Source organism: Vanellus vanellus (assembly GCF_965231255.1).
Source record: "Vanellus vanellus genome assembly, chromosome: 1".
Taxonomy (NCBI): domain Eukaryota; kingdom Metazoa; phylum Chordata; class Aves; order Charadriiformes; family Charadriidae; genus Vanellus; species Vanellus vanellus.
In genome coordinates, this window is record NC_138905.1 from 50,514,116 (window position 1) to 50,586,204 (window position 72,089).

General features: G+C 41.3%; 1 protein-coding gene and 1 long non-coding RNA gene across 2 annotated transcripts in view; both read right to left on the minus strand.

Moving 5' to 3' along the window:
* Nucleotides 1-14,975: 14,975 nt before the first annotated feature.
* LOC309673417 lies at nt 14,976-40,678 on the minus strand. The gene is made up of 5 exons (XR_014269311.1): nt 40,632-40,678; nt 39,187-39,250; nt 31,584-31,817; nt 16,506-16,591; nt 14,976-15,062 (listed from the first exon to the last, which is right to left on the minus strand). It is a non-coding gene; the product is annotated as an uncharacterized lncRNA (long non-coding RNA).
* Nucleotides 40,679-59,888: 19,210 nt separating this feature from the next.
* The window catches only part of EEA1 (early endosome antigen 1), a 211,486-nt gene continuing 199,285 nt past the window's right edge, over nt 59,889-72,089 (minus strand). Inside the window, exon 31 of the mRNA XM_082479107.1 lies at nt 59,889-59,906. The gene's annotated coding sequence lies outside the window, so the exon portion shown is untranslated. The remainder of the gene's footprint in view (nt 59,907-72,089) is intronic.

Sequence of the window (72,089 nt, forward strand, 5' to 3'; positions counted from 1 at the left end):
GCATTTGGATTTGCTTGATCTCCAAGGCCAGACCATTCCATAGTGAACCCTTCTTTCTCAACCCCCTTCTTTTCCCAGACAAATAGGTCTTTATATTTGGGATTTGTAACCTCCCCATCTGTCACAGAAATTTGGTCTTTTATGTAGCTGAGACTCAATCCATTGTTTTGTAAGTTAGGACAAGAGCTGTAAAGTGGCATTTTTTTGCTTAGCTTTGGTGATTCCTTTGGGGAGGTTTATATTCATGGATGGATACAATGATGCCTTAAATTAATGTTTCCTAGACTTCTGTTCGCTCTTACCTCGCTATTCAGAAAACATTAGCTGTTCATCCCAATTTCATCAGCAGATAAACACAACTCCCTCATCTTCCCGAGACTTTGTCATGTCTGGAAAAACAGGTATACACTTCCAATGGGGGGAATTTTTATTTCAGTTCACTGGCCAACATCACTTCAGTTTTGCCAAGCTGCTTTTCATGCAAAACCTGCATAATCGTGTTCATCCTGCCATTTTCCTCATGTGAAGATGTTGGTTTTAGCAAAACGCCTTCCCCATTCTCTTGGCAGCTAAGCCTATAGCATGCCCTCATTTCCTCCACTCCTGGACCCCCCCAAAAGACTATATTTTAGCCTGTGACCTCCTCATTTCTCCTATGATATCCTCATATCCAATGATCTCCTCAGTTTTGATCTGAATTTTTGGTTGATATTTTGAGCAATATTATTTAAATATCAAACACCACAATGAAGGATGTGACTTCCCTTTTCATGGTATTGCTCCCCTCTGAGTACTGCTACTGTACCTGCTTGTCCTTAGGCCACCTTAAGATACAATGTTAGTAAGCAAATAAATGAAGTGAAATTAAATACAAAGATTTGAAAGTGTTTCTGGGTAAATATTTTACTTTTAAAATGTGCCAGATTGCACCAGCTGTCAGAAATTTCAAAATAATTTTCTGAGCAAGGACCTCCTAGCCCCTCTAGTTCTTCACAGACCATCTGACATAGTAAAACTTGACACTGTACTGTTCCACCAACACATTAGGTTTAATTTTCAGGAACAAAGCATAAGTCTTCCCCGAAAAATCTACATTTTGAAACTCTACTTGCAGAGTGGCATCACCCTGTAGAGCAGATGTGAAAATGGAAAGATTTTGCTTAATGAAGATTCCTCTCCCTCCTCTTTTTACAGTAAGTCTAAGGCCTGTGGGCTTGAGAACACGTTAGGACCTTGAACTGCAGAAATATCTGCCTGTGCTGATGATTAAATGTCCTAAATACTTCAAGACTGGGATCTCAGAAGAAGACCTTTGGGGGAATCCCTTATGGACTTAGTATGTCAGTATTTTCTGCTTGATTTACAGTTCTTTGTACTTTTTTTTTTTATTTTATTTTTCCTTTCTCTGTTGCCACTAATGAAGAGAAATATAGCTGATAATAAGGAGAATGGATGCTGGTACTATAATAAAGACAAAACTAGAAATGCTGCAAGAAGGGCAGCTATAGCAAGGGTTTTTTAATGTAATTGCCATGCTATAATTTCCTATTCACCTTTTTTTTTTTTAATCTGGTCTTAAAAAGCACTGGAAAATTCCATCTGTTCCATCATAAAGCAGAAATCGGATATGAGAAAATAAATGAAAATGAAAAAGTAGCTTGCCACTCTGGAGTTAACCTCTCATAGAAATAAATAGGTGCATTCTTGGGTTCAACAAAGAGGAAGATAATGGGCAAGGGGAAACCATTCTTTTTCATTGTACTTCTTGGCATCAAAGCCTAAGTTTCTTGTCAAAGAAGAATAAAGATAGAGACTACCTAAGGAGAAAAATGGCAACCTCTCAGCATACTCCACGTGCTTCTAAAATAAGACCCTCCCTACGAGCCACTCTGCACTGGCACATCACTCACAAATTGCCTGGTGGACGTCAATCATGCAGAAGTTTGACATGGTGGAGGCAAAGTTTGCCATTTGACTTGTCCTGGCCCACTGAATCTGAGATGAGGTAAATCCATGGGAAAGGATATTTTTCTCCACTTTTCAGAGAAAAAAAAAAACAAACAGTAACATTGTTATCACTAGCCTACTTTATAAGACACCCCTGAAATCCATGAACTCTTACATTCAGTTGTTTACTTAGACCTGAGACACATCATTTATCTGTATTTAAACCTTTTTGTGGTTATTCACCACTAAATCAAACACATTGAACAGCATGGCTCATCAATTTCAAATGGCAATGTCTTTCCGAAAGTGTCAGCTATAGAGTCATATGTAAGAGCCCAGCTTAACACTGCTCACCTCAGTCACTGTGGAAGTCGAAACCCGTATTTTAGTCTCATCTCAGTGATTTACCCATTGAGCAGCCTTGGCAACTGATTTTCTCCTTTTCTTAGGGTGTCCATCCTTGAAGGAAATAACAAACAGCCAAACTTCAAAGTAAACAAGAAAAAAAAAAAAAGCCAAGTATTAAATGCTACCATGCTCTACTGAGGTATTGCTAAGCTTCCTTCTCAATCTCTTCTGATACACACTAAACAGCACCTATCTTCACTATCTACTATGTACTTGCTTACTAATATTGCATCTTTATTGCCATTTACAACTGTAGCCTGTAGCAATAGTACTGAGAACAAACCTAATTGCTCATCAGTAGTAACAGAAAAAGGCAGCTTAATTTTCAAGGTTTTATTTATGCTATTTCGGGATTTACTGAGACTTAAGTGCATATCTGCATTTAAGCTTACCACTCCAATTTCTACTCACAAACAACTGTGTAGCAGAAGAGGGAAGCTAGGACACTGCATCAGCCTGTTTCCTAAGAAGTAAAAATTTCCAGGGACTTCAACTGGGAAAAGAACTATAAATGACGGCCATAAGAGACAGCTAGAGCAATAACTCCCTGCCTCCCTCATTTTAGCAGCACTTGGAGCAACCTGTGTGAGCATGTGCTGTACGACTAAGATTATTAGGAGAAAACCAGAAACTGAATGCACTCAGCGCTGAAAGAAATTCAGAGACCTCTCGTGAAATGGCTACTTCAGAGTGGCACGTGCTGCTTTCTGCTGAATTTAATGGAGCCGCCCTACAAAAAGACAGGCTGGGAAATCTGCCAAGTGAGGCTTGAAGAAGACTAAACTATTATTATGAAAGAAACTAAGAAAAGGGCTGTCACAAAGGCATTCAAATTTTACTTACAGTTAGTTTACAACTCGCATGTCGCAAGTAGATATTGCAAATTATCCTACATAGGGAATAATCAAAGGCGGTAGGATTTTTTCTCATCTTTTCAGACTAAAGGGTTTATACATTAGGAATGCGTAATGTCAGATAATTCAGCACTTTTATTTCTTTCATCAGCTATTTTTCTCTTGATGCTCTGCTCCTCAGGCACATGTACTCTAATGTGGACTTTTCCCGCAAGGATGCATCACACATGAATTGGTCAAATCTGTCATGGAAGAGACAATTCTCCACAAAGGAATGGGAGCACCAAGTAAAGGAAAGCTTTCAAAAATTATCAGTCTCTTCCCACGAACACATGAAAGCATAATTTAAACAGATTATGAACCAGAATTGAAATGTGTAAAAAAAAAAATATACGGAGCCTCATTGACAGTGGATATTGGAGAAACGTAGATGTTCGCAATGAGATATATGCTTAAGAGTGTTTCTGAATCAAAGAGGTGCCTGGGAGTGGGCTCAAGAGTAAGTGAAATTACTCTATCTTTTCTAAACCAGGGAAAAAACAAGATTAGGCAACTGCCAAACCTGGACTATATCAGAAGCAAGGCTGTTTACATCTGATTAATAAACACTTCAGAGTTCACTGAAGGATCATTTATCTACCTTTGGCTGCAGTCTATTGTCCTTCGCCAATTCTTTTTCATTTATTTTTGGATTTGGTTGAAGAAGACTCTAATTTCCTGTAATTTGGGAAAAAGCCCATCTTGCAAAGGATCATAAGCTTGATGGGAAGGACAGGATGCATTATTTATTTTCATTCTTCCTCTCTGTCACCGTGATCTCAGGTCACATGCATAAGTGTCTGAGAAGATAAGTCGTAGGCTTCCTTGTATCCAAGCCTTCCAACCATTGGGCTGTCAGCTGCACTCACTCCCAATAGCCAGGGCAACTGCTTTCACTTTTACATCCATATCATCTCACAAATGCCTCTCTACTTTTTTCACACTATTCTTCATGTTTTCATAATCTTCTTCCTATTTCATTAGCAATTTCATACCTCCTGACCTGCCTTCCTTGTCAGTGGAGCCAAGGTGCTGCCTTGACCCTGCTTGACTTCTTTTTCCAGTCTACCCAGGTGGCTCACATAAATCCACAATCTTTCCCTTGGAAATCAAAACAACGGCTTCTCTCCTGTTGCATCCCATGCAAATCTCTTGCTTTTAAATCTCCACAAAATTTATGTTACCTCCTACCATTCCTGTGTCGAGACCCTTAACTTGCTCTTCCTTTCATACGCCCTTCAGACCTTTCTCCCACAAGCGCTGGTGTGACCAAGGTGTGCTTGAAATGAGACCCCAATTCTGCGACCAAGGCGGCTTCCCCTGTCCATGTCTCACCAAGGAAACCATTCCTTTCAACTCCTTCCTTATTCTTGCACCTCCATTCCTGTGCTATTTCACATTTATCTCATGAGATATTTAGTAGAGAAATTCATTAAAGAAAAGAGAGCATGCAAAATAAAAATTAGATCATTTTGTGGAAAAATCAGACTAGAAGTTCCACCAGGCATTGTTCCATGTATATGATAATCTCTTCAACACAAGGGTTGGTTCTTCCAGAGGATTATTATACACCACAAAATCCTCAGCCTCTGTATAAACATAAATCAACTGCATTATAAAACACAAAGTACAGGTATTAGAGGAAGGAAAAAATGCAGTCTAAGTGATGGTCTAAGATTCAGGGGTGTTTGAATCAATTCGGGTTTTACCTGGATGTAAAACCCTCTATGTGCCTGGATAAGTTGTATAATGTTTCCATGACTCTGTAGAAGAATAATGTTGAGTTTCCCTGGAATCACTGTTCTGCCATCTCTACTGTTAGCACTGTAAACTCTCCGGGGCAGAGTGCCCCTCGCTACAGATATAAATGATGCCTGCAGCAAAGAAACCCCAAACTCATCTGGGCTCCTACATTTTAACATATTATAAACACTTCATTAAGAGTTTATTATTAATACAGCAGTTACTGGTAATGCTGAAAAATGCTTTTCTTGCCTTTTTTTTTTTCTCTCTCTCATAAAGACACAGGCACACACATACCGTTCACACAGGCTTTCTTTGGCTGCCATCACCACCACACACTGACCTTTGAAATATGGAAATAAAAGTGCTCAGAAATAAAGCTGGCAGCAACAGCAGCCCGACTGTCGTCATTTAGAAACTGAAACAAGTGGGGCCATAGTTTGCAAGCTGTCTTCATAATTACTTGAAGCAGTTGTCACTCTGGCTCTAGTTTGTTCATTACGCCCCAAACAAACAGCTGATATTTGTTAAGGCACATAAGCCACTTTGTTGAGGCAGGGTTCTTTATTGTGAGGAACCCTGCAGCTGCGAGTCACATGCAGTTCATAGTATTTCCTGATTTCCTTTGCTTTATTTGCTTCCCCGCATTCCCTTTACAGCAATGTCTTTTTTACCAGAGAGAGAGGGAGTAAGAGAAAAAAAATTACAATAAGGTAAACATTAGCTAACATAAAGCTTGATAGACTTAAGGTTTATGACCCAAATCTGGTTCCCATTAAACAAATACTTTTGCTGTGGTAAAGAATGCTTCGCAATAAGAAAGTCATGGATGGAATTTGAGGCTGCTGGACTCCAGTGAAATGACTGCCGGTTACAGTTCAGCGCCTTCCCTCTGCAGTAGCCTGAAGGGGAAGCGAATGGATAGCATCAATAAGAGCCCAGTCAGGGGGCTTCTGGGAAGGTCCTTTCATTGTTCCCTTACATCCTGAAAATGGAGGCTCTGGCAAGTGTTCTGCAATATTCCACGTAAGATAGTCAACTAGCTGATGGTTATGGTCTTCTCTGATGAACTCCTGGCCGGTCAAATAAGAAAAGGTCCCCTTTTGGTCTGCAGTTGGCAGATCTCCATGACTGCTGGTGGACATGAGGAAGGAATGGAGAAGCTGTGCAGAAAGCAGAGCCAGTTTCATTTGGGCTGTACAAGGGGAAAAAATCCTGTCCGATGAGACTTTTTTCAAGCCTAGTCTAGCAACATGAGTTTGAAAGAATAAAGACAATAAATGAGCTCGGTAGGCCCAAGAAGTTGACACAGTCTTGTACAAGACTAAACTATTAAATAATCTCTAGATGTGTGAACAGATTTCAGCCTGATTAGCTTCACAGCTACAATCACTGAAAGAAATAATGTAATTTCTTTTAAAGTAAAGATACAGAAGAAAAAACAACCAAGGAAAGCATTTGAAATGTAGCGTATTTCATTTTGATAGCATCCCTTATTCCCTTTCCCATTACTTGCAAGGATTTTTTATATGTGAAAAACCCTGTTTGGCAGTCTTCCAGATGATATGAAAGATTTTATTTGTTGTCCTTGTTAGAGGGCAAGAATCAACTGAGGTGTTGTTACTGTGACTCTTTAAAATGTACATAAAGAAAACAATCAAGGTGAGAGAAGACCAGTAAAGGGAGAAAATGTGATTTATTTCTATCCTGTTGAGTTGTAGCTACAAGCTCATTGTTGTGGAAACACAAGCCCAGCACATTGTCTTGTCTGACATCTGCGCATCCAGCAAACTTTTACCTGTGCTGAGTTATTTGAGATAATTCTTTTATCTACACAGCAACTGACAAACGATACACTCCTAGACTGCTAATCAGTCTTCCTGTTAAACATGAGCCAAGGAGAAAGAAAGAAGGAAAGTAAGATGCAGTGCAGGTAGATATCAGGTGGTCTCACAGGTGGGGATGGTAAGGCCCCATATTATTTAAGAACTTCAGGAAAGACAAGGAAAGAGGTAAAGACTCATAAGTTCCTCTCTCAGGAAAGGGATCAAAAAAAGAAAGCTCGATGGAGTGAAAGTGGGTAGGAGGTGAAACCCGTTACACAAAGTTTACTTTTTTCTATTCAGTCACTTCCAGTCTTCTGCTGAAAATCTAGAAAAATGCAGTATGTAGAACAAGTTACTTTTTCATTATTCATAATTTAGGCCTTTAATTTCTCGTTCTCTTTCCTACACAGTGGCATCTATAGCTTGCTCTTGATTGAGCTAACCTTGTGTTTCTGCTCTTGTGTCTGACTTTTATACTTTGCATGTAAGAGGCCACATTAGACCTCTGCTATTTTGCTAAGTACAGGAGAAACCAAGGGTCCAAAGAAAAAGGGAATGGACAATATATAATCTCAGCACAGAGTATTTGCCACACCAGTGTCAGCTGAGGAATGTCTATAATACATCCTTACAGGAGGAGCTAGGAGAACTTCCCAGGTCACAGCTTTCATCTCTGACATGTATTCTGGTCACTTCCTTACTCCATACTGAGATGAATGGCAAGATGTGAAATCCCATCCTTCCATGCCTGCACTTTCAGAGGAAGAAAGTGGAAACATGAGTCAAGGAGAGCTTCAAGGTGTACAACCAATTCCCTGTCTAAACCATCAGCAACGGGACTGCAGGGAGTGTCCTTGTGTGCACCTGCTCCACAGGCTGGACATAGTCACTGTGACATTGTCTCTCTGATGGCACCAAGCCAGTACCACCGTGGGTTATCTGCCAGTACAGTCAGAGACAAATTGTTTTTTTCCTGATTGAAGTTTGCTGTGATTCTGCCTCAGCTGAAAGATTTTTCCATTTTCGTATAAGTCAAACCATGCCAAACATTAACCACACTGTAAGGATGCAGAACTAGCAATAACATCATGGGGAAAAAGTGCGAAACTATTTTATTTGTTTGCTGATTGCCTCCCAAACAGAAGTGAATTGTTTGCATGAAGGATGAGGTAGAAACATGATGCTTCAGTATATAACCCAAGTTGGGTCCTTTATACAGGGTGTGTGCTTCCACCTGCATCCAGCCCGTGCTTCCCGGTTTAGCTATGTGCATAAATAAAGCAAGCTTCACTGGAGCTTTGGCAAGCCTGGCTTTCCCAGCAGAAGCTTCTCATTTTCCCTGGCACCCCTGCCAGTAAACGCACCCACCGAAGAGATAACAGAATGTTTATAAGGAAAGGGTGACAGCAGAGTAGCAATCTCCTCATACACTTCTCTAAACATGCGCTTCAATAACCAGAAAACTTTTTATGCTGGGAGACTTTAAAAGAAGAGGACGCAGCCAAAAAATATCAGAGGGGATATACCAGTCTAAAGGACTGCCAGAGCAGAGAGGTACTGGGCATTGGATTGATGACCAAGCTGAATCTTCTACAGAAAGCGTAAGATTCATTGATTAAAAAGGCGGTACTATGATGATATAGAAATACGTGTTAAAAGGTAACGCTAAGCATTGTAAAAGGCTATATATCTCAACTGGGAAGAAATCTTTCTTGTAAAGTCTGCCAAATTTCTTTCCTTTCAGGAGGTGTTTCCTTTGTTTCACTTACTAAACAGAAATGTCTGCCCATACTGAGACAAGCACCGTCAAGCCTGTTGCTAGTGCTAGGTGGACTGGGGTTAGTCAAAACCCAAAGTGGAAAGCATCTTAATAAAACAATAACGCAACCTGTATGTATTGAACTCTCAGTATCTGGTTTGTCACACCACAAAATACATTTTAGGAGGCCAAGTTTGAAAAGCAAATATCTAACAATCTATCTATCCTTTTCTCACTTTCCTTCTGTTTCCTGAATGTATTCTATTATTTAAATATTTTACAAGATAGGCAGCGTTCTCCCTCAATTTAAACCCTAGTGAAAGAGCATTAGGAAAAGTGACAAGACTATCATTCAAAGGAGAGGGTCACGCTAGTGGCTTGTTACTTCATTTTCATGACAAAGATTGCATCTGACATTTAATACCCAACATGTTTCAAGAAATATAGTGAAGTGCTCCACCATTTTGACCTTTTCTTGGGTCTTTATTTCTGATTGGCCCATCCATTCCACTCTTTCCTAGGCATTATAGCCCTATCAATCAAGGAAATAGAGATTACAGTCCACTGAGAAACAATACACATTTAAAGGAGGCACCATTAAGGTTTTTAGGCCCCACATCTTCTGCAGCTTGGAATTGTTATAAATGGATCACTAGAAACTATTTCCTTTTTTTTTTTTTATTCTTCTCCAGCCTCTTGCAACAAATTAAGAAAATAATAAAGTCTTCAGGATTGGCAAAGATACTGTGGCCACAGCACCTAACAACATCCCTAGGCAACGGGTTTACATGAGGAACGGATTTGGCACCACTAACCGAGGATGCTCGTTGAGAGGCAGAGATTTTTGCTCATTTCCAGATCAACCTTTGTGCTACAGCAGCTTTGTTTCTCTCTCTGTTGTTGTCATTCTCTTTCTACCCCCTTTGAGTATATTTTGTGGGGAGGGCAGGTGAAATTTAAATAACATTTTAAAAATGTCTCAGATCTCAAAGCTGTTCCCAGAAGTGGGAAGGGGTATTTTTAGGAATTGTGTTTGATCCAGCGGTCACTGTGGATCGAGGAGTAGAATCCAGTGTTCCCCATTCCCCATGTTGAGTGCTTCTCCCTAGGAACCAAAATTGTTACTGAAAATGCATAGGTAAAGACACACTTTTGGGATCGTAGGAAAGTAACAGAAAAAAACGTGAAACACTATAGAGCACCATCTGCATCTCCTTTATTCACTGTTGCTGTATTTTCTCACAAAAGAAACAGTGATTTGTATACTGCAATTCACAGCAATGGCAAATAGATCAAGGAGTTTATGGCCGCTAGTGACTGACATCAGCTCTGAATTATGTCCTGCAGTGGCCAAACTCTTAGCCACATTACTGAAGACACAGTGAAGTACCACTGAAGTTGCCATATAGTTAATGCAACAGCAGACAGTGCAGAGTTCAAGCAGCTCAGCAAACAAAATGGATTACATTCATACAAAGGAGAAACGTAAAGTAAAGGAGATACAAAATGGACAAATAAGAACTTCAGGGTAGGTATTTTCAAAAATGTACAGACAGCTACAGAGAGAGTCTGACTGAAAAACTTCAATCTGAAATGGTAAAAAAAGAAACCTTGTGCTTTTCATTGTTGCTAACGCAGAGTTAATAGCATGTATGTGCCACGGATACAATTTTGCAGTGAGGGCTTTATTTGCTCTGAAGTGTAATCATCTATTACACGTTGGATTCAAGCATCTTGTGATATTTAAGGAAGCAGAGTAAGAACTGGATGCAGTTAAGATGAGGGGAGGACCAAGTGAGTGAAGGGGGGGTTGTTTCTCCTCAGCACTCCCCATGTCAGTAAGTCTTTGCTAGTCTGTTAACACAATAGTCATAAGCTCTTCTAGAAAATGCCAATACTGCTTATTGTATCTGTTTTCCTTTTGAGCTAGGGTGAAGGTTCATTAAGAATTCTTTTGAATTTTATTAGAAATCTAGTTCTTCAAAATTGATCTGTTTATGGAAACATCTTGGTTTGGATGAAATTTTCAGCAGGAAAAAAATTGTGGAGTTCAACTTTTTGAGAGTTCAGGAGTTTCGAGAGTTCAACAACCACAATATTTTGCATAGGTCACTCAGCTGAGATCTTGGACATGTTAGCTCAAGGGTATTAGCCCTGCTCCAAAAGTAGTCCTCAAGTTAAGTTATGGAGTACAGGCAAATCCTTGGTGATGTGTTGTCCTCCCATCCTTCTCCACGAAAAAAAAAATAAACAACCAAACCCCAAGAAATCAAATCCAAATGTAATTGTACAAAAACCATGAATTCATCCCTGTGAGAAATAGAAGGAAAAAACAAACGTGCGAAAAATGTTGTGGGATGAGAATTCCAAGCCCCATTTCATGGAGGAAGATATCAAAGCAGGTGAGAAAAGCAGCTTTCCCAGAGCTGCAGTGCAAACTCCTGACAGATGAAGGGTTAAAAACCTAGGAGCTTTTACTAATACTCACAGCACAGGGCTCATTTTTTTCTGGGGAACGTATTTACTGTCTGTCAGCCCAGTGTTTGCACCAGAGCTTTCCTCACAGAACATTTATAGGGATAAATCTCCCATTTCCTGTAGAGCTCCCACTGACCCCTGTGCCCGTGATGGGAGTCCTTCTGGGAACAAGATGTCAGAGGGACACTGGGCTCCCAGCCCCAAGCAATGAGGAGAGGGAGCAGTCACAGTACTGGTGTACCCTCTTCAAGCTGTGCACATTGGCAGGAACAAACGGTGTGGCACTCTGGCTGGGATGTGACAAGACCTTAATGCATGCTCTGGCCAGGCCCCACTAATGAGGGCTGTGTAGGCTACTGAAGTCCCCTCCACCCCCTCCCACAGTACTTTCTGCTGCTGTTCTCCCTCCTGACATTTCACAGGGATTTTTTTAACCAATTGCTTTGCATTTCATTATTCCAGAAACACATATTCCTGGAAATTTGTCTTGCCATCTACCAACTGGAGAACTCAATATGACCCAGGAAGAACTGAGACATTTCAAAAAGTGTATTCGTTGAGCAACACACTTACTCTGACGTGGAGTGAATTTTGAAGCTGCAAAAACATGCTTGAAAAACTCATCTTATGGACTAGCATTGTTCTAAGTTCGTGGTGTTAGGAAAAACCTCTGTAGGTTCTGGACTTTGTTAAAAGCTATAGGTTACTCACATTAACGTTGTATGACCTAAGTATATTGGCAAATGTGGGCAGTTTGGGGAGTGCTTGCTTTGTTTCTAGATTCTTTTGCTTCAGCATTAGAAAGAAAAAGATACTTAATCTGTATTTGATGAGAATTTTAAATGTCATTTGGGAAGGCTCTTTGATTAAGATGAGATTCTGATACATTTGGTGCTGCTGAATGGCACCTTATTCTCCATTCATTTCAGTGTTACCATGTGGCTATTGCTGCTGTCTGATTTTCACGGCCATTAAGGGAATAGTTTTGTGCACATTCTGTGCACAGAACAAATGTTTTGTTTGCTTACTCACTCCTCAAGGTGTGAGGGCACGGGCAAACGCTTTCTGAAGTTCCAAAAAACATCACAGCCTTCAACTCCCAACCCTTTCTGTCAACTCTTTCTTGCTGCTTTACCTCCAAGGGCTATCTTTTTATTATTATATTTCTTACTGTTCCCCTGGGTAATAATATCTTAGTCCCTTCCATGTAAAATCAGAAGAGATGTTAAAACTTCTCTTGACCTTTAGAAAGGTTCTGCCTTTTACTTTTTCAATTAAAATTCTGCCCAAGTGATGCTTTAACTTTGTTTTCTGAGGAATATTTGTTTGTTCATTGTTGCTTTTATATTTTCTGTGTTCCTCTGTTTGGTTGAGTTATTTGCTGTAGGTGGTTTTCAGAGCTTTTTTTTCAGAGTGGGTAAACAAAGTAATCGATGTTGTGAGAGAAATTCTTGTCATTTCTCAGGGGAAGGTTTATGTGGCCTTCGCTAGAGATAGGAGTCTAACAGTGAGACGCAAGTTACTTACAAACTTTAGTTAGAAATTCAGGTAATCTCTATGGGAATTTAATCAGTAACTGGATCCCCTCAGCCAAACGTGTTTGTTACCAGCTCTCATCTGTTTCACTCTGTGTTTTTAGAACCACAGCTGTACCCGGCACAGATATCCTGGCATTCACCCTGCAGCTAAGTTCAAGTCCATGATTCAACCTTTTTGGACCTCATGCTCCTTGCGTCTTGGGTGCCGTAGCTCCTGAAGAAGTGTCCTGGGCAAGGGAAAGGCTTGGCACTGGGGAGCAGCAGCATGCCTACTCAGCCCCGGAACAGGGAGAGTGGAAATTTTCCCCAAAACTCCACACAGGAACAGATGAACCTCCTCTGATGACTCCAACAGCCACTGCTAACCCAACGTGCCCCAAGGGAAGAGGCTGCCTGAGCTTTCAGGTGGTGGTCTCTGTAGAGCACAGACCCTTGTACCCCAAACACATTTTCTTTTCTTTCCCATAGTTTGAGGTTTTGGTTTTTGGTTTTGTTTTTTACTTTTTTTTTTTTTTAAACCACAACATAATTTATGTGAAACACTCTGGGACTTGATAACCCTTAGCCTTCAGGCTCATGCCTGAGAATGCACCTAAGCATAAATTATTGCACAATAATTCAAGCCCTGTCTGGTCTTATTGCTTAATAAAATTAACATTGTGATATGAACCAAAATGTCTTGAAGTGAAATTGCACTTTTTCAAGAGTTCAATTGAAAGGAAAAAAAACACCACCCAGCAAAAAAAACAAACAGTTTTTTTATGAGTGAGGTAAAATGTAAGTCTCTTTCATCTCAAGACTTTCTTTTTCCTTTTTACAAGCCAGCAGCTTAGTTGCTTTTTGTTCTGCAAGTAATGTGAGATGCCTTTTTATACATACTTTGAGTCGTTTCATCATTCAGAAGTAAAGCAAAACCAGAAAGTTGCATGTGTTCCTGGATTTTATCTTTAATGAAAAATACCTTTTCTCCATTTTTTTTTTTTTTTTTTGTAATGCCAGCAGTAAAAGGAATAGTACTGTGCTCTGAAGAAAATACCTAGGAGACAGGAACTTCTCTGCCACTCTCTTCGGAAAAAGTTCCCCAAATAGAGCGACGCGGGAGTTCCTCGGTGCTGTCTTGGTGACAAACCAGGCCAGGGGGTCTCTGCTCCTCTGACTTTAAAATGTGTACAAATACACACCAGCACATAAGCAAACCCTAAGCATAAGATCGTAGTGACAAGGAAGTGTGAGGAAGACTGACCAAAGACGCAGAACCGTGCAATATCAGTTAGACTGACAGGAAGGCTGGAGAATTAAAGGTGATAAAGCACTTGTGGCAGGCAGCTTATTCACCCTTTTATGTCCGTAGGAATGTGGAAAAGCTGGCCTTTTACTGGAGAAGTCAGCCTGTCACAGGGTCCAAGCGTACAGCCTTCTGCAGCTCAGGAAATTGTACCCGCTACACAGAAGCAAGCCACAGATCAAGCAAACACTTTTCCGTATGTATAACTTGCAACTGAAGTTACGGAACTTAATTTATGTATAACTTACAGTTAGTTTTAGGTCTTTGCCTATGCTACAGAAAAGATGTAATTTATTCCTAGGCTAAAGCTCCAAATGGATGTTCATAGTTTTGGGTGTTTTTATTTCTTGAATGGAATGATTCTCTCTCTCCCCCAGATAAACAGTGATTACACTGCTCATACCAATTCTTGTCAAGACAGGAAGATTGTTTCAAACAGTCTATGTGATGGTTAATACACTAAGCCCATGAGTGGTGCCATGGAGATTATTTTGCAAATGCACAAAATCTTCTTACAAGAAAAAGTCTGAGTCTGAAAGCAGATATTTATTAAGGTAGCCCCAAAGAACCACAATGTAGTAATTGCTGGGAAACACAGAACGAAAAAGAAATAGAGGTCTAGAAGCGCAACTGAATGAAACGAAAAAGCAAGGGTAGCCTTTTGTCAACCTCCTATACGTGCTGAAATGAAAAAGGTGAATTTGAATCAAAATCAAAGACAGAGAAACTGCTGGATGTGCTCTCTACATGCCTTTGAACTGGCCTAAGCATGCCTCAGTCGAGGCTGGGAAACGTGCATGCACTAGTTTGAGGATTTCACAATTATGAAAACTAAGGAGCTTTTTGTTTGTATATTTTGCTTAGTTAAATGTAGCACCATACACATCTTGTCAAAAAGGGGTTTAAGCAAGTCTTTATATGCTTTTAAAAGGCAAGTAAACAGACAGAGAGACACTGTGACGGGTTTATCACTCCAGCCAACACACTAGGAAAGCAAACTTACTTTCTTCTAGGTACTACTTTTTAATTGGCTTCTTTCCAGTGTAAACACTACAAGAAGGTCTTCATGTGGGCTTGCAAGAACTCCCTTAGGTGGGTCCAGCAGAAGGTCTTGATCACCATTTGTGGGAGATGCCATGCTACAGAAGTCATCTTCTTTCTGCATTATCAGTATCCACCCTCAGGCTGTGGGACAGAGGAGCAACAGGGCAGTCAATGCAACTGTCCCAGACCGCTAATACAAAGGGGAAATAAAAGGCACAATTTCCACAATGGGGAAGAGTTCAACGTGAATAGCTTGGAAAAAATCAAAAGCCTCGGACAGAATGAAGAAAAGAATTAGGTCACTGACTCTGAGCCAGGAAAAAGTACACACAAGAGGAAATTAGAACAGCAGAAGTATTTCATATTAGCTCATCCAAAGATTTAACGTGCATGGGCAGCAGTATGTTCTGTCTTCTGGAAAACTATTATGGGCAGGAAAGATTGTTAGGAATTTCTATGCCATCTCCACAATGTAACCAGTCCTACCCAACAAATTACATATGTGGCAGTATACATATGATATGAGATATCCTTTAAGCCCTAAAGCCAAATGCTGAACTCACCCTAATGAGAAGCAGCACAAAGCCTGCTTGTTAACCCTTTTATACTGTACATTACACATACATTGCCAGAATAACATCAAGGTTGCAAAAAGCACCCAGCATTGTTATTCTCCTCACTGCACATGGGGATATTTAATTACATGTTAACATTTTTTCACATTAAAATCACTGCCTCAGAGGCTGGAAGGAAGCTACTGTTGTTTCCAAGGCTTCATTTTTTGCAGAAGGTGGATGTAGTATACAACATGATAAGTAACAGCTTGCAGAAGCCATTCCCTGGTGCACGAAGGGTAATAAATGATTGGAAACAATCTGCACAGAATTACCAAAGGAAAATTGTGTTTGTCCAACCTGATTGCTGCCTGCGATGAAAGACTGTGGATAAGGGGAGAGCAGTAGAGATCATTTACCTTGATTTCAGTAAGGCTTTTGACATACTCTTCCACAGTGTCCTCATAGCTGAGGAGGTGTGGACTAGATGGATGGACGCAAGGTTGGTGGGAAAAACTTCTGGACTATTGGGCTTGAAGGGTTGTACTCAATGGTCTGAAGTACAGCTGGTGGCCAGTTATGAGTGTGTTCCTTGAGTCAATAGTGGGGTAATATGTCTAATATCTTTTTCAGCAACCTGAGCAATGTGAGGAAAGGCACCCTTAGAAACTTCATGGATGGCAGTAAACTGGAGGAAGCAGATGACACCCTGAAGGGCAGGGATGTCATTCAAAAGGACCCACAATCTGGATAAATGAGCCAGATGATAGAAAATCATGAAGCTGAATAAAGGCAAATACAAAGTACGGCACCTGGGATGGAATAACCTCATGCCACAACAGAGACTGGGAACTGCCTGGTTGGGTAGCAATTCTGCACAAAATATTCTGGAGGGTCATGGTGGACAGGCAGAACATGAATGAACAGATTATTATTGTAGCGATGAAGGCTAATCATATATAGCAAGAAGATAACCAGCAAATCAAAGGCAGTGTTTATTTCCCTTTACTTACCACTCGCAAGCTCTTACCTGGAATATTCTGTACAATTTGGGAGCCTTCCATAAAAGGCAAATTAGAGACAGTCCTCTGGAGGGCCAATGAGAGGACAGTGGGTCTAAAACAGAGAAAAGGAGAGGTTAAAGGAACTCCATTTATTTAGCTGGAGAAAAGAGGCCTAAAGGGTACTGTCCTCCACTGCCTAAAGGGGATTCCAGAGAGCAGTTCTCAGAGGCACACAGTAAAAGGACAAGGTGCAGCAATTGATCATACACTTCAGAAAGCAACATTTCAGTAAGGCTAGTGAAGCATTGGAAGAGGGCCCCAAGAAGTAGAGGGATCCCCTTCCTTTGAGATCCAAAGTACTCACCTGTACAAGGCCCTGAGCAACCTGACCAAACTTAGGAAATTGGCCCTGCCCTAAGTGGGGAGATGAACTAGGTGATTCCCTTCTGACATAAATTTTTCTATGGTTCTATGATTCAAAATACCATATGCCTAAAGAGCCTAAAACCCGTATCATACATGAACTCAGCCTCTCTGCCCTGACTGGTGTGGGACCCAGTAGATAAACTCTGCCCACAGCTAATATCTGGTGATCATGGGAATGTCCATGCTTTTGGAAAAAACAACGCCTATGAAGTGGTTATAGCACTTCAAAGGCACTTTGAATTTGCTACTCTTATCTTTCAGGAAATATTCTAACCCCTGAGCAACTCACCACAGTTCAAAAGAGAGTTGCTCTCTAATTCATTTTCTGAAGCCTCTGTTGGAACAAGCCAACATACAAGAAAAAAAGTAAGAATCATATGGCCAAGAGAACAAGCAAGTAGGGGCTGACACTATAGTCAATTGATTAAGGCATTGAAGTAAGTGAAAAAGAACTGGCGACAATTAGAAAAGGGGAAGATCAGAAGGTCTCTGCTCCCCAGCATATTCACGTGTTTTACATGTGAGAATCATCAATTAAATGATCCAAGGAGAACAGAAAAACACAATGCTCTCTTCCAGTTGAGAGCATCTTTGCATCTGCTCCCCAGTCAATAATAAGGGAAAGAAATAATAAGGGAAAGAAATAACAAGAGAAAGAAAGTGAGAACTTATGCTGAAGAGACTGGAGAATTGAATTCTCTCCCTTTTTCAGCCATGGTCTGTCAATGTGATACAAGGCCAGTCCCTCAAACCAACTTTTCACAGGCAGTGACCCATAAGAGGGGTCCTTTACTTGACACCCTAAAATCTAATACGGAGAACGCTGGTCCACTTCCACGTGTAACTGGAGCCAGTGTTGTGAATATACAAGCTACAGCTATTTAATTTTCCCAAGACCACTCACTGCTTCCAGGACCAACTGCATGGAGTGCCTCTGTCCATATTGTTCAGCTCAGCTGCCAGAACTGTATGGACTTCTCCACAGTGTCTCCTGGGACTAGTTCCTGGCCTGGCTCGACTCCAGTGTTCAGAGTTGTCAAAGAGGGTTTTGCAAGAGCCAATACCATGTCAGGAACTTTTCTTACGATTCAGATCAGGGTTTGAGAGATCACCAGAGCATAAGGCTTACAGCTACACATGGAACAATGAGAAAAAGTAAGATATTGAATAAAAGGTTGTGACGCAAATGCTGGTCCTCCTCACTTAGTAAACAGCTTTCATGTGCTACCCTTCCAAATTAGACCTTCAAATCTTCCCTCTTTCATTTCTGAGCTGTTGAGTAGGTATGTGAGATAAGATCTCTGCGCTACTAATCACAATCAGTAAGATCCCCCATTAATCCTCCTGCCTGTCTTCTTTATCTGCTGTGGCGTTTTAAACTTCTATTCCAAACTCTTTGTTTAAGGGCACACTTCATCTCATGTTTTATAGCATGAAATCCAGTCAGGACTCAACCTGGGCTAGAACTGCTTTGTAATAAATAATAAAGATTATAAAAAATGATAACAATGTTTTTGAATAGCTATGTTTGTTTTTAAGACAGGTGCGTTGCTTTAAATTATTCAGTTCTTTAATTTACATTTGGCTTTGTCTCTCAGTTCAGGAAGTCTGAATTAAATATTTTTAATGCTGATATAGATCATCAAGTAGGAAAAACCTTGCAGTTCTCTAGTTCAGGGGATCTAGGTCTGAATAGTGATTGAGGTATCTCTAAGATGTCTCTAATTTGTATCATTTTGGAAACACCTTTAGGCAAAAGGAGAGGTCCAGAATCACCATCTCCCAAGCGTCAGGCTAACAGACCTCAAGTCTTTATACTGTCTCCAGTTTTTCCCAGAACATATTCCTCTTGGAGCTGGCACAGGCCCCGGTACAATGGACTACTTTATGACTCTGTTACATCTCTTTTGTGTTAACCTGCAATGAGTAAGCTGATAGGTCAAACATATGTTGAATAAATGTGTCTCATTTCTCTGTGAAAACCATAGAATCATAGGGTTGGAAGGGACCTCTGGAGATCATCTAGTCCAACCCCCCTGCCAGAGCAGGGCCACCTTAGAGCAGGTTGCACAGGAACGCGGCCAGGTGGGTTTTGAATGTCTCCAGAGATGGAGACTCCACCACCTCCCTGGGCAGCCTGTTCCAGTGCTCTGCCACCCTCAAAGTAAAGAAGTTCCTCCTCATGTTTAGGTGGAACTTCCTATACTCAATTTTGTGCCCATTACCTCTTGTCCTGTCACTGGGCACCACTGAAAAGAGCCTGGCCCCATCCTCCTGGCACCCACCCTTTAAGTATTTATAAGCATTGATCAGGTTCCCCCTCAACTGTCTTTTTTCCAGACTAAAGAGACTCAATTCCCTCAGTCTTTCTTCATAAGAGAGGCGTTCCAGTCCCCTAATCATCTTGGTAGCCCTATGCTGCACCCTCTCCAGTAGTTCTCTGTCCTTCTTGAGCTGGGGAGCCCAGAACTGGACGCAGTACTCCAGGTGCGGCCTCACCAAGCCAGAGTAGAGGGGGAGGATGACCTCCCTCGACCTGCTGGCCACACTCTTCTTGATGCACCCCAGGATGCCATTTGCCTTCTTGGCCACAAGGGCACATTGCTGGCTCATGGTCATCCTGTTGTCCACCAAGACTCCCAGGTCTCTTTCTACAGAGCTGCTCTCCAGCAGGTCAGCCCCCAACCTGTACTGCTGCATGGGGTTATTCCTCCCCAGGTGCAGCACCCTACACTTGCCCTTATTGAATTTCATAAGATTTTGACTGTAACTGTAGACCCATCAAAACTCAGACACCGAGCATCCTTGCTCCTGCTCCATAATTTCATATACCAACTAGGGAGGTCTGTGAGACCAAGCACACAGATCCCCAGTGCCTGGTATACCACAATGGAAGTACATTCTTCACTCAGTCAGAAATGCCCCATTCTGAAAGAAGAATCTTGCATGTGGATGGCATAATGGAAAATCCTTTTGTCATGAAAAAATGCCAACTTTTTACTGAAAGGAATTTTCAAAAAATGTTTTTGGGAAAATGGAAGTAAATCTCTACAAAATCTTAATCATCCAGGCTGCCAGCTGCTGGGGAGCCAAAAGCGTTGTAAGCCAAGTAGCTGGGGAGCCACCAACTCCGAGAGATTAGGAATGTGTTAGCCACAGAAGCTGGGCATACCAGGGAGCCCTTCAGCAGGAGAAGCCCGGCAGCTCGGCAGGCCTAGCTGGCAGAAAGCATTGGCTTCTTTATCGTCAACGTTTTTTTTCAGTAGAAAATACCTTTTAGCATATTTTCAACACAATTCTCTGAAACCCCAACAGTGACACTACTAAGTCACCTTAACTCTGCCAGATGTGAACATCAGTCAGAGGATGGTGCTCAACTTCATAAAGGAACGGGGAGCCGAGGTTGGAGGGAACTCCTGTGTCTCTAAGAAAGCAAGGTGCCACCTCTAGGTCCCAAATGCTCTCTACTACGTATGCTATAGCAGAGAAATCACTTCTCAGTAGCAGACAATTTTTTCACAGGGACTAAAAGGACCATGATAGAACAAGGGATGACCTACCCTGTTCTGTTTGGCAGCCCAGGCCAGAGTGGTCCCCTCCAGGAGGAGTGAAGCCAGCACCTCCTACAAGGTCAGAGTTTGGCCCTGATCTGTGAGGTGGGCTCACTGCAGTAGTTTGGGACATTCACAACTCAGGGTAGAGCTGAATGAGCTGGTGCAGAACAGCTGAGTAATTGTACCTTTATTCAGACTATATCCTGATGCTGAGCTTGTGAGTTTCTATGTCCTTCTTTCCTTAATAGAAGTTCCCTCGCTTTACATGTTGACTCAGAGCTGTTACAAGGTCAAAGCACTCTTTAGGCCTATGGACAGTGACTGCCTGATAAGAGCAACTGCAGAAGGACATTTTTTTCTCAACCTGGACAGAAGCCAAACCAGTTTTGTTGCAATCCCAGGCCCACTGAGTCCAAACTTTGTTGTTATCATAAATTGCTGAAAAAACAGATTACTCGTGGCATTGCTTCAGTGGGATAGGACACAGATTTATCACGTATGACCACAACATAAGCAAGTCCTTCAAGGCTTGACCTCACATTCCTTCCTTCTATCTGACTCTTCATCCTGCTTTCTTCTTTCTCCCTGGCCCCTGATTCTCTCTAGACATCTTCTTCTACCCCAAGAACTGATCTTTATCTCCATCTCACACTGTCTCTGTTCTTTCTATGGTTGCAATCTCTCTGAATTCACATTATCTCCCATTTTAGGCTACAGGAAGGCCTGAAGCTCAAAAATCAATAGGGAAGTGCAAGAAAAGTAGCATAATCCAGACCTAGCCACAGGCAGCTCCTTTTATCTTCCTGAGATGAAATGTCATTTCTGTAACAAGTGCCTTTTCATTTGGAATCCATCTTTTCAATGATGAAATAACACTTCTGAAAGCACCACATCAGAGAGGATGGTTCTTTGGGGATACGGTGATAATAAGCATAGCAAGTGACAGAGGATAATCTCAGCAAGCATTTAGTAAGGTAGGAAGCACAATACCTATTCAACCTTTGATTAGGTAGAAAACTTCAAACTGGGATTAAGCCAAATCTCTAGCATCCATGACATCTCTAAAAAAGGGAACCAGCTGCTGGGGCATATAAAGAGCCGCCATCAGAAATTCAGAGACTCCAAAAGGCTCTGGATGTTTTCTGCTCCTGAAAGACTTATCCTGGACAAAATATGAGTATGCAATTAATTTTAATTATTTTCTTCAGAGTTAATAGCTTCCCATTTCCAAATCCAAGGCAAAAGGATCTCTACTCATTGAATCAGTAAGATGCTCGTTCTTAGCCTTTCATCTTTCTGAAGCATCCCACAACAGTACTGCCATCCATAGACTTAAATTCTTTGAATGCAAGTGGTTTTGCCCCAAAGCGCATATAATCCTACAGTTGTCATTAACATGATGAGTCATAATAAGGAACCCAAAATTCCACTTTTTTCCCCTTTCGTAAATAAATAGGAGGAGCACAGCTAAAAATAAAAGGAATTTAAAAAAAAAAAAAGTTTTACTTTAAATGAACAGTTTTGCCTCAGCTACCATCAAGCATTATGTTCCATTGCCAGAGTCATGTAGCACACCTGGGTGACTTGTGTTTCCTTTTAATTTCTGCAATTCCTGGAAAATAAAATGCCTCATTATGTTCTGCAATGCAGTAGCATTTCTGTAAGGTGCCCCAAAGTATCTAATCACCACAATACTTTCATTTTATTTCACTAAAATGAACAGACAGGCACAGAAGATATTTAGCTTTTGGCTTTTAAAGGAACAGCTGGCATTCACAATTTAAAGTATTTCTATTATTTCAGCTAAGATGATTAATAGAAAACAACTGTTGTCTGGCAGATTGCATTTAAAACTGTACTCTTGAACGCATCCCCAGTTACTGTGAAACAAGCAAAGTACAAGGAATATGTCATTAAATATATTTCAGGCAGGGAAACAGCTGCTAAAATTTGAGACAGGTAATTGTGGAAAGTTCAAATAATACTGGCAGAAAATCCACCCATTTTGCTAAATCCATCACTTTGAAAATAGAAATGCTTTTCTCTTACAGTAGAATAGATCTAAAAGTAAAATAAAAATGCACTTAGCCTTTCTTGGCGGGCTGTGGAAGAAAAAGATATGCTTTGAGATCAAGTTTGGAAACCAACAGGAAAACTGTTTAGATACTGGTTTAACCATCAGAAGGACAATTTAAAGATATAAATATGAACGTGTTTGTATCCATTGTTCTTGGATTTATAGTTTCATTGACCATGAACACAACTTGCACTGAAACGGAACGCAAGCACAATTTAAGCCTTTCTTTAAAGCCAGGTCTGGAGCGCCGCAGACTTGTCGGCTGCCCCCACGTGGAAAGCCGGGGGGGCGGAGAGGAGAGGGGCTGTGACTGGGGAACCGAGCCAGGAGATGTGCAAAGCAGAGGTGCTCAGCACCGCGTTACCTTCTCTGCTTGTGTCCGGTGTCGCGCGTCTTAATTTTATCATTAGCACCTCCCGCGTCCCCATGTTCTCCTACTCTCGGTAGGTAAAAGCAAGTGAGAATGTAAAGACGGGGTGCAGCCTGCTGCTGCTGGTGGGTCTGGGGAAAGCTGGCTCCGGGCAGTCATTGCACTGGGCATATTTCAGCTGGAGGGACAACCGGCACCATGGAGGCACGTTGAGGGGCCGCGCTCTACATTGTTATGTGAGAGAGGCCTTCAGCTTCAAATGCACAGCGACTGGCAGGCATTTAAATAAGACACTGAAGGGAATTAGCTGCGGAAAATTAATGCCAGGCGAGCCCATTCTAAACACGACATGCCCAAACCCCTTGTCTGAAAAACAATAAAGCTGGAAGTAGATATTCATGATGTTAGATGACATGCTTGGATGCACGGTCTCTGCACTCAGCACATGGACGCTGTCTCCAGTCATGGCACATGGACACACGTGCGCTCACATGGACACGTATAAACACCCGGAGTCATGCAGTTCAAATGCATGCCTAAAAGCATGCTGCTCGCTTTCAAAATAACGAAAGCGCATACAGGAGAATGCACATGAACAGCTGTGCGTGCCAGATAGAGAACAAGCATAGGAGTGTGAAGATGAAGCACAAGTCTGGATTACCGTGAAACCAAAGAAAAACGCAAAGAAATTACACTTAGAATTTCACAATTTATCATTTGATATTACAGCCCCATAAGATCATTCTTCTTTTTTTATGTGTGTGGTTAGAAACATTTCTTGATACCCCAAATCATATTTTCCCTATAGATACCACATTTTATCGATCTTCTACTCAATCTATTTTTCAATTTATAGTGGTACCTCTTTAACAAGAAAAGTAACGTATGCCACTGCTTGCATTAGTAGGGTAGTCTGTCCAAAATCTAGTTGCACATACATTAAATAAAATTTCTAAGTGAAAAGTTTCTGTTGTTGTATTGCAATTAAAGTGAAAAATAATGCACTACCAGAGGTACAAATGGGATAACGAGAATCACTAGGTATGGATACTGACTGACAAGCTGTGGTAAGAAAAGTTGTGCTTTGCATAGGTTTATAAGGAATTTGAGAATTGGAATTTCAAACTAGAAAATTGGAACTCTTAACTGGGATTGCTTGTGGTAATTTTATAGCCCCAGATGTAGTGCTAGGACATTAGAACTGTCAGAGAAATAAGCACCGTATTCAAAATTAGTTGAATTTTCTTAGCTTGTTCCTGCTTACTATTTGTGAGCACATCTTCCTAGTTATTCAGCATCAAAACATTGGAAGAATATCACAGGGGCACAAAGGGCAGAGGCTAAGATTTGTTAACAAAGTATTGAATGTGGGCATGTAGGTTCCAACTCTGAAGATGCATCACTCAAGAATTTTTGTGGTAGAATTCATGTATACCTCTTAATGTTAAAGCTCAGTACCTCCCATTAGCCAGAAAGATTGTGTGTTAAATACATGCTTAGATCAAATTGTGCAGACAAATTCAGGTTTTTTTAATTCGCTGTATTAAAAGAAGTGTAAATACAAAAAAAAAAAATACTTTAGAATTTAAAAGTAGTAATTTAATTTCTGGGAGTTTATCATTTTGGCAGAGGACAGAAGGAGTGGGTGAGATAGCATTTGATGACAGAATTATTACCCAGATCTACAGTAAAGCTATGTAAATAATTCATCTCCACACCAGATATGTCTTTCTGAAAATCTACTGCATGCCTTCCCTCTGTGACAAACGTGTTACACATCATTATTTCAATGTTAATTGCAAGGGAGACCAGATAGAGGAGCTCAGAGTGCTTACTGTGCAAGTGAAAATTGTTTGCCCTATTCAAAATCAGTAGTGCTTGACGTGGTAAAGGCTAAATACCACGACGAACAGTGAATGGCTTTCAGTCTTCAGTGCTGATAAACAAGTTTATTGTTTCTATTGTTTATTTTTAGAATTAAAGCTAACCCATTCCTGTTAAACCTAGATATATGTCAATCAGTTGCTATATGTAAAGGAAGAAACTGTGTCAGTTAGACCCACAGGAGAAAAAGACCGAAGAGTATTTAATCCATTTGGCCCTGAAAAGAAGTTGTTCATTGGACAGGAAAATTATTGAGCAAGCCTAAGGAGCATATCTGAGTATTGTTCGGGATTTTTCCTCTGAGGCAAAGACAAAGAAGAGATTTTGAAATTATTTATTACACTAGAGGTATATTTGGGATTGCTGAAAGCAAAGTGCTAAGTAAGTGCTGGAGAGACAGGGCTCCTTTCATCTAGGTACACACGAGACCTGGAGAGCAGCACTTCATACTTGATGTCAGCTTTATAAGGACAATAAATCAGATCTGCAGGCAGAAATGAAAAATCCGCAGTCTTTGCTTTGCCACAACCCAAGGCTGGAGACCCAAATGTAACATGGCACTCACAGTGAATGAGAGTGATGGTGAGATGCCTCAGCCTCACATTATTGTATTGCTTAAGAACTAAGCAAGAAAAAAAAATATTTTTATGATCTTGGTCTGTCTGCTGTAGTCCAGTTACAAAATTGAGTGGGCACCAAATTTGTACAGCCCTGTAGGTAACTTTGGAAAGACACAGAAACAGTTGATAGGTATAGAACTAAAAGAATTCATAACTTGAAGATGAGGACTGCTGTTTGGCAAAACCAGTAATTTTTAATCAACCCTTGGATACTCCTGTACAGGTGTCCCTGCCCCAGGTTCCCCATTTCTTGAAGGAGTCCCAGAGCCTTTCCCTGCCTTTGCCCCTCTGCTTCTGATTTCTGCTCCAGAACACATAGATTAATACACACACAGAGACATGTTCCTTTCCCAAATACTATTCAATTCAATTTACTTTTTTCTGGTCATCCTAATAGACTACTAAATATCCTCCCCCCCAAAAAAAACCCTCCCCATCTTTTTTTCTGTGTAACACCCTACACTACATCATTCGTCACACGATCATTTTTTTGTTCACGGCCCATCATTGCTGGGCATGCTGGTTTGGGTGCTGGTTTGTCACCCAGGTTGCCATCTCTTTGTACACACGGGCTGCCAGGTGAGTTGGCGATCATCCCTGCTTTGAATTTCTGTCCTCTCTGAATGTGAAAGGCAGAGAAGGCAAATGATACTCAGAGCTGAAACGGAGGATGCAACTTGCAGCAGCTGCACACAATAGAGATCCTAATAGCAAATAGAAATCATAGAAATAACCATCATTTCATCATTGTTACAGTACAACAATAGGGAGCAATTCAGTTTGGGATACATTAACAGAATGTGAATAGCACTGTTACAGCAGCGTGATCCGCATGGTTCCTGCCTCAGCTATGTTATGAAAATACTGTCATGCTTGCGAAGCCCCTGTGAGGTGTTAGCTAATTTTCTCAGTGCAAAGAATGAACTGATCTCCAGAGGTATTTGCTAGGGTTATCTTCCCCACAAAAATATATTAGAGGAGGCAGGTTATTTTTCAGTTTATGCATCAGGCACTACAAAGCCAAAGACAAAACCAACCAGCCTAACTGGGGCCAGAACACAAAGTCTGGATTTCAGGGTATTTGAAACTTGAAGTTCTAAAACCCCAGGAAATTCTGAATTCTGGGCAAGCCCCTTTTCAGTTCTTGGATGTGGGTATTTCACAGCAGCAGCAAGAAATTGCCAGTCTTTATTTATGTATACAGTTCCCTTTAAGCTAGGATGGGTGCTTTCGGACTGAGTCTGTATCCATCAGTTTCAGATTAAAACTGGGGGACTTTCCTGAATTACCACCAGTGTACTATGTGTATTCATAGGTGACTCCATAAAGTCACTGCTTACTTTTAAATTACATGCTGTCTTCAAGATTGTAATCGGAGCCTCACACTCCTGCCATTCCTGTCTTACAGGTCATTCGGAAGGTCTTTCACTCATCCCCATACACTAGCTTCTGTGTTGAGTCTTACGTTTCCTTACCGCTTACGTACTTCATTTCAAATTCTACAGGGACCCTTTAATACACAGTTCGTATTCCGTAACATTACAGGACATTTCTTTTCAACTTTTATTTTCCAGCTGGAGAGCATTTTCAATAGGATTGTTTGTAATTTTGTTTTCAGTTTACACATATCAAGACATCATGACACATCTGCACTTCATGCATCTCAGCAAGTGTTTTAATGGAAATAAACATGATAGCCTACAAGTGAAAATCCTAGGGAAATGAGACAACAAAGGACAGCTGCATCCTGGATGAAAAACTTCTCGGGAGGGAATTCTTTCTGCAGCCTGCCGTCTCCCTTAACAGCCTCGGGGCACTCCCCTCCACTGGACCCCCAGGCTTTGCCTCTGTAATGCCTCAGCCGTAACCCTGGGAGTGGACTGGGTCTTACCAAAGGACTTCCAGCTCTGGCCGAGGCGAACAACAGGTCGGCGGAAAATTCTTTTCATTGCCCAAACCTTCCCTCTGCAGCCCCTTTACAAGCCCATCCCAACAAGACCCCCTGGCTTTGCATCTCGGCTCACCCTCACTGTAACCCTATCCCAAAGAGCAATCACACTTCTCAGGGGAGAATACCTTTGGTTGCCCAAACCTTCTCTTGGCAGTCCCTTTGCAGCCCTTCTTAACCGGGTTCACAGGCTTTGCCATTCTCATAACCCTAAAAGCAGACAGAGCTTTAAATGCAGACAACTGTTTCCCTGGCCGAAACAAAAAACTCTCAGGGGAGATTAATTTCTGCTGCCCAAACCTTCCGTCAGTAGCCCCTTGGCAGCCCCTCTTCGACTGGATCCCCAGGGACTATCTTCCTCCTAACAATTATACCCCAATCCCAAACCTAGACATTCGCTAAGCCTTAGACCAAGATCACAAACCACGAGAAAACCATGAATTGGTTTGGCAGCCTAATTGCTATTGTACTTCTGTGGTAGATGTAGGTATTTTCTCTCTCCTAACTTTAGTCCCAACCGTAACCCAGGCAAGCACTAAGCTGCAAATCCTTCCCTGAGATGGCCTTCACCTGGGCTACCCTGGGGGGTTATTTTCTAATACACAGGACACACCTACGGTAGGCTTGAGGTTAGGAGAGAGCTAAAGCCCAGGGCTTCAGTTGTGATGGTATTGCAGGAGGCTACCAAAGGCAGCATGGAGAAGCGGGACCGTCGCTTGAGGATGCTGCAAACAATTTCAGCCATCTCATCTGACTGCATGTTAGGGTTGGCCTGTGCCATTCCCAGAAGAGCCCTGCTCTCCCCCGGGCTCCAGAAGCCCCCTTCCCACACCTCTGTCACTTCTGGGCCACCGAAGCCTCCTAATCCAGAAAAAGGGGAGAGTTGTTTTCTACATGTTAGACAGTGAGACAGCCTGGCTCTAGGCCAGAGTAAAACCAGTGTGTCCCATGGAAGAGGACCACGCGGCGAGGCCCGGGAAGCAGGACAATGGCTGGTTTTGTGCAGCTCAGCACAGTGCTATGTGAGGCCAGAGCTCCTGACCCAGGGACTCCAGCAGCAGTCCACCTGCTGCCCACGCCATTTCTCACTCTCCAGTCTGTCAGCTGGAGAGATTGCTAATTGCTGGGTCATTTTGGAGTCCTCTAGCAGAGCTGTGCTCTTCTTGGGCTGCACAGTGACTTCGTAAGCCTCCACCTGATAAGAGACTCCAGGACCTTGGCCAGAAGGAGTTATAGCTAGGGCTGGAAAGAATAGGAGTGGAAAACGTGATTTCTATCTCCTGAAAATGTCATGTTAGAGGAAAAAGGATATAGGCAAGACACACAAGGCAAACCAAAATTATGTCATGGAGAAAGAATTCTGAAAAAAACATCTCTTTGGAAACTGGAGCCCTTCACCTTGGTGAGAGGGGTATTCGCACAGACACTTTCCCCTTCTTGTAAACGTCTTTTCAGACCAGCTACAGGGATCTATCTGTCTGTCATCTCCATTTTCCTGGTGGAAAATAGGGTTTGCTTTTTCCCTTGGGAAAACTCCCGCTTTCACCTTTGTGCAGAGGACAGTTTTTGCTGAAGGACCGCTGCCGCGGGCAGCCACGTATCTCCTCCCTTAGAGGGGACGGCCCCGTCACACCGCAGCGCTGTGCTGCCTCCGGCCATGCTGCTGCTGCTCTGCACCCCCTGCCCAGCCCCAGGTTCCCTGCTGCGGGGGATGGATCGTATAGGGGAAAAGGGGAGAAGAGGGGGATGAGGAGAAGGAAGAATAAGAAAGCAAGCCTGCCTAAGTTTTAACCTGGTGCAGGGCTGTGCTGGGACCATGGGGCTAGAAACGGGTCTCAGATCCAGCAGTTCAGAATGAGGCAAAATGTATTAACGACTTTGATGGTGAAGTTCCCACGTTAATAGATGGGCTGCCTCCTGAACCACACTCTGCCTCTCTCCACAGCTCTCACCACCTGATGCCAACAGCCTTGACACCTTCATTTGAAGCTGTTTAAAAAAAGCAATTAGTATTTATCTATTTCTTATAGAGTATCTCAGCAGCTGGCAACAAAGGGCTACGACATGTGGCCAGTGAACCCACAATAAATAATCCATTGGATAACTGTTAAAAAACTCTGGTTTATGGCATTTTGGAAGCAACTTTATCTAATAACAGAAACATTAAAGGTGACTTAAATAGCTCGCAGTTCCCCGGAACATCTGGGCGTATAGTCATTTATCACATAAACTATGAATAGGGCCAAATGAACTAAAAGTCCTTCTGTTTTCCTTTTCCTTTATATATAGCTTTTTCCACTGGAAGAATACACTGCAGGCCCTTAATCACTTCTGCAATATCACAGAGTGTCAGTTTTATTTAGCAAAGCAATACATATTTCAGCAACAGGGCTACGTGAACACATTTACATTTTATTTTTCTGTTTAGCTAGGTGGTTTTTTTAATCCCAAGGGTTTCTTGATGGATGAAGATTTTTTTATTTGGAGGCTAATAGTGATTTTTTGGGTAGTGACCAGCTAGCTCTGCTGGAATGCATTTTTAAACTTATCTGTCTTTATGGAAGTTATTTTTTGTTTGTTAACAGCTTCTTATGCATTGTAGTGACTATCCTGTGCACTGGATCCTGTGGACAAAGACCCCACTGCTATGTAACTAAAAACTGTATCATAACACATACATGCAAGGAGTTGATTACAGCTTCAGGGAAAGCGATTGTTTTGACATTTCCTGGTTTCTCACTTCCTCTGTTTGCTATCTTGAATAACATGCCTGTTAACAGAGGGGTTTTTTAATATAATTTCCTAGATTTGCCATTTCTGTTCAGTTAGAAAGTAGAACAAATTGTACTGCATGCAGTGATCTCTTCTTCCCAATGCACATTCCGTCAGAGATGCAGTCCTGTTTTTCAGCCCTCCACCACTTCTTCTGTAGGACTAAGTCTGTCACTGGGTACCCTGGCCTCGGGGTGAACTGCGCCGTTCCCTTCCCTTTGTGCACACTCTTGAGAGATGACAGGCTGAGTTTCCTTTACATCTTTAACTGTGGCAATCAGCACTTTTGACTGGATCTCTGGATGGATATATTACAATCTCTGATGAAACCTTCCTTTTTTTTTTTCTGGCTGACTGATGTGGCAGGGCCAGCTGTGTTTGCCACACAGAAGAAATGTTCCTTTTGCTGTCCCAGACCAGCAGCAGCCTAGCACATGGAGAAAATCTGGGAATTAGAGCAACTACTCTGCTGCACTAAAAGCCCCCCAGACTCTCAAGTGCTGTTCTCAGGTCTCCACATGCACCAGTGACCTGCTGGGACCTACACAGTCCCCAACCCTGCTCGCAAGCCAGTCGGGACTGCCCTGCTCTCTCCAGAAGTGAACTGAGATCCCATCAACTACCCAGATTCCCCCTTCTGCCAGTAACCTGGGAATCTATTGCATCTCCTCACACCACAGAACCTTCGCCCCTTTCAGAAAACCCTGTCTATAGATGTGACCACAAGCTGCTGATTTAAAGAGCTCAACTTCTTACAGAGAAATGAGTAATTCTGCCGCAGGCACATGGCAAGCAGGAACAAAAAAGCCATGCAAGCTTGGTACTCGTGTTCGGTTAGCTATTCCTCACACCCCTTGGGGCAGCCTAGCTGTTGACCCACTACGTAAGACCCGTGTTTTCATCACCTCTACTATGTGAAGCTGCTACCTCCCAAGTTCTCCCTCTCCCTCACTTTTCTCCAGACTTTCTAAAGTGAAAGTTTTAACTGATAAATGTTTGGGTTTGATCCTTAGCCTTAGCAAGTAGCCTGTGCAACTCTGCTTGGCACCCAGAATTAACATTTCCCTAGTCAATTGCTTGGCCATTGTTTAACTTTTTGACGTTATACCCAAAGACGCCTTATCTCTTTGCCATTGTTTCACTTCCTCCTTGACAGTACTCGCAATTCCTTTTGATTCGAGCCCATCTTGGCAGGCAGAATTACATCCCCAAAGTGAAATGAGGCATGCAGTCCAACTCACCTAACCAAACTGTTTGAATTCTTAAGCAAAGAGAGCAAGATGCCTTCGGAGGCCTGCTGAAGGGTACCCAGTCCCTCTTATTCAGGCACATCTAAAGGGCAGTGTAGTTCACCAAATCATATAGAAACTGGTTGGAAAGCGGCAAGCGCCTCTCTCTAGGTGCCTAGTCCACTTGTGAAGTGGGGCACTACAGGGAAGGAGGTGCCACTTACCCTTTACCAGACAGGGCAGTGTGAGGGCGGTCAATCAGGAAGCAGGAGGCTTCTGCCGTATCTTCTGCTCTGCTTGCACATCGTCTCCGGTGACTGATGGCAGTGCTTTAGCGATCGGCTGTTGCATGGACACCATGTAAAGGAAATTTTTTTACACTCCTGCGGAGAGATTTTCATTTCTTCTTTACAAGCTGAGCCACAATGAAGCCAGACACGTAGGTGTCCTGCAGCCAGCTGGAAAACACACAAAAGTGATGTGTTTTATGCTAGTAACTAGGACACTCTTCGGGCTGATACGGATGACATTGCATCTTGACAGAAAAGCAGCTAAATCCTTTAACCTCAGGTTTCCTTTCTAAATGCTAAAACCGTAGGTAAGACCACTATACAAAAAAAAAATGGATTGCCACCACTTCCTACGGTGTGGTTTGTTTTCCTGCTGACCACACCTCGTCTCCTTCAGGCTTCCTCTGGGATCTTAGGAGGACTTTGTGTGCCCATCTACACGTACGCCTGGATCACAGCAGGGCATACGCAGGAAGACTGACTTCCATCTTTGTGACGTGCACTTCACAGCATGTCAGGAGAGGCGCAATGAAATGCCAAGGGAAAGAAGCAGGCACCTGACAAATTTAGGTGCCGACAGGGGTAGGCAGTCCATTGAAGTAGGCAGGCTGGATTACTGTCTAGACCTCAGCTGAGCCGCAGGTCACCATGAATACAAGATTCAGGCAGAGAGGATCACACCACTGCAATCCATAAAATATTGCAGAGATCTCCTTTGTCCTATGAGTTTGGCAACAAAGGAAAGATATTGTCTCAAAGTATGGGAACAGACTGCTATAACCAAAGCTGAATCTTTTCAGCTGGGTTTCTGAGGGGCAGAAAAAAGATTTTCATAAGGCAGTCTGTTTCTAGTTATCTTCCTGAGGCTGTCAGCCTATGGTTTCCAGGCAGCTGCTGCCGCTGCTGCTTTTCCTTCGGTGGTATTTTTTAACCCAGCTATTTAAAATGTTTATGTGCACTTATTTTGTGCAGGCTCTTAATGTTTCTCTGAAGAACACAAGTGTGAGGCAAAACATGGTGATTTCTAGCAGCTTAATCTCTGCTAAACTTCTCTGGAATTGCATGGGAGCAAGAAAAAACACATCTCTAGCCCAAGGCTCTCTCCCTTCTGAACTTCAAAGCCTGTCATAAACAATAAAAGCATTAAGATTTTTTTTTTTTTAATGAAAAGGTGAGTGAACACTTTATAACTGAGAGTATAAGGCAATATGTATGTATATATTACCACATACACACATAGGTTATCAGTGTCCCCTGTAAGGCTTCGGATTTCTAAACTTTATCAAGAAAGTGAATTTGACAAAAGTTTAGCAGGAAAGCAGTGAGTTATTAGTTGGTCAGTTATGTTTTAAGAGCTAAATAGACTCCAAGAAAAGTCGGAGGTCACTACAGTAGTGCAAGCAGGACTAAAAGTAAACCATTAGGTCCCAAACACAAAAATGCTGAGAGTCAATAGCCTGAGGTAGGCAGTGGGATGCAGAACACCAACCACTGTACATGAAACACACTAATAGCTGCAGAGAAGCTGTCCAATAAAATAGACCAGTGGCTCAGGGTCCAGGAGATTCAATCTGACACCATTCCAGGGATATCAGCATATGACTTCAAACACTGCATTAAGAGATAGAAAGCTTAATAGCTGCTTTCTGGTTTAGTACAATGCCTAGTGATAATATTCCTGAATTTAGAACTCATAAAATATCTGTCGCCTCCAGCAGCAATATCTCAGTACTTTACTGAGATCAAACCCTTTAGTGAAGTGTGTCAAATAGGTCAGAAGCAGATGACAGTACATGAGAAGGGGCACTGTCTCCGTAAAAGCATTTATAAGAAAAAGAATATATAAGGCCAGAAGAGATATACGGGAACACAGATATTCATGACTTTCAAAGACTTTTTCAAGCCTTCTAGTTCTCCAGTCATATATTCTATCCAATAGTTTCAGAAATTAAAGTGAAAACCAGACTGGCAAACATAGGCAGATGAGGAAAGCTCAATACACCTGCCAAGGACATAGGAAAATTGGGTTGCCAGTGGTTTGGATCTACTACTTTGGCTTGGTGAAAAGGTCAGGTAGGAAAGAGGGGCTCACTGGCCAGCTCCTCGAGACTGGCTCTTTTGACCAGGGCAATTTCCTAGTAGAGCAAGCAACCTGATTTCACTTCCAGATCTTTTTTTCCTTCAGGTGATGGTCCTATGCAGTAGCAAACAAGCAATTGAAGTAACAATACTCCTTTATCTTGGACACCAAACCTTTGTCCAAAAAGAAGTTGAGACTATTAACCTTTGGAGCCTGGGCTCAAACTAGAAAGCATTTTTCTGATTCATTATGCTTTACTGCCCATCTTTGTATGAAAATCACTTAGGAGTTGAATATTTACAGCAGTAATGGCCTTTGAAGTTCAGTCCTTAAAGGCATTAAGTTATGAAAAATTGTTACCCTGAAAAAATGAGAACAATGGACCTTACTTATTCATTCTGTATGTTCTGTCTAATAACTCAGGGCTAAACCTCACCCAGCTGTGTTTGACTGAGGTCAAATGCAATAAAAGGCTGATAATAAATACTGAATTGCTATAGGAGGATCCTAGCTGATGGCCTTCTTGCATGAATAAACCGAAATCAAGACTACACTTTGCACTAAGCTTGTAGAATTTGGAAGTAGAAGGTTGAGAGATCTGCAGACATTAATCTGTTATAATTCAAAAATCTTCTCTATTTTTAAACAAGACTCTACAAAACAAGGTCACAAAGAACATTCCTCATTGTTCATTAAGCTACTATTTCCTTGTATATGGTACTGGCAGGGTGGAGTACAATTATTTTCTGCAAATCAACTGAGAAAGACATTAGAATACAATAAAATTCAAATGTGTGTTCTTATCAGATCCTTCTGTAAGAGCTAAATATTTGCATTATAACTGCATTGTGTCAGATAATTTAATTCTAAGGACAAAATTCTACTCCTCAGTATTCACTATGGATCTACGCCAAGCAGTCTGCTTTTCTGCCGTGCTCATACTCTATTTAGTACCGAAGCTCTGGAATATGCTACCAGGTTTTTGTTGCTCCGTGAACTACACACGAAACGACGCCAGCTCACCACTCGATTAGATGGCTATGCAAGGTTTAGGGCTATGCTAGGTTTACAGTTTTGCTTTGCCAGAATAGATCACAGCAGCAAAAGGTGGGACTAGCTTTAGGCCAAAGCAAAACGGGAGGTTGCTTAGGGTAGCAACCTTTCTACTTTTGCTTCTCCAGCCAAAAGAGTGCTCTGGAAACACGAGCTGGAACAGCCAGTTTCTGACTCCCACCTGCACCCTCCAATTTGTTGCTCCTGAGGAACAGGCAACAGCAGTAACCTCTTACACTAGACCACTGGTTTCCTTTTCCTCCACGCACACGTCCCAAACCCAGACTCCCAGAAAACTTATGGGCCCTTTCTAGCCATTTTCACATCTCTTACTTTCCTGTAACTTCCCTGTCTCCCCACTTTGCTAGATCAGCTCCCTTGAACTCTGCAGATTTCCCAGTCCCTTGCTCCACTAACTTCCCTCTAAGCCTGAGCTGGTCACCCCCCATATAACAAGATGGAGACAGCAAAATTCATTCTAAGCTGCTGGGAAGCTTTAAGATAGCCTTGGCTAGACTGAAACAGATGATATGGTCTGTAAATGCAATCTGGACATTTTCTATCCCAACAGATATCTTCTGAATGTGACTATTTAAACTTAAACCTCTGTTGTGGTTTTTTTTTTTTTAAGCTGAATCAATTTAATTATCATGCTATTAATTACAGAGCTGCCTCAACATATATTTCCCAAGTTGCCACACTGTGAGTGATGGTGGTATAGAAAAAGCAGTTAGTGGGTTATAACCATACTCATTATGAGATGTGTGGACCACAGCAGGTGACTTCAGTGATGCGTGGAGGGAGATGTGATTTACTTGAAAGAATGCATTGAAAATAATGAAATTCCCAAGAAGACAATCTAATCCTTTTCTAAATTATTTTTATGAAAAGGTTAGTGAAGAAAAGGTTTTAAAGGTTGTTCAGTCCCTTTGTCTAATTTTTTTTCCTACAGTTTATTATTTAGTAACTTGTCTTGTTTCATTGCACACGTCTTAAGCAATGAAGTTGCTACCACTTCCCTTAGAGAAACATTCCATAACTTGCAATTTCTCACTTGTCAGGAAATTTTCTCACACCAGCTTGCATGTTTCCTGTTCTAATTTTTTCCAGTTGTGCTAGCACTATCCTCATCTACTACGTTTAGCAAGAGCAGCAAGGAGAATCGTTGTTCCTATTCTTATACTATTCCAGCAGCTATGGGAGGCCCCATGTAGCAGGTGCTATATAACAAAGGTTTCTCCTCCAAAGTGGTAAAAGTCCAAGCAATTCTTTCAGAAGTAAATTAACATTTTGGCAATCTCATGAGAATTCATTTCACATGAAACTTTTCCTCTGTTTTTCAGTAATGCATAGAGGCAGACAATGTTTATATTTTGAAATGCAAAAGTAGTGTATCTTTTGGCTTTAAGCCATTGGTGGATTCAGGCTTCAATATTCCAGATAGCTGCTGGAGTGAGCTTTGCTGGATATGCTTTCTTTATCTGCAAAGCAAAGGCAACCAGTGTCATTTTATTCCCTCTTATGAAATCCTGGTGCTTTTCCTTCAGCATAAAAGGGAGGTTTCACTTTTTTGGTCAAGAATGAAGACCAGCTTCCCTGTCTGAGTAGTCCTTGAGCAATCTGGTGAGTCTAGTGCTTTACATAAAGTGTGGAAACTCAACTAAGAAAATCAGAGTTTACCAAGCTACAACGCAGCTGTAAGTGGTAAGGCTTATGGTTGCAGCTGAATTTTGGTGAATACGGCATCAGCCGTGAAAGGCAAGACATTGCAAATGGTCAAACTGGGCAACATAATTCCATGGAGATTTCTATTATCTTAGCAATCAGTTCCAGTTCTGGATTTTAAAACATGAGCATTCTGAATTTTCCTTAAAACAAATGTTATGGGAAACTTGCCAAATGGAATTGGAACATTCTGGTTTGCTAAAGCCAAAAAATTTTGTTCTGAGTTAGTATCTTTTTTTTTTTCTTGCTGTAATGTTGTAATTTATAATGCTGTGTACTGATTTTAAAGTTTTATTTTAATTTCAAAACATAATTCTAAATTGCTCCATATTTTTAATCTGGTTTACCTCAAACCAGGACACTTGGTTAAGTATGGACACATCTCAATCCAAGGTTTTGCTTTCAATGTAAGAGCATTTCCCTACAGAAGCATACTCTACTGGAAAATTTTCAACTAGCTCTTTTTAATGCATAAGCCATTCTCCTTCTTCATAAACTTAACATTTCAAGACTAACAGGAATAGAGCATGTTTGTTGTTTTCCTGAAGTAGAAATTTTGCTTAAATTGTCTGTTGCTCAAGTGTGTGATTCAGTGCCTAGAACTACAAATAACCTAGCTGATTTGTTTGCATAATTTGAACAGTTTGCCAATAACTTGGGTGTGAACTATTAAAGAAATCCATTCACTCCCTGTAAGTGCTAGAGTCATTAATCCTGACGGGTGTGTACTGTGCATTCTTTTCAAATATATGGGATGAAAAATCACAAATCCTTGAGTAATATTTTTCAGGTAGCTTGTTTTGAACACACTTTCCATTGTGCAATTTAATCCTAAAACTTTGTACCATGTGATGTGATTCAGAATTTAGCAAATAACTCTTAAGCAAAATGTTTAAGGGTGTTTCTTTATCTGCTATTGTTAGTTGTTCAAAGCATAACAATTCTGAACAGCGTGGGACAGAATCCAGAGGCTAACCACAGAAATGTAGTGGCCAGTTGCTGTGTATGGAGATCGTCAACCTGGCTTGACTAAGAATCTTTGCTGTATTTTTGCATTAAATCTTTATAAGGTCAGGGCTTGGGAAATTTGTATATCAAAATTATACTGAAAGTCTAACTTTTTTTTTTTTTTTTTTTCTCCCCAGATACAGTGTTTTCAAATAGGGCTGTGGAATTACACCAAAGAGTAACTACTTATCTAACCTGCATCCCTCTAGATGAATGGCAGAGACTGCAGATTTTGAAGTGGAACCATTAAGGCTGAAAAAAGGGGAATGATTGTCAGAACAATGTGATACTACCCTAACATTAAATACTGTCAGCCATGGGAAAAAGATCTAGTCAGTTCAGTCCGACTTTGATCACTGCATCTCTACAGAGGGCCTGCCCCAGCACTGCATGCCGAGTACAAGCCTGACTAGACTCCTTCAAAGAGATCCTTATGTAGGATGGGGCTTCCACTGCTGGGTTGCAATCACCTTCTGAATTACCTTACCCTAAGAGCATTCATTTGAAATAGTATGATTAGAAGAAAAGTTGCTCCAGGAATACTGGGTTTCCTGGATTTCCCTAAGGGCAGATTTTTAAGATGAAACTGTAAAACAGTAAAAGGATATCAAGTAGTAAAAGATTATGGAAATCTACACTGTCAAAAATAAACCAGTTTCAAATTGCCTTACTAGTTCTTTTACTCAAAGACATGATAGATACGAGTTCTCTTCTAGATCTCTTTGTCTGGGTAGCACATGCTTTGTAAAGTTTCAGCTGGACTGGATTAATGTGAATGGAAATGGAGGGCAAATTCTTGTCTCTGATTCAGCAGAATGCTCACGTGTGTTTAATCCCAAACACCTGATTCCCTCTAATTCAAACCTTAAAGCATGAAGGGTCAACTAGTCCCTTCATGACTGACTGTTACCAATAATACTGAAAAACAAGCATCTTTCATGTCATGTAAGTAGCACTTATCCCTGAGATATACCAGTGACTTTAAGTGAAGAGCTTGGCTTTTTTGATGCCCTGCTACCTCACGAAACTAAAATGTGAGAGTATGGTGCATGGCAACACTGAGCATCCACCTGGAATGGCACTGCAGTGTCAAATAGATACCAGGAAGTTTACAGCGAAAAATGATAATGAAAAGAGAGAATGTTTAAATTTGAAAGTAATGTGGAAAGCACAAATCAGTAACTTTAATGTAATGAAAAAACAGGGAATATATTATGAAATCCAGAGAAAACCAAAGCCACAAGCAAGAAGGTCAGAGGAAATAATTAAATTGCACGTGTGACCTTTTTTCCGCCATGTGTTGGAAACAGTAAACTGTGGGTACTGGAGAAAATGTTGAACCAGGTATTAATTGAACAAACCGGACAGAAATTTGGAAAATTTATGGGAGATAAAATGTATCAATGACTTGAAAAGGAAACTGTCAAGACATCTAAGAAAAAAATGAGGGAGATCAGAATTCTCACAAAGAGACATGGAAGAGATAACATGTAAGGGTAGGAAAAGGTGACATGCTACAAAGATGACCTGAGAGGACAACAATAATAGAAAACCCAAAGAAGTCACACATTATCGCAAAGTCACTAAGGCTCTAATGCACTGTCCTGAGTCTAAGTCCTCTCTAGACATATGACACAGAGTCAGGGAGGATTGTTGACATACACTACTCACAAAGCTGAGGGAAACTTCATCCCAGTGCAGAAGTCCGTCTTTGAGGCTAAATTTCTTCTTAGCCCTGTCTCCAGAAAAAGACAAGAGTGTTCCAGTTTCAGTCTTTCCTTCACTATGCAGATGTCCAGAATAATATCAGAAGCCGCGGTTGCACCAGAGGAGCTCTCAGTTGGGTGTACTACACTAATTTTAAACAGTCCATTATTCATTTTGTGATCACTTCATGAGTAAGTGAAATCTTGTTTACAACAATTTTATTAGAGTGTGAATTTTGGATGTGTGGCTTCATAGGGTGAAATTCATTCATCCGTATTAGGATGCCTAAAATGCAGGTGTCTGTCTCTATAGCTGGTAACGTAGACTCCTTTTTGACCAGGGAGAGAAATAAGCAATTCTAAAAAAGTTTTCATTTCATTGACTTCAGACATCTCTTGAAGAGACAAAACATACCCTACATGTGTTAACGATGCTCCAGTAACTACAAACAGAGCTATACGCGACTACCTCAGATAGAGCTTGCTGTGCCACAGGTGTCTCTCACTTTGAATGGAAGTAGCTTAGATCTTAGAACAGTGCCAACACTATGTGATTTAAGTGAATTTTCATTACAAGGAAATTAAATGTGAATTGCCGCAAGTAACCTGGTGGGCAATCAGATTTCATCCCAAGTACCAAAAAATTGGAAGGGGAGTACAACTTCACCGAATTCATTGACTAACTGGGAGTGGAAAGGCTGTTTGTAAGTCTATGTGTTAAGGATTGTTTATCAAGTTGATATCAAGTATGAAAATATTGTTCTTCAGATACGATCACTGCTTTTCACAAAGAAACAGAGATCGGAAATGATTTCAATTGGAAAAAGGAGGCAAAATTGCTAGGACAGAAATCCTGACCCAAGCAGTGCAGCGCTGATGCGTGCAGGGTACGCAGCCCAAGCCGGGCGGGTGACTGGGGGCCTCCCTTAGCCAGAATCTGCCCAGGGTCTGCCCTAAGTATCATAACATTTCCAAGGCAATTTTCAGTTTTTATTGACCCGTGTGTCATCCTGAAGCAGTAATTTCACTTCCCTGAATGCCTTCCTTCCGCTTGCCAGTCCTCCCATGTCAGACTAGGAGCTTTGCAAGACTGAACCTGACCCTGTCCAAAGTAGAGTAACTATCAGAGAGCTCCTCTGATTACTGCTTCTGGAGCTACTACTATATTTACCAAAATTAACAAAACTAATAGTCTGGGTGTCTAACAAATGGTGTATCATAGTTTGGTACAATGGTACCTCATAATGGAAGTTTCAGAGCCCTGCAGAAGGTGGTGGTACCAAACAAGAAGACAATTTCTAACCCAAATGCTATGAATTATGCGATGAGCTTCATCAAGAGCAAAAAAGGTTTAGAGGCATGCTTCAAAGAAATCTGGTAAGGAGTACAATATTTTGTATGATCACATACTGTGAAGAGAAAGGTCCATGTTTTAATCCTCTCCCCTGTCTTTCCACTCTCCTGTTAAAAGGAAAAAGAGAAAAAAAGGGACAGAAGCAGAGAGAGAGGAGAAAAAAAAAAAACAAACCTTAATGCCAGAAAGTCTTTTTGAAGTATTTGTTCTCTTGATTAAGAGTTCTCAGTTTGGCAAGACCTAAATCAAGATACATCAAAGAGGGTTCAAAATAAAGAGCAGCTGAATGAAAATGTATGAGATGACAGGAGGAATAAACAATAATAACTGTGCATATGTTTAAGTCATCTGAAAGTGATTGCAGCAATGTGTAAAATATCCGGAAATAGACATTAAAATGGCATCTTAATTCCCTAAGGGAAAAAAATCTGCTTAAATCTTAAATAAATCCTGTTTAAATCAAATTGCATCCACTCTCCCCTTTGCATTATGACTTCAGGAGCTTTCCCATCCTCTCTGTTTGATTATGTATAGTGTAGAAACCACTGCTATTCCTGCTCAGATTTTCTGCCATGGTAGTGGGTTTCTGAAGGTAAATATACTGGCAATATAGCCCAAACAATAACCTCCCAACCAGTTATAACTCGTATGGAGGGGATGAAGAAGCAAAGGCTTATATATGTGTTCTGTTTGTTGGCATTTATTTCCCCTCAATTGAAAAGATTTTTTTTCCAATAGAAGGTTGTGTGGAGAGTGTGATTAAAGGTATGAGGGAAATGATTCACACTTCACTGCATGATGGCTTGAGGGTTGAAAAGGCCAACAGAAACAGATGAAAAGGGAAATACAGTACAAAACTTAGGAAGATAATAGGCAGCAGAAGGCAATACTAGATTAATGACACAATGGCGTCAGTTTTGGTTTCCATTTTTTAAATTGTCCCCATTCTGTTACCTAGGGAAATAATCTAAAACAATCTAACGATGAGGCATCTCTAACAACTTTACCAGAGATTTTAACTCAAGATCAAATCTCAGCTTTAAAATAGCCCTGTATCTTATATTCTATTTATTTGCTTTCAGTTGAAAACCTTGAAAATTAATTTGAAAGAGTACAACTCTTCAGAAAAAATATTCCCAATGGGCATTATTAAAAGTGAGCTAGCTCGCTGCAGTGTTGTGACTTTGCACTGCCTGTATTTCCATTGTGACATTGTAAACACTATTGAAGAGCACCACCATAGTCGTATTTTAACAAGGTGACAGAATAACAGCCTTTTCTCTGTTCAATTTTTTCAAACATTCAAACTTTAGGAATCCGTGCAGTAAATGGTTTATAGCTAACAAGTGGAGATTAATTTTTGGCTCCAGTATTATCTGACAGGCTATCATTATCAGTCACTAATGTCTTTCATGAAATGGATAAAAGGTCCAGGATATCACTCATGTGGCTCTTTTAAAATGCCCTGAGGTTTTCTGTTTTGTTTTGTTTTTGTTTTATCTCCATCTGAGTGTGACAAAATGTGGCAGACAGGAGGGCACCACAGAATACTTCTGAATCATTTCACATATGTTGAACACAAGGTGTTTAAAGATAAGGCTGTGGAAATCAATGCATGCATAGATGCTTTTGCCTTACCCTATGACAGATAGCGTAGCACACTTACGAACGCTGCAACTCTACAAAGGCAGCCAAGTGCAGATTATTTGATCCTGTGTTAACACTGCTGTAGTTTATATGGAAGCGTACTGGGTATATTTGAAAACATGAGATGAGGATTTTGATATAAGGGCCAGTTTTGCTTTCTGCACTCAAACAAGCAAATGGGAGATAAAAGCAAGTGTGGAATATTGTACTGTCTGTATTGGTGTACGATGCTTGATAATGTACCATGTGCCTCCAAACTAAAATATATCTTCGTTATCTCCTCATTTTGTCTCAAACAATGAGAAGCTCATGAGGCAATGGAAGGGGTTCAGTAGACTGGCTGAAATTAGATTGCATCTCGTGTTCTCTCTCCTCATACTCTCAGGTACTTCTAACCTAGCAATTTTTATAAAATGGAGGTGGGATCAGGCATTTGTTGCCTCCAGTTATAAACCATCTCTTTCTGCTTACCCTATACTGCTAGATGACCTTCAGTCATCTCCAGTCCATGGCGATAGAATTGGTGGCCTGAGACTGTCTGAAGTGAAGGGTCCTATTAAGTAGCCAGCTAATCCCTTTTCTCATCTTTCTGCATACCCACTAGAGACAAACCTAATGATCAGTTGTAAGATAATGGGGTCTGCTTTTATTTGTAGTCTATTGCTAGTAGATTAGACTGCCTACTATAATATGAAGGTGCTCCTGATGAGTAGCCCTATAGATGGTCAAGGATGTGTACCCCAGCAGACCAGGAATGCAACCAATGAAGAAGCATTTTCCCAGAGCTGGCAAATAACCTAATGGCCAAAGCAACTGCAACTCAACTAAAGCAATACTGGTTCCTATCTGTGAGTCTACCCAGTCATGTTCACTAACTGGAACACCCTGGCACTTATTTTCTACTTAGTCTGCCACTCATCTGCAAGTTCTGCAAAGTCTGGCAAGGTCCTGCTTCTACTTGCCATATTCACAGGTATGCTCTTGACCCATCTCAGCTGTGCAAAGCTCCTTTTCCATTCATCCTTCCCTTTCTCCTTGCTCTGCAATGCAGCCAGACCCTCCCAGGAATGTCCCAACACCTCTTGGATCAATGTTTTTTCAGAACATTTCTGCCCCCTCCATTCCCTGCTGACAGTGGGGATGTGTCTGTCTTGGCCTGGTCTGCCAGGTCAAAGCTTACATGGGAGAAGACAGTTGGAAAAAGCAGTTTCTTGTTTAAACAACTCCTCACAATACTTGGGACAATAGGCTTATTACTCTCGTTTCCAAAGCTGATCGTAGAGGTCCTACTGCCTTGAAACTGCAACAGCCTAGTGTTTATCAATTACCGGTTTGTACACATTTCACTCATGGCTGTGATCTCTTCACCTCAGTCCCACTGTCCCCCATCCTTCTCACTACTTTATCCCCATCTCATGCAGCCTCCTGTCTTCGGTGCCCTCAGGATTTCCTTCTCGTTAGTTTATCATCCTTCCTAACCAAACCTCAGCCTCTCTGGCACGCAAAAAAAACCCCAAACTTAAAAAATCTCTCCAATCCAATTGTAGCACAGGGATCCCATCCTTCATTCGTGGACATTCTGGTATTATTATGCCCCTTCTTGCTCTGTCTGCCGACTCTGTGCACATGCGGGGGCACAGCTGCAGAGGAACATACCTCTAGGAGAGGACTGTCATGTGCTGGTTAAGCCACTATAACTACAACAGTACAATCAACCTACCGTAGCTGTGCTGGGAGTTTCACCAGTTTCAACAAGCTCTTAGCTGGTAAGATCTTCAGGGCATGGGCTGTCTACTCTGTACAGCATCTAGCACAGTGGAGCCTTCAGGCATTGTAGGACAAAACGTAATTGCTATGGGTAATTCCTTTAGATATATCAGTATAGGGCATTAAAAACACCTTTCTAGGTTTCTGAAAGTCTAAAGGGAAAAAATTATTTAACAAAAGAAGTTCCCCTTTGGCTCAGCCTGTAAATACAATAACTTCCATATTATTCTGTTAAAGAAAAAGGCCTCTTCTTGTAAGATGTGTGCAAGTGTTTATGGGTAGTTTCCTTCCTTCTGTGGGACTAGTCACATTCATAAAGCTAAAAATGGGTGAATGTCTCTTCAGCATCAGTATCCGTCACTTGTGATACATATACATTTAAAGACTGTATTAGCATTCTCAGCACTGCAGCCAAATGTTGTCCTACATGTTTATGTTAAATATTTGTTTTTATTGGCTGAGTTTTGATGAATGGATTCAAATAGTAGGAGAGAAATACGAGGTTTTTTTTGGAAACTGGAAAAGTAGTTTGGAAACGTTCTCATACCGTTATATTAGTCCCAAAATGCATCTGGTAGGATGCCAAGGTATGAACAGTGTTACTGAATATAAAGTAATCGTGAAGAAGGTTAGACTTGTATAGCTGAGAATGATTTTGGAAGAGAAATGAACTTTTCAAGTTTGTATTCTGTCAGAAAGCAATTTTTCTCCAAAAAAATATGTGATTCTGAGTGTCAAGAGACCAGCATTATGTGTAAAGAGGAACCCATCAAGTACAGTGCATGCAGCTGTGAATACTAATGCTGGATGAATGACCGTACACATAGCTAGTAAATCTCACTGGACTCATCACGATGTTCCCTATTTGTAATAGTAAATCAAATTCTTTGTCCAAAAAGAGTCACCACTTACCGCTAAATGGAGTCATATGATTGTTCCTTAGCCACATGGTATTGACTTCTGTTCACTAAATGGCTGACCTACATTCGGGAGACACGCCTGAGAAAATCACTGCACTTCAAATTCCACAATGAAAATCAACGAGAAAGCATTTTAAGAAGAGAGTGTGAGAGAGCAAGCTTATTCATGAAGAAATGTAAGACACTTGAGATAATTTTTGCCAAGTTCCACATCAAAAGAAAAGTACCTTATATTTGATTGAATGGTTGCAGGCATCAAATTTTAAGCTGTTCGCTTCTCCCTCTCCCTGTTTACAGAAATAGAGGGAGACATTTGTCAGTTCTTCAATATTTTACATTCAATTTTCTCTTCTTAAATAAGCAACTCATCAGTCCCCTTTCTCCGGGACTTTACGGCCTCCTTTCCTCCCCTTTCTAACAAATGACCCATGAGAGAAGTACTTCTCTTTCTTAGGATTTGCTCCATGACATAACATTTACATACCTCAAGACTGTCTTCATACCATCAGGTCTGTGCAGAGAAGTTGCTGGACTGCAGTGGTGATCTTGGACCTGAAATATATTTAAAACATCTGCAGATAAAAAGCAATTTTGTCACTGACACACGTTTTCCTTTGTGCAATATAGTTTCTCTAAGGTTGACCAAAAGCAGGCCAAAATACTGTGCAGCAATACATTATTGCAGACATACTTCACCTGACACAGATTTTCAGCTGTTATACCCCCCATGATCTACAAATTAATATTTTCATAACGCTTTTCCAGTTCCCTGAATCAGTCAGTCCCCCAGAAGTGCAGGTCCTCCCTTCAGCCTCACTCTTCAGAGGCTTTAGTTGCTCAGCCAGAATCTCTTCCTGCTGACTTAGCAGATGTTCCTTTATGAAGTTTTACTTTATCATACCAAGAATAGAAAAAACCTTAAGTAGGATGAACAGCTTCAAAACAGACCAAAAATCGCCAGTTTTCCACACGATTAACCACTAAGAGCAAAATAATCTACAAGCTCTCACTTTTGAGAACTGCCAGCTGTAACAAATCTGATAAACTAATTAGATTAATATCAGAAATGTTATTTTGCTTTAAAATATTCATGAATATACGAGGATGATAGATGTGCTCATTTAACGTTCTGTGAAACAATGAGTTTTTTAAGAAGTTGCAAGACCAATGCAAAACTGAAGACTATAACCTGGAATACCAGTTAAAGTGCAATTCACAGCAAGTAGTTGTTATGCAACAGAAAACCAGAAGCCAAGAAATGTCAAGATGGAAACTTGTCCATTAAACACCAACTAGGTAAATATGTCTTTGAAAGTGCAATAATGGAATGAAAGTGGAAACAGAGGAAAGCCTATGTTTAATAAACGTGGCATTGAGCTAGAATTTGAAATTTTTATTCTCAAATTATTGTCGTAGAATGCACAAAAAAATAATCAGTGTGGCAAGCCATGTATGGGAAACAATTTGGGTACTCGGAGACCAATAGTTTTCTCCCTAACTACAAAAGATCTCTGAAGTCAGAAAAAAAAAAAAAAAAAACAAAAACAAACCCCGCTTGTAGGTAGGTCTACAGAAGGAATAGAACAGGGACTGGTGGATGATACACAAATAAGGGTGCTAAATTTGAAAACTCTCTAGGTGTTTACTGATGGCTGATGTACAGACAGATGTGTAAAAAAGACCAGACTGAGGCACCAGGCAGATGAGACACATTTTGCTAACTTCCTGCAGTATACTGTAAACCACAAGTTTATTCTGCTGTTCCCAGATTAAATACTCAGACTGCCATGATGTATGTTTACTGAAATAGCTGAAATAATTAGTAAGATACATACCAGAGCAGCTTAGAAATTCAGTAGAGCTACAGCAGCTGGGAACATGCACTGTTCTTTTAAAAACCTATCAGTTGATATTCGCCATTGTCCCCTTGCCCTCTATTATTGTAGTGCTCCCTCAATTATTGAATCCCACTGTTTCTGATTCATACAGCACTTTATTTACTCTTTTTTTTTGCTTTCTGAATGTCTTTTTCAGTCTGACTACATTCTGCAGCTGCTCCCCATCTCTGGCATCATATAGGCATCCCCTTGAAAGGCTCTGTTTACTTTAATAACCCATTCCTTCTTCCACTAAGGTGCTTCCACCCTTTCTGAAATATCCACCAAAGTGGTGTGTTGCAAAATGAAGCCTTCCGAATGAGATTTCAAAGCCACTGTAAATATATCCAAATATAATGTTATTTTTTTTTCATTTTAAAGTCTGTCTTCAAAGAAAAGTAAATAAAAAAATTTTAAAAGTTAAAAAACCTCCACTTCTTAGTTGTTTGTAAGCACAGTTTGTTTCTAAGTGGATAACTGTGCATCTGCATGCTGTTCCACCTCTATTCACTAATCCCAGACAGTGTCCCAGCTGTGTCAACCACTTCAGACGGGAAATTTTGCTTGAACTGAAGTTCAGATTTCTCGCTTTCATAAATATTTGTAGACCTATTCCCACATCTTACATGTAGCATAAGAAGAAACTTTAACAAAGGTAAATAAAGCTGCTTCTGCCTCATTTCCAATAATCCTAGAGAGTACTACTGGTGGGATTTTGAATGCCATGTATACTGAGCTCTCAAGCCTTTCCCCAATATGTCCATTCTCATTTCCACATTTTGAAGAACTCCGTAATCTTGTCCTATCCCTTTCAAAAGCTTTCTTCTGCTAGGGGATTTCCCCGTTTGCGTGGTGAATTTCACTGAAGTCCTGTAAAAAATATCTCTGTGTATTTCTTAAGTGTAAGCGAATTTCAGGGAACTAAGAGGAGAGTGTTTCAGCTTGACGTCTTGCGGGCCACTTACACTGAACTGTGTAAGTTTATACGAAGTTACAAGTGATTCATCTTGTACATGCTAATTTGCATTATCTTTAAGACAAATTTTAAAATCACTCCATTATACTTACACAGTAGTTACTTACTGTATACTTTACACTTGGATATAGTAGCAAGTGAAGCTGTAGTAGTCCTGGTAATCAGGACTTCACACTCCATTGAATTCTGTGGAAGTTTTGCAGTTTGTCTTGTTGCCCCCGCCCAAGTGGCATATATATGTGTGTATGTGTATTATATATATGTATATGTAGAAACACTGCAAACTGCATTGTGGATTTTATTCAAGACACCATACAGATTACAGGCCAGAAATATGCTGCTCTCGCTATAACCTCAGAAACAGAATTTTTCTCGACGTTTCATTTTCTTGAAATTCTGTAGGCAGAAAACCCGGCAAAGAATGTGATAATGGAAAATGAAAGTTAGATTGGTTTTCACTGCAAGATAGTTCCTATCATAAATAGCTCTGCTAACCACCTTAAGCACTACTGAAATTTTTAAATAACCTATAATGGAGACCATACACTGTAAAAAGACTATACGCATATAAGCAATTGACTTCTTAACTGCATACAACACTAATGAAAGCCAATCAGGCATTCACCCATTTTCTGATAATTAGCAGCTGTTATCTGACAGACGCCATTTCCTACACATGCTTTTGCTCAGGGTTAGCATGAGAAAAGTTTGCTGAAGGCAGGACTATTTTTGGCCCAGCAACACTTATGTTGCTATGTGCTCTCAGATTACTGGGCAGATAGGCACACAATGAAGTCAAACAGCTGATCTGCAAAACTGAGAACACTGTGCGGTTTCCTCCACCGGTGCCTGTTTGTGTATAAATATGCACATGTGCACAACCTACGGGTAATGAAAGGTTATTTTTCTCTAGATATGCCTGTCAAAGAAAAAGGCCACATCCTGCATCCTGTTAAAACCCTCTGTCAAAACGCAGTCAGAACCCCTTAGCAAGCTTTGTGAAATCACTCGGTAAAGTCGTGCCTGTGACGGTTTGTACCTTCTGTTTCACGGAGTAATTTAAAGTTGATCTTAGTTAAGATAGAAGGACCGTGTGCCAGTGCTGCTGCAAACATTGCTTCTTTCAGGCGGTTGATAATGGCAATGTTGAGAGCTTTTGATCACAGCCAAGCTTGTGATGGCTGCAAATACAGTATCGCTTTCCTTTCAGGTCAGATTGGGGACTCTTCCAAGGTCACCGGTAAAACCTAGCTGCTACCTTCTGTGTAAGGCGGGACTCAGTACCTTTCACCTCTCCTCACTTTCCCTTCAGCCATCGTACTGGGCGCCTGGTGAAATGCCAAGCTGTCTCTGCAGGTTGGTTAGAAGAAACACCCAAACTTGAGCCCACGTACTTTATTAATGAATGTAGCACCCCCGTAAGGAAAGAAACTCACCAATAAGCATGATGGGCTCTATAAAAGGGTCTGAGATACATAGGTGCATTGGCCTATACCATCGATATGTGGATCTGCAGCTTTTACCACAGTAGGCAGTATAAGAATCTCCATAAACAGTATACACAGAAATGACAAAGTGGCCTGTACTAGATGTCGATATGGGTTAGTTTTCTCGACCACACACCTGCCTTATGATTAATTTGCTGCTTTAGTTATACACCACTGATGTGGATAAAAGTTTTACATCCTGTCTCAGTTGCAGCCACAGTTAAAGAAATAAATGTCTTTGTGTATTCACCTAACACAAGGATCCTGGGGCAGCAGGGACCTCTGGTCTCCATACTGCGCTCCCCAAAGCCATTTCTGCAGAGAGGGCAGGAAAACCGTGTGAATCACCACGTGTTGGGAACACAGCATTCAGTGCTCTCGCACAAGCAAGGCTGACTGAGACAATCGATTCCGGCTTTCCCTGCTTGCCCTTTCCTGTTCTGCTGGGATATTTGGGGCAGCACAGGGCACCGATAAGATTGGCCTGCGTTCTACTAGAGGTAGCTAGCGTGTGGGTGAAGGTAAGTTGTGTGAAGACACATCAGGAGGGCATCTGGGGTACATAAGACTCCAAACCCAGCCAAGGCCTGTCCCACTGCATGTGAGGGGATGACCCATTAGTGTCCACCTTTCTCCTGTAGCCACTTTCCCAGTAGGAGCTGGCGGGGCACTAGCATACAGTGACACTGAGGAATAGCTACGCAAGTATCTGGCACCTCAGCCACCAAGTCCTGGCCTTATGAGACAATAGAGATGATTCCCTCATCACAGGGCACAGGCACAGGGGTGGGGAAGGATGGAAATCTGCTCCACTTCTCTAGTGACGACAAAGATTCTTCAGTCTTCCAAAACACTCTTAGAGGAATGAAAACAGCTATGATCCCACTTTCTCCATAACTCCTTTGGGATGCACAGTTTGCCCATGTATGCGTTCCTCCTCTGGATTCAACCATCCTATTTTGTAACTGTTCTAATTTGCTTTGAGCTTTGTGGTGGGCTTTTAAGACTTTTTTTTTTTTTTTTTTTTTCAAAGATCTTACTTCAGAATGGGTGTTCAATGATAACTTTTGGTCCTGCTGCAGCAGGGTACTTCACTTTTTCTTCCTGCAGATTGACGAGGTCAAATAAAATCAGGGAAAGGACACAAGTTTCAGGTTCTTTCTTCCAATGAATCTAATCCCAGCAATGACTTATGACTTAATTCAGTGAAGCCCTGCAGCTTATAGCTGGACTTACCCTGGCAGGAGAATCCCCTAAAGAGATCCTTTATTGAAGAAGATGAGTGGGTGCCTCTGAGAGAAGATGACACTTGTCTTCATTTCAGAGGGTTTTGGTAGTGTTGCGATGTATTTAGTTCCCTGAATGGGACATAACTCATTTATCAGTTAAGATTGGAAATGTTATGCTTTTATTGATGGTGGGAAAGGGAAAATCCCAGCTTTGAAAATCTTCATTAGTCAAAGATATCTCTTGGGCATATTAAAAAAAAAAAAAAAGTCTTAGTTCAGACTTGAAACAGGAGGGGAAATCCCTGAGAAGACACAAAAGGAGAACCTGACATTTACTTAGGACTCTACAACTGGGCTAATTCTCAGGAAAAAGCTGTTCAAATTGGAGAGCCATAGGGTTCAGTACTGGTTGCAGAAGATTACCCAGGGAAGTTGCATGGCCTATATCTGTCTGAAAATCCCTGACTTCAGGCGTCTTTTGGAAATTTGCTAATAAACTCTTGCAGCTTCCTTTTTAGTCTTTCTTCCCCTGCCCTTTCTAGATTTTTAAATGCTCTTCAGTGCTGTTCATAGAAGTCAACAACTGAAGACAGCAATTCCACCCTACGAAAACCGCTTTTCCTTTCTGCAGTGTTAAACAAGCCCAGTGGGAGAAAGCAATTATCAGGGACTTGCTACTGCAGTAAGCAAATGTCAGTCAGTAGAGAAAATGAAAATATTATAGAGTAGAAAACAGATCACCAAAAGCAGGTGAGCCTAAGGGAGAAAAATACCACTTTGATCTAATATACTCTTTAATGTCAGCCATAACCAAGTGTGAAGAAAGAGTTTGGTCTCTGACCGTCTTTTTAGTATGTTTCTGTTAAAGATATGGGAATGCAAGTCTACTCAGGTATGCGTTAAGTAAAGACAACACATAGTTTAAAAACCCCAAAATCCCAAAGAGAAGAGATATATACATTTTATTTTAATTATTACACTTTTTTCATTGGTTGGTATCAGGGAAACTAGTGATGGGCTAGAAAATTTCCCTGAATCTCAGACATGTCGGAAACATAGGAAGAATTTTGATATTACGTAAGAAATTCCAGATGACTTTGAGGACTAAAGCAGTACAAATGGAAAGAAATTTAGCAGTAGAAGCTGTGGCTTTGGTGTACAGAGTAATCACCAGCTACCCAAATACCAGCACTGTCCTTCGGCCATAATGAGGCAAATGAAGCTGTGGGAAGCATTAGGCAAAATGATGTTAGTTGGAAGAGCAGTGGGAAAAAGCAACCCACCTGGCTTTGAAAAGAGTTAGATCATTGTATGAAAGGGATTACATGATATGGTTGTCTTCAATAGCAGGGGCTTGTGTTCCAGGAAGCCTGGATCTGATTGTGGAAATGAAAGGAAAAACAAGATCAAGAAGACAAGTGCTACTTAAGTTACTGAAAATACACCTTGCAGCAATATGTGAATTATTATGTTTGCAGTAGCCTGAAAACTATTATTTGTTCAGCTTTTTCATGAAATCAGGAAGCAAGGACTCAGAGATACTTCTTTTTTATCTGTACACAGCGGCTTTGCTTCATTTTCTGTAATCATTGAGAAGCTTTACTGGCAATGAATTAGAAGGTTTAGAAGCAGGGAGAAAAAAAGATATTTCCTTGCTTTGTTGATAACTGGATAAAGCAGAAAAGGATACTGGTGAGATAGGCTGGTAAAAGGATCACCGACAGGCCTGAAATTATCTAGAAGCAGCGGGCAGCGGCAAGGCGAACGTAACTCGTTTATCGCAAAGCTGTGCGCTTCCAAGCATGATCCGGTGATAAGTCAACGTTATCGCCGTAGGTCTGTGTGGCATCTGCTGCAGAGGGGTGTACCACTCTTCAGAGCAAGTGCTGCCTGGCAATATACAGTCAAGTCTTGCGACATATCCTCAGAAGGGGTATACCAGCTACCTTAATGGAAAGAAAACAACTTGCATACATGATTGAACTTTCATGCTATCTGTATAAGGAACAGGGGAGTGTGAGATGACTCATGGGTAGCTACTTTTTTAGAAGACTGCTGAATAAGTCATTAGACAGGCAACTACCCTCAGGCCAGTATATTGGGCTGAGGGAATAGGTAAACACAGAAAGACAGAATGAAAGAATAAAGTGTGTGTGAGAGAGAGAGCGGTTGCTCGTGCAATACTGTCCCGCTTCCAGGAAAATACACTTTCTAATGTCTTAAATTTCTTCTTGTAGTAACAGACTGAGGGCTGTGCTGAACTTTAAAGGCCTTCATTAGTTGCTAAGTTATGCTGAGACTGACCACAGTGCAGCTATTCAATAAAGATATTTCATTATGCTGTTACTAGACTGCTTAGCCTCTCAGTACCAGAAAGAAACAAAAAGCCCCAAAGACCAAGCACAAATTAGAGCTGTTAATCTTTAAAGACAGCTGATCTTTCTGAATATTCTGGGACAGACTTCTTTCTGCCTGATACTGGTAGAGATGTTACTAAGAAGAGTCACTGTTGTATAAATGAGAACCGTTTGATTGTTTTCTTTAAATGGGGATATTTTTCATAACCATATCAAGCTCAGCCACATGGAATTAGCTGGCATTTGTTCATTTTTGAGGATTTGCCTCTCCTGGCTAAGATATTCCTGCCCAAGGTTACTGACATAGCCAGCTATGCGGCCATTCAAAAGCATGCAAGAATTTGTGTAGGGAATGGGAAGATGTTGGTACACTAAAGTGCCTGTCGGCAGCTGGGAGGTTACATCCATTTAAAAGGATGATGACTGCAGCAAAAAGACATCTTTTCTTCAGCAGTTTTGTTCAAACTGCAAAACAGAATAGGATACTCAATGATTTATTTTAAATTAAAAAGTAGGACTCATGCTTGCACCATATCAGAATTAGTTTGATTTAAATGCGGTCTCTCTCTCCTACTCCAGGAAAAGCTGCAACAGCATAAAGCATATTATTATTTCTCTGGTCCACCATTTCCCGTCGGCCTCCATCAACATGAAAACAAAATTGTCATGCAGCATAAATAAGGTAATACCAAAATATGGTCACTGAAAGTGGACTAAGTGGTGCTTTCAACATGCAGGAAGATTCTGCTTTGATCGTATTTGCAGTTGTCAGTTAATAGCTACCTGACAGGGAAAAATTCATAGATTTCTTTATCGGTCCCTCCAAAGCTCTTCCCTCCAATATTTGTTTTACTGAAGTCTCATCAAGTTATAAACGCTAGCTCAGAGCTCCTTTTAATTTCTGTCTAAGAACATGACTGCAGTGGATCAGCAAAAGTTAGACTCTTTTTAAAATTTTTGTTTTCAAACATGAGAGGGAGATAGGGTATGAAATTGCCATCTGATTGAATTTCACCGCGAGAAATTTTGCAAGGCTATTCAAGTAATAAAAAATGCCTCATTCAATTCCCTATGCACAGTATGAGTCTCATCACTGTAACATGGGGTATATTCATGCAACTATTTCCCTGGGTAGATACAAGCTAAGTGCATCTATCTACCAATCTCATAATCAGAGTTATCAGGTCCACAGCTGAGTGCTCTGGTCTTCACCTCACTTTTGGGGGTTAAATGAGAATCAGGTTGCCCTAAAAGGAAAGTAAGACAGACTGGAAAACAATATCAAGTGATTAAATAGAATGTATCTCAGTGATATAAATCTATCCATATTAATTATATTCAGTAGTAACTTCTATTGCCCCTCAAGGGTCCATACTGGGACCAATACTATTTAACATCTTCATTAACAGCATAGACAGTGGGCTTAAGCACACCTTCAGCAAGCTTGCAGATGACACCAGGCTGAGTGGTGCAGTTGATTCACTGGAGGAAAAGATTGTCATCCAGAAGAACCTTGACAGGCTTGAGGAATGGGCCCATGTCAATTGGCCATTCAGCAAGACCAAGTGCGAGGTCTTGCACCTGGGTCGGCGCAAGCCCCAGTATCAATACAGACTGGGGGATGAAGGGATTGAGAGCAACCCTGCAGAGAAGGACATGGGGATAATGGCGGTTGAAATACTGGACATGAGTTGGCAATGTGTGCTTGCAGCCCAGAAAGCCAATCACATCCTGGGCTGCATAAAAAGAAACATGGCCAGCAGGTCCAGGGAGGTGATTCTGCCCCTCTACTCCACTCTCATGAGACTCCACCTGGAGTGCTGCATCCAGCTCTGGGGTCTCCAGTACAAGAAAGACATGGACCTGTTAGAGCAGGTCCAGAGGAGGGCCATGAAAATGATCAGATGGATGGAACACCGCTCCTAGAAGAAAAGGTGAGAGTTGGGGTTTTTCAGCCTAAAGGGAAGGCTCCAGGGAGGCCTTATTGCAGCCTTTCAATATATAAAGGTTTATAAGATGGAGACACGTTTTACCAAGGCGTGTAGTGACAGGACAAAGGGCAGCAATTTTAAACTGAAAGAGTGTAGATTTAGATTAGATACAAGAGATATTTTTTTTTTTAATATAAGGGTGGTGAAACACTAGAACAGGTTGCCCAGAGAAGCTGTAGATGACCCATTGGAGTTGTTCACGGTCCAGTTGGATGGGGCTTTGAGCAACCTGATCTAATGAAAGATGTCCCTGCCAATGGAAGGGGAGTTGGACTAATGATCTTTAAAGGTTCCTTCCAACCCAAACCATTCTGTGATTCTAAGGTTCTATTAGTACAAATCATTTCAGGAGCTCAGTCCCTGGTGTGACACCTGACAGATAGGCTGTTATATGTGAATAAGTGTCCCATAAGAAGGAACTCCTCACCAAATAGTACACTAGAAATTTGTCAAAGATTACTAGTGAAATTCAGTTCAGCTGTGTACCCAGCCACGCCTGAGCAAGACTTCTACTCATTATATTTCATTTATTATATTTATTCATTTTTCTATAGCTGCTTTAGAAATTCAGCTAATGTCAGCATGATCTGAAGAGGTTTGATTAATAAAAGAAACAGCTAGAACCTTTATTCAGTATCCCAGTCTACTCCATAGTTCTACTGAAACTTATTTCTTTCTTCAAATGCCATAATTTATTTCTTTTTCATTCTTTTAGCACCTCCACTTTTTATCAATAATCTCACTAGAAAGGCTAATGCTGCAGAACTTCCTGCTGAGATCATATTAGGAAGCAATGGGAGCGTCACAGAGGAATATACTCGCATATTTTCAGCATCACCTTTCTCCTTTTAATTTCCTCTCCATTTGTATGGGAGGAAGGGGAGAGTCCAGAACCCAGTGTCTAAAAGACTTACTAGACTATCTTCCTGTCATTCTCTGCTAATACAAGATGCTTCCCTGCATGGCATCAGCTAGTGTTTTGCCAAGTCATCAAAGTCCCAAACAGACAAACATTCTTCCCAGGAAGACTCATATCTCACTATTGCAAAGGCTTGTTTCATGCTCAGCCAAAACAGTCCTTCTAAAGGCCTTCCGTATAGATCTACCAAAAAGTAACACCCAAACTATTTTCCTTCCTTGGAATTTAACAGCCTTCAGTTATACACAGGTTTTTGTGAGAAAGCAGTTTGTTCTGTGAGCGTTGTGAGCAATTGTTACATCATATAGTTAATCCAGAAACCCAGTGAATTTCAGCCCCAAAATTTCACAATCCTTGAAGATAACTACAAAAGCCCTGAAGAACAGAAATGTGCAGGCAACTTGAGCTATTGGTTTTGTTATAAACTTCAGCTAGAGTACTTATCAGCTTCACAGGAGTGAAGGGCTGTGAGAGCTTGTATTTGTGCAGACAATATCTTTTTATCCTTGAAGATAAAAGAATTGAAAGTTGCTTTATACATATATGTGTGTGTGTGTGTGTGTGTTGGCTAGGTAGAGGAACAGCGGACGAGAGCCTCTAGGCCTGAGAAGGCACTGTCTTATAATGCAATAGCTGTTTGTTGCACAAGACAGGATTTCAGCAATATCCATTGGGAATTCATTTTTGTAGGTATTCCAGTTTGACCGTGTATATGACATGTATTAAGGCATACAGGCACACATGTATGTGCATGTATGGGCCTTTCCTACTGCTTATTTTCTAAATCTATCTTTCCAAATAAAAGCAATACTAAAATGGAGCTAAAGTTGGGAGCCTCTGTAATTTACTCATTTAGACTGAACAATATTCAAAGATTTCTTTAATTACATTCAAACATTTCTTTTTAAATTAATAAATTCAATCTTAAACTCAACACCAAACGTGAGAAAACATGGAAATATGCAATTACAATGTAAACAACATATGTTTCTTAAACATACTCTTTCTCATATAGCTAGAGGGAAGATGAAAACATTTTAAAATCAGTATAGTTAAATTTAGTACTACTAACTCCATATTCCTTCATCATTACCATAACGATAATAATAATCTAGTCCATGAAGTGTTGCTTGCCTTCTTGCTTTCTAGCAACCTTCTAGTAATCCTGATAAATATTTCATGCAAAAAACCTGTCCAGATCTTTCTTACAAAGTTCTGTTATTTTAATTCCTGTTAATATCATGTTTAGAAGATAAGTCAGTTCCCCTTTGGAAGGGTCAGTGTTTCAGAAGTTAACGTTTAGCAAGGCTAATTGCCATCTCTTCAGCTACTACATGCCCAGCAAATTCCTTAATACATTTCTCATTTTATTTTCAAATCAAAACAAGTAAACTTAATGTGGTAATTCCTGTAAAAGGAATGCATTTCTAATATTTTGCAATTTAGTGTAAGAGAGAAGAGTAAAAGCTCCTGGTTTGCATCACTCCTATACATCTGATAGAAAATTCCCATCCGTGACTCATACACGGTACAACATAAGCAACCAGGCCACATGATCACTGTAAATATTGACTTGCAGCAACCAAGGAAGTGTGGGGCTTTCCAGATCAGTATTGCAATGTAAGCAACTTTTTAGAGAGATAAACTATTATTTCTGTCAATTCACTTGTGTCAAATCAAAGACAGCACAGCCAGAAACACTCTAAGGAAGAGGAGTTTCTGGGGACTGACGCAAAGCAGTGCAATGTGCAGACAGAGTGTGAGTGAAGAAGAAAAGGGAAAGTGTAAATACGTTGGGAATAGGATAGGATAGACTGCAGCCAGTGAGGGTAGGACTGCTTCAAGCCCCTGGCTGCAAACCACAGAGATATCAGAAACTATTATTGAGGCTTGTGCCCTCTTACAAATTCCCCATTGTAACTTTCTTGCCCTGGGAACTGGCCACTTGAGGTAGGTAAGGTATCCTCTGAAGATAATAGGGCTGGCTGAAAATTTTATGGTGAAATGGATTTTCATGAGAAGATGCCAGTCCACCAAAATCAAAAGGTGTTGTGCAAGGCCATTGGCTTCACAGCCCTCTCTGGCAAGCGCAGGCAGGGCTGTGTCATGGGGACACTAGACAGGCCTTTGAGTGCCTGGGAGCCTCATGATAGGACTGTCTCAGGGACCTTAGGGCTTTTGGACGTTGTCATGTGCAGCTTTCCAGACTTCTGTACCCCTTCCAACAGCAACAAAGCCCTGGGATCTCAATCCCTCCCGAAGGCTCGACTTCCCCTGCTGGTGCAGGGAGCCCGGCAACCTTGAAAACCCTGACTCATGCCAAGGCTTGGAGGTCTGCCTCTCATGCTCATTGATCTTGGCTCCTACATGATGCCAGGGCTCCTAACCTCCTGGCTGTCTTATTGACTTTGCTTTTATAGCCAAGCCAAGAGCTGCAGTGCTGAGCTTTCCACTCTTACTTTCACTATGAGTTTGCTAAGCCATCTGATTTGATACATTTTTAGTTTTCCACATGTAGGCATCTTCGGTTTTCATTTCAAAATGGAGCATTCGTGGTCAGCAGGTCTGCACTGTGGCCGTGATGCCAATTTAGCTTTATCTTTAGATGTATCGCGGTAAAGCCGCAAGCAGTGATATAGCCTCTGAGGGCAAAATTCTGAGCTGTTCTGCTCACTAATCAAACCACCTCCTTCTCCTAGGCTCTACTAATAAAAACATGCTTCTGACAGAAAACATTCCTTCTATATGGCTTTGTCTTTGTAACAATATTTTAGAGATGGGGATTTTTTTTTTTAGGTCGTAATATTTCTGTGCCAGCTAATCTCAGTATGCCAGCTAATCTCGATAGACACATGCCTTCTGTGCACTGGCAAGACTTGAGTTAAAGGTTACCCCTATATTCTATTTCAGTTTTGTGGAGAGAAAAACCCGCAATATATGACAAGTGACACTTAACTGACCAAATATAATCCTGGTTTAAGGCTTCACCAGCAAGAAGCTCAGATGACACCGCTGAGTGATATATTACATCTTTTCTTTCTCCCTCGTAGAAAGGTAACTTGCATCTGCAGTGAAGACTGGGTCAGGGCAGCAGGAGAACAGCTGTTCCCCAATTGTGTGACTGGGACCACGTGCTGTGGCGGGTAGTCATAACAGCAAAGTTGTGTTCCCTCATCCCACTGAGTTGACCCGTGAATACAGCACATTTTCCTTCTCCCCTGCTGGAATTAAGGGAGAAGACTGAGAGAGAAATACATTATTATCCATTCTTAAGATTAAACCAGACAAAATTTGTTGCTTCTCAATTTAAAAGCAAACCAGAAAGAGTTCTGAAAACTTCAGGAACCTGCTTATCTCCAGTAGTCTCATCTAGCACAAGCCTCGCAGCTCTTCTGCAAGGTAGCTGTGATAATTTATCATTACCACCCTACTACAGAACACTAAACAAAACAGTTAGCTTCGTATTTCCTTTTTGAGTGATTCTCTTTAAATGCTTAAAATGGCCTGGTCAGACATCCGAAGAGTAGTAACAGCATCCAAAATAACTCAAAAAAAAAGTGAAATAGAAAATAGCTAAGATTGGTTGCAGGTGTTAGTTCTGCACCAGCTCCTCTAGTTATTGTGTTTATTAACTTTAAAATCACATTTCCTATTTTTTTTATTTGTGTCTTCCCTTTGACTTCAGTGAAGATTAACACAAAGAAAGCAGAAACCTTCACAGGTGTTGACAGACTTTGTGTTGTGTTGTTCTTCACACAAAGGTGCTCAGAGGCGCTCCGATCACACTACTTTAAAACAGTAGATACCAAGTCCCATGCAGAGTGGGGTAAAATATTTTATGCAAATTATATATTTAACTAAGCTGATTGTATTTTTCCTAATACTGTACATGTAGATCATAAGCCGAAACATGACACTGAAATCTGTGCCTGCCCTCCACATTGTTTTCAACAACACTTTCATCGGTTGGGGTTTCTTGTAAAGGGACTTCAGTGTTCTGCTGAAGCTAAAGAGAAAAGATGCAATGAGAAGCTCACGGGAACTGTGTTACCTCATGTGATTTGTCTCCCACTACTTAAGTTCTTCATTTTTTTTTTTCCTAGGGTTTCCTTAGAGTTCATTTTATCAGACACGTTTTCATCCAGCGATGATTTTTTGTAGCTGTGAAAAAAAAAAAAAAAACAGCACTGATATTTCACAAGTATTACAGTTTGCTATTCCTAGATAATAATAGAATAACGACGGTTAAAAATCTTGAAAATGTATTCAAGAGCACATTTTCTAGAATTCTTTGCAGGTCCCTGGGGTTTCCCTGTTTTCCTCATACCCATTGAAATGGCTGAAATTTCACACGTAATCTGCCTCTTTGAAAGTGGGATTCCAAATGAAAAAAAAAGATTTTGTTTCCGTGTCAAAAACTTTCAGGGTCAGTCAGCGGTTCCCTGGATCTGAGTGCACACATACAGCTCTCAGGAGAGCTGCACTCCACCACGCTGTGTTTGGTTCCACCTTCCTCCTCTGCAAGAAGTGGGAAGTTTAGAGCCTCTGGAGGGACAATGAGGTTACAGTTCTCTAAGATGGCCAGTTGTCTCCCTAAGGCACACGAAGGTTTTTGCAGAACTGATGTGGGGGTTGGTGTCTTGCCAAAAGAGTTAGACAGGGAGGTCGCCTTTCAGTATTCCTCCTAATACAATATTTTCATCATTTTTTGGATGTACTGCCTCTTTGTTTAACACCTTGTTGCTAGAGACCTAACAGCAGGGAGTTTGTGCCCTTTACATTTCCAAGACAGACAGTAGAGAGCCACATGAAGCCTAAGCTTTCCTTCCTTTCTCTTGCTGCCCAGAGTACTTTTTTGCATGCTTGGCATGTGAGATAAAGCGGCTCCAAGCACAGATGGCATTTGGGGGCCAATTGAAATAGAGAAATGTGTGCTTTTTGCAGTAACTGTTGCTGAAAAGCACCAGGAGACAGATAAAGCAAAGGCAGCAGAGGGCTAGTTTATGCTAATACAGACGATCATTTCCCTGTGATCTCTCCTTCCCCACTTGCTGCCCGGTGGCCAAAGCAGCCCTTCTGGGATGGTGCTTACACACCCACAGCAAACTTATTTTGACAGCTGAGTAACTGGTACGTCTTAAACAACATACTGCATTTATCTGAATGAACGCAATGTTTTCCTCTGACAGAGGAATGTTCTCAAGGTAGCATTCCCTGACCTCTGATATTTTCCTTCTTACACTTTTTAGGTGCTAGCATTGAAAAGAAAGATCATGTCTGTACTAATACTATGTCCAACACAAGTTCAGTTCTTTCTAGGACTGCAGCTTGCCTGGTCAGGACTGGATACTTGTCCTCATCGAATTCAAGCAGAGCTTTGCCCGGACCTTGGCTGGAACAATAACATCAGGAAAAGGACCACCAGTGGTCTGTCACACCTATCAAATAATGTTATAAGAATATTTTGAGACAAATAAAGTCCAGACTAGATTAACTTCATGGACAGACTCTCCAACCTGAACACCACTGTTAGCATCATTGGTGGCAAGAAGCACACAGGCTACACAGAGGGAGACAGAACCAAGGCAGGTCAACACAAAAGCGCACATCCCCAATATCACCCTCATTTCCACCAGTCAGGGGCTGACTGACTCTTACAGCGTGAGATGTAATATTCTCTCTCTTTTTTTTCTAACAATTATAATAATTCTGGAAATTCTTGCTGCTAATGTATTTTTTTCTTAATTCTTGCTAAACTTCTCTGTGACATCCTCTGCTACCCAGTATTTGCTTACATATTTTGTAAAAAAAAGCATATCCTTTTGATTTACTGTCTTTTAATCTCACTGAAGGTCTCTCTGGTTTTGTGGTGCTGGGCTGGCAGACAAAAGTTTTCAGTCCTGCCTTCCCACATGCCCGTCTGGGAGTTGGTGTAGTCCAGCTGGCAGCTAAGAACATGGACCATGGTCCACAGGGCCCTTCCATCCAGCCTACTTCTTCATCCCAGGGAGCAAGAAGCAGCCTGCACATGCAGCAAACACAGCTGCACGCCTCCTCCTGTACCTGTGACACCCCAGCACAAACCACCAAATTCTTCCTACTACCAGCCTGTTAGAAAGGCAGAAGGGCAGTGGTTGCTGCTGGGTGGGAAGGGAGAAGAAAAGATGAAGGAAACACTGATCTAACCTAATGGCAGGATTTAATCTGTGCTAGCTGGTATGAAGTATGGAAAGTATGTTTCAATGGGGCACCAGGACAGAACACACAGTAATTAGTTCATCTGAAGTCATGTAAAATTCCCCATCTTCTCAGAAGGACTTTGAGACAGCCCTGACCTAACAAAAACAATGGGCAGTTGTGAGACAAACTCCTTATGCACTAAAAAATTCAGGGCTCCTCATGCTGTCCAACCATGGTCAAAATAGATCAATATTGCAAATACTGTCTACCAAATTGCCATCATTGGTTTATATCTGACTCTGATAGACCCTCGGAAATGCAGCAAGTTGTAACAACCATCTTTTTGATATCAATGATTTCCCAGTCTGATGTGAGATATTATGCTGACACATGTATCTGTCTTCCTGTTATGTACTAGGCAGGGTATTTTGCAAGAAAGGACGCTGCAGCAGTGAGAGTAGTCAATAATTCTCTTGGCCTACCAGACTCTATTAATTTTAAGTTTCTGTCATATAACCGATTGCTTGGCACATATGTTGGCTTTCAATAAGTCACTTCAGCTAACTTAGAGGATTTAGGTTTTAAAGATGCTATGAAATTCCTGCTGAATACACATAGTCATTTTATAACTATCAAACAAAATTGTTATAGATGGTTACCCACAAAATACTACGTTCTTTCAAAACCAGTAATTTACTGACTGCTCTGCTACTAAATTCCTTAATTTGTCCCACCAGAGTAGCTCACTTTGCATTAGTTTTTGATGCGCTTAACATTACCTTGGCATTATTTTTTTTCATTTCTTATTTAGGGAAATAGAAATATATTCTCTGCAATTTTCTTAAATGCAAAGAATCTGATATAATAAAATGCTCTTGCATTGAATCTAAGAGAAAGTTTGTTATCCAGGAAACATAATGGTGTGCCTTGAGTTTTAACTATATTACTATTACTAAATTACGGTCCCAAGACATGTGATCTTGGGTGCCTTTCTCCTTTGGTTCCTTTGATGAAGGCTAGCCTACAACTATATTCGAATTCACTGGAACTTCTTCTAGACTTAGTCTTAAGTACACACTTGACAGGAGTGAGGATTTTGTTACTAGTATCCCTTACCATTAGGGCAAGAAAAGAGCGGCTAATACTCTCTGCTGAACTCCAGAGTGTAACAGAGGACATGGCTGAAAGCGTTGTGTGATTAACTACAAGAAAGACCACCCATATTCAGAGCTATTGACCGGATCCCAGCAGCAGATGCCAGAATGTATATGCACCTCCCTTGCAAGGCAAGGGTGAGCTTTGGAAAATTACAGCTGTTCATAACGAGGCATCTAAAATTGTTTTTTATTGTGAAGTAGCTCTGCACACACTAAAGACAGAAAAAAAAAAAAAAAGGACAAAAAAGCTGTTTAGTGATACGAGTCAAGGCAAAGTTTTTCCACGGCAAGCAGGCAGATGTAGAAAACATTGCTTGCAGTCTCCCAATTCCATTACTCCTGTAGCCATGAGCCTTCAGCGGAGTACGTGCAGGCAGAGGAAGGGTTACTGCTTTCCCAGCTGTTCACACAAAAGGACACTTTGCACCTGTTCCCAGTGAATGAAAGTTTGCTTTGTGTAAAAGCAGTTCATCACCCCAGCGCTGGCGTCGGCGCGGTGGAGCAGGCAGAGTCCAGGCGAGTTCTGGCTGGAACCAGCGCGCTGCCGAGGAAGAAGGAGGCTGAAGGGCAGGTCCATTGCAATCAGGCTTCATTAGCTTTAACGTGTAAACATGCCCCCACCTGAAGGTTGATGTCACAGCAAATGCAAACAGCAGGGATGGTCAGCTAAGCGTAAGCAAGAGAATGTGTATTTTTCACTTTAATCCCAGCTCTATTTAGTTTACCGTATTTGCTTAAGGCTGGCACATTTTCCATAGCTACCAGTGAGCTACTATTCAGAAAAACCTGTGCTACACTGCCCCTGTATAATTATAAAACAATGTACTCCACGCTTCCTTTGATGTTCTCTTAGATCGACATCTCCTAAATTGTGATTTATCTCAGACATCGCCATTAGGTTTGTGCCAGGCCCCCAGCTGGGGTAAATGGGTGTAGGTCTGTGGGATCTCAGGGGAGCCCCAGAAGTTCACACCAGCAGAGAGCATCTGAGCTGTCTTGGAAAAGCCAGTTCTCAGGTGACACAGTCATGGCAAAATCATGGACTACGGTCAGAGCTGAGAAAACATGAGGAGCTAGGCAAGTATTTCTACATTAAAAAAGAAAAAAAGAATTAAAACCAGAAATCCCATAACTAAAATAGCAGTTTCTCCTTTTCTCATGCCAACTGGCGACCCAGCAGTTTAAACACTTCTCTTCCTCAGCACAGGGGTCACAAATGGGGCACACGGGCCATCCATCTGGCCCGGCGCGGCAGCAGCAGGATAGACCCAGATTTCCTCTACATCTTCACCCCTCTGACCTTCAGAATATATCACCCCCCACCCCCACTTTAATCCTGGGGTCTTTACTTTGGAGCTTATAATAAATCAATAGACAGTAAAAGAAAATCCCTGTGGGAGCCGCAATTGTGGCCCTGTTATAAAAGCTTAAATTCCCCACCTGCCACTTGACCAGCAAAAAGCTTGGATTCCCCACTCCAGTTCAGATTATGTAAAACTATTCAAATCCTGAGTGACAGTATTTATGAAGACAGCTGTTGGGCTCTCCAACTGGGGGAAGCAGAGGCAAATCCTGTGGAGTCCAGTAAGAGCTGCCCTGTTATTCACCCTCCCAGAGACCCTTACAATGCATTTTTTTTTCTTTTTTATTTTTTTTTTTCCATCCAGGTGGAGGGAAATGAATAATTAGTCAGAGAAACGAAAAATTCCCAAACCAAAAGTTCTCAGAAAAGCCCTTAAAAAACAGAGACTGATTCAGAGACTGTTCTCTTCACACTCACTTCTCCCTCCCCCTTTCTCTCCCCACCATTTTTGGGTCACATTATTCGTCACAGAAAGTGGAAGAAGGTGGTGGCGTGAGACACCTTGTGAACTGGTCATTTGTCAACACCATTCAGCTTCATACTTTTCTGGGAGGAGGGTTGCACTAGAAAGATGCTATCATGTTTTCAGTCACTCAAATGTTTAGCCACTCCCCTTCATCTCACTGAAGCTCTGCCATTGCCAAGTATTGCCATTCTTGGTGGTATTTCAAACTACTGTTTACCAGCAGGGGGTTTGAAATTCAGTAAAATAAAGCTGCTTCCCATGGCAGTGGTTACTGTGCATTGGGGAAGGCTAGAGCAAGAATCCCAGACACTCACCATTACAGTCAGTTGTGAAAGCCCAGTTGAATTCTCTGTGTTCATTGGGTTCTGAATGCCCGTGCTGTAGTTACAGGAGTAATTGGAGAAGCCTGTCTGTTTACACCTCTTTTTTTTCAAAGACTAGGCTTCCACAAAAGTCAATAAAAAATGTCTTTTTACTGAGAGGTGGATCAGGCCAGTGAAGTTCTACTGAATGTGCAATGTTCATCTGACCTAAATCACATCTGAGATCGGCCCTAACAATGTGATGTGTCAGCATTTGATAAAACCTCCAAGATGCATAAGAAAAACATACACATAACACACCTATTGTACTGTGACCGCGATCTTTTCAGTCTTGTCTTTAGTTCTGATCAGGAGCTTATTTCTTATCTTTGTTGTATTTGTACGGTTATGTTTTTCATGTACAGACCCCGGCCTTTAATTTGTTTGGTTTGGCAACACAGAGATACCATAAACTGTACCAAGAGGAAGCCTGGAGATGACCTTGCACAGAGGCTGTGCTGTGGCAGTCAGGTCAAACTCAGACCCTCTCCTCCTGGCACCTTCCAGGCTGACGGACAGTGCAGGGCATGGCTATATTCCTTGCATTCCCACTGCTCCTAAACCAGGATCGGGTTTGTCTCATGTAACATCACTCATCAAAAAGCTAGGTGCCTAACCCGCTCTCAGCCTAGCGTTCTGAGAGAGGTTCGATGAATTGCCCACTGGGGCGGCCCCATCCTAAACAGACTACAGAAGGCTAGCTGAGCCCAAATGACTTTTATATGGCTAAGAGAAGGTAAAGCCACTCTAGACCTAAGGCGTCATTGCACCCCCAAAGTTCACGGCATGATTTCAATCTGCCACAGAACTGGAAAAGTGTACAATTAGTTTTATTTACTGTCCTTATTCCCTTAGCATCCAAAATAAAAGCCAGTGCACTCACGGTTGCAAATCTCCCTATCAAAAATTTATGCTTCTGAGTGAAACTTTCAAAGATGATAAGGCAAAAATATCACAGCAGTGGCAAACATGAATTCTGATGTAAAGAGAATCGGTGTGCAAAGTCTTTCATTTAATGAAATAAAGTTATATGATTAATTTTAAACACCAGAATTCATGTCACTGTGTTAACATTTACTTAATAATGAATACTTCTTTCCGACTGGTTATTGTTTATGAATTTTGAGGCTGTGGATGGGAAAGCAGAACACATATAACCCCTAAAATGAAACAGAACACTCTTGATCCAGAGAGACTGTCTGCTCTCTTTGCAGGAGTGAGGAGCATTCAGTGCAAGTTAAGTTGAAATGAGAATGGAAGGCACACAGTCCTTCACAGAAAAAGTTCTTATATGTGCTGCTATATTGCATTTATAGCTAATTATGTGACCATGTGAGCAGCTCATAGATGCAGGTTTCAATTATAAATGCTTATGCACATGGCAAAAAAAACAGCAGTTCGAAAATGTTTATCCTTCCCTGATTTGCCTTGTCAAAACATACACATCCATTTCTCTATTTGCCTTTTTGTCCTGAGAAAAATCACTGTAATGTATTAAAAAGCTTCACGGCAGAAAGGGAGGGGGAGTCACCATCAGGTTCCAGCTCTGCACCACTATTTGCCACCAAAGGACATACTCTAAAGAGGCCAAGACAAGGAGAGAGAAAAGCTAAAGTCTAATTTGAGAAAGGGATCATTGGAAGGGTAATTTCCTTACTGGAGTTCAAAGTACCCGGGTTTTTTTCTGCCTCAGAGTAACTCGACAGCAGTTTCCTAGTGGTGCTGCCAATGGGCATGTTCAGGATAAACACTGCAGTTGTTCTTCCCACACACATTTGGGACACAGAGCCCCCACCACCGCCGCTGACGTCAAGAGACTGTCCCAGGCACCTGGCACATCCTGGGATTGTGCTCAAACCGCTTGTTAACCCAGCAGATATGTTAAATGGAGTGAACTTGGCAGTTTAAGGTCAGTCCCCAGCGATAACATTATCAGAAGAGCCATTTGTCTCCAGTGGGAGCAAACACAGACATCTATCAGGCTCCTTCTTTCCACAGCTCCTGCCAGAACCTGATAGGAAAAAAAAAAAATAATACCAGAACTTCAGGAATAAGGGTTCTTGCTACCCCTATTTATTGACAGTGGGGTTTTTTTTATTTTATGATATGTCTGGCTATCTGGCATGTAGCACTAGCAAAGTAGCAACAGCTTTAACCAGAAGAGCCTCAGGAAAAGCCGAGCTCATACATGTAACTTTTTCCTTTCGTGCTGCAACAGCATTCGGATCCGGCTGTGCCAGCATGGTGGTGCAGGCACCATTACCCAGAACATGCGGCTATACAGTTTTAGTCGTTATCAATTCCTTCATTCTTTCCTTTTGAACTATTCCAGACTTCAACACACACTGAGTTCAGAGAGAGTTCAAACTCACTGCTTACACCAGGAGGGCTGAAATCTTCGGTTTCCATTTCACAGGGATCATTGCGGGTTCACAGAGCGGGTAAAAGGCGACACCTAATATTTGTGCCAGCCTGGCACTCGCTCCGTGCTGCTCAGCCTCCTAGTTCTGCTCCTCGCAGAGCTGGGATGGAAATCCATTTGCAGTTAGAAAGGCTTGGCAGATCAAAGGGATGCTGTCAAAGCGGTAGGCCTAAAATGTTATCTGTCCTCTCTTGTCTGTTTGTTTGCAAAATCCACATTATCTTTTCAATATAGAAGTGTTTTATTTCCAGGCACAGCTTGGAGTGAATACTTTTCTAGGTCAGTATCAATGTAAGAATCAGTAACAGTCCTAGTCCAGTGAGTACGCAAGGGAAAAATGAAGCAAAGTACCCACAGACAAAAAAAGGGAGAGACGGTGAAGACATCTTAGAAAAGGAACAACTTTCTTTGGACTTGCAGAATGTTATCAGAAATGACCATGAGGAAAAACAGATTTTTGAAAGCTAGGGAAATGATATGCCGTGCACCTTCCCAAATGTAGGCTTCAGATCTCATATTTAAAAGAAGGCATAATATAATGTTTTGGCTTATTGACTTTTTTGTGGTCTGTGATAAACAATGCATCATGTAACAGACATCATTCATTACACTACCGTGCATACTAAAGGCGAAAAAAAAAGAAGTAAATACTACATTCCTACAAAAGGAAATGTTTGTGACAAATGGAAAACGAGACATTATCACTGAACAGTGTGTTCCCAATATTAAAAAGTGCAACAACTTTTTAATCTTCTTTTGAGTCCTGCTGAGACATTTGCTTCAAAAAGAAACCGGTGGTAGCAAAAATATGAATACTGCTGCTGAATTAACACACTATTTCCTTTGCTGCTTTAAAATACATCGCACCGCTTCATGTTACCCCTTTGGTTTTAACAGATTAGGTGGCTGATCTTTTATCACACCAGTGTAAGTACGAGGGTGTCCCTTTCTGTTTGCTCAGGGGGCAGGTTCCAGCATGGGACATGCAGACCATGGCAGAAGGCCTGTCCATGGGAGGGATGGGGTGGCTTTCACCCTACGGAGGGTACAGCACCTTGCTTCTGGCCTTGCAAGTGCTCCCAGCCTGACAGCATGAAGGTTTGCCCTTCGCCGGGTACAGACAGTGCTACGGGTAAGCAGCCAGCAGTTTACCTAGACCTTTGGTTCGCTCTCGTTGGCTCCGGCCAGTGCAACGCGGTCACTTGCTCCTCATGATGCTACAAATAACAAACAAAATCTGCCTTGACGTTCCTTCACCCCATGCCTTCCCTCCAAATCAAATGGGTCCTGCAAGCACATTTGGGTGGCAGGTTTGCAAAATTGCAGGCTCCCTAAGGCAGTGCCAGTGCCATCTGATGTGCCGGCACAGGACCTCGCAGCACGAGGCCTTAAACCTAATTTGCAACCTCTAGGCCTTACAGTAATATCACTAATTTAATACAAATGACAATGAGAGGAAGGAGCATGCTATTCACAATACTGACGTCTTCCCATCCACAGATGCTTGGCAGGACTTCAGATCTGCATTTAGGGAGCGTGTAGGCTTTGCTGAAATGGTCATTCTTTGTACAAATATGCCCCCAAGCAGCAATAAAAAGAAACAGATGCAGATTAACAATAACAAATCACATACCCATTGCACTATAAATGTAACCTAATGCATGTGAATAGTCCTACTGGCCTTACATCTGTTACAGCAGCACAGCCTTATTGAAGGCATTGTCCTCTTTGCTCTCTCAGAGCATCAGCTGTCCCCAAAAGCAGGGAGTTTGAAGGCAAAGGGAACAGCACCCACACAGAAACTGGGGGATACCAGAGAAGAGCAAAGTGGAGTAGAGCCACCTTCACTTTGTCAAACAAGCTCTCAAGATTTGAAACATCTTGTGAAAACTTGCTATCTCAGCTCCCTCTGCTCCCCGTGGGGAGATACAGGGGGTGGACTGATTCATCCATCCGAAGAACTAAGGATCCTGTTATGAATCAAGGTGGTTGGAGCAGAGGGGGAGCTTGGATGACCTACTTACACTGATCTCCTAATTTTTAGATGACTAATGTTGGGTGAAATAAATCTCACTTTGATGGCTGACTGAGCTATATTGCCTACCGCAGAGTCAAAAGTGAAGTGAGAAATGAATAAGTACATCCCCTGCTGTCTGGGGCAGCCAGAGCTCAGTTACAGTGGAAAAGGTAGTTGTGACCTGTAGGCAAGCAGACTACCTACAGTAGGTGCCAAGCTTTGGTATCATGTCTCCGTCCCTCCACTGACCACACAGAGACAGAACGAGCCTGGCAGCCCCAGATAGGACAAGGCTCAAAGCACTTATTGTTCTCTTGATCTTAGACACTATCATAGGTGTGACAACAAAATCATTCACCCAGGTGAGATGACCCAGGATCTCCAACAGTTCCCATGAGAGTTATGGATTATAATGAAACTACACATTTTTGGAGAAGGGATTCAAAAGTGCAGAGAGGGCCAGGCAAAGGAACTGAAAAAATAGAGTCTGTAAATCTATTTTAGCCTCAAATGGATCAAATTTGTTTGCAAAATTCTGCAAATAAAGCTTTTCTTAAAAAAAAAAAAAAAAAAGAAAAAAAAAGAAAAAGAAAACTGTGGTAGGTGGAGTGTATGTTTGTCTGTATATCTATGGCTTTCTGTAGGAAGTCCAAGAACCTTGCTGCTTCTTCCTGTTTTTGAGCTGCCCTCTTGTGTCTTGCGATCACGTGTTTTTGACTTGTATGAACTCACACCACCATTCGTCTGCATCCTCTTGGCATGTACAGAGACTGAAAGTCAATGACCTTCCACACTACCTCCACTGCTCCTCTCAAAGGATCTATTATGTGGCTCACTGGAAGAGCACAAGCCTGGTTCTGTTTGAGTCAGCATGACTCTTACAGTATAAACACTGAAAAAAACCCTCTCCACGTAGCTAGCCTCATTTTGCATTAGTCAGGAAAGGTCAAGGCAAAATTGGAGTCAGGATAAAATTGGTCAGTGTTTGGAATCAGTCCCACTTGAGCTTGATTTCCTGTTTCTGAAAAAAAAAAACAAACCCCCACACTGCCTCCCATTATCTGAATACGAAGTTTAGTGAACGTTGCTATACATGCCACACAAGCACGTTTTACACACAGTAATTCCTTGAGTGCTTTAAGAAATTACCAGCATGAGTAAGGAGGCTCCACAGCTACCAAGAACCAGAAGAAATGCAAAGGCTGGAGTTTATATTCTTTCCATCTCTATTTATATTATAAGGTTGGTTTATTCAGAGAATTGCCTCTGAAATTAGTGGCAATGCCTTCTAGAAATACACCCAGGCCAACAGAAGAAACCAAACTGGCAGATTCCCCCTATGTACCCAGACCCACTATTGTGGATTCAAGAGGTTGTCGAAACATCCTTAATTTCAAACTGGGAAAAGTCAGACAAAGATGGCTTGACATTTTGTTATTTTGCTAATTGGGCTAGAAAAATGAAAGTACAGTGTACCTACTTTATCTGAACTAAAATAATTAAAATATCAGTCTGTAGAGAGAGTAATTAGACGCATTATTGATTAAATAGAAGAAGAAAATGACAGTTTGTTAATTGTCTGTTTTTAATGGGATATCTGTCAAAGTTAGAAATTCAATCTCCCCGTTCCCTTCAGCCTCATCCTTCCATCTGGCAGCAAATCCTTATGGAAGAAGCAAAAAAACACTTGAGACAGACTATAAAACAACCTTCAAGCTTCACAGATTTGAGGGTCCAGGACGCACAAGAAAGCACTTCACATTAGTGTTCCAGCATTGTAGATGCCCAATGGATACCCAGTGGTATCCCCGAAAAGATACCTTCTTCAGTATCGTTAACAGGTAATTATTTTTTTGCTCTATGTTATTCCAACCTCAGTACTTTCCGTTAGCTGTCTGCATCCCCATCTTGACTACCAAAAGTATAGTGTTTTCTGAAAGATTAGAGAGAGGAGGATTTAGGGTTTGGGGTTTTTGTTTTGCTTTGTTTTTTCCTTCCCACAGGAACTCACTGTCCTCTCTTTTCTGCTGGACTATTTCTGGAGTGGAAAAAATAATCTCTGCTCACCATACATAGATATGACCTTCTCAATTTTCTTCTGAATATAAATTCTTTAGTACACATTAAAAAGGATATTTCTGCAACACTAACCTGCTTTTCTCTGACTGAAATGAAGGATCATCAAGGCTCACATCTTTCCAGTGATAGTGAAGGTGTGAAATCTTTCAGAAATGCAATGCATTATAGGTTCCATGAGTCAACCACGGACTTCTTTATCAATGCTGCGTAAGAAGTGCCGTGTTCCTCTTCACAGGGACACAGATGATGCAGTCACCAAGAAGACTTAAAACTAAGCCATTTTATTCCAGAAAATACC